At 40.3% G+C, this 72,089-nt stretch overlaps 1 protein-coding gene and 2 pseudogenes across 1 annotated transcript; 2 read left to right on the plus strand and 1 right to left on the minus strand.

Annotated features, from left to right (window-relative positions):
• Positions 1 to 18,541: 18,541 nt before the first annotated feature.
• Positions 18,542 to 20,717, plus strand: LOC110299429 (tumor protein p63-regulated gene 1-like protein; annotated as a pseudogene).
• Positions 20,718 to 20,874: 157 nt separating this feature from the next.
• On the plus strand, positions 20,875 to 22,824 carry LOC110297976 (calcium-independent phospholipase A2-gamma pseudogene; annotated as a pseudogene).
• A 21,345-nt stretch (positions 22,825 to 44,169) lies between these two features.
• LOC110299446 (olfactory receptor 5V1-like) lies at positions 44,170 to 45,126 on the minus strand. Its single transcript, XM_021169135.2, has one exon. The coding sequence runs from the start codon at positions 45,115 to 45,117 to the stop codon at positions 44,170 to 44,172; it is 948 nt and encodes a 315-aa protein (XP_021024794.1). The 5' UTR covers positions 45,118 to 45,126.
• Between the last annotated feature and the right edge of the window lie 26,963 nt (positions 45,127 to 72,089).

A 72,089-nucleotide genomic window follows, 5' to 3' on the forward strand; every position in this document is an offset into this window, starting at 1 on the left:
ATTGATGACTAACTAGGCCATTCTCTTCTACTTAAGCAGCTAGAGCCATGAGTACCACTGTGTGTTTTCTTTGTTTGGTGGTTTAGTCCAAGTAGCTCTGGGAGCACTCCTTAGTTCATATTATTTTTCCTCCTATGGGGATGCAAACCCCTTCACCTCCTTGGATCCTTTTTCTAGCACCTTCATTAGGTACCTTATGCTTCATCCAACAAATGGCTGTGAGTAAGCATTGACTTCTGTATTTGTCAGGCACTGGCAGAGCCTCTCTGGAGACAACTTTATCAGGCTCCTGTCAGCTGGATCTTCGTGGTACCCGCAATAGTGTCTGGTTTGGTGGTTGTTTAATGGGATGGATCTCAAGGTGGGGCAGTCTCTGGATGGTCATTCCTTCAGACTCTCATCAGAACTTTGTCTCTGTAAATCCTTCTATGGATATTTTATTCCCCCTTCTAAGAAGAATTAAAGTATCCACACAATGTTGTTGCTTCTTGAGTGTCATGTGTTTTGCAAATTGTATATTGGATATTCTGAGCTTCTGGACTAATATCCACTTATCTGTGAATGCATATCATTTGTGTTCTTTTGTGAATGGGTTACCTCACTCAAGAAGACGTCCTACAGATCCATCCATTTGTCTATGAATTTCATAAATTCATTGTTTTTAGTAGTTGCATAGTACTCCATTGTGTAACTGTACCACATTTTCTGTAGCCATTCCTCTGATGAGGGACATCTGGGTTGTTTCTACCTTCTGGCTATTATAAATAAGGCTTCTATGAGCTGAGTAGAGCATGTGTCCTTATTGCAAGTTGGAGCATCTTCTAGGTATATGCCCAGGAGGGTTATTGCTGGATCCTCCAGTAGAAATATGTCCAATTTTCTGAGGAACTGCCAAACTGATTTGCAGAATGGTTGGACCAGCTTACCACGAAAGCAATCAAGGAGTGTTCCTCTTTCTCCACATCTACAACAGCATCTGCTGTCACCTGAGTTTTTGATCTTAGCCATTCTGACTGTTGTGAGGTGGAATCTCAGGGTTGTTTTGATCTGCATTTCTTTGATGACTAAGGATGTTGAACATTTCTTTAGGTGCTCTAAAGCATTTGATATTCCTCGGTTTGGAATTCTTTCTTTAGCTCTGTACACCATTTTTAGTAGGATTATTTTGTTTTCTGGAGTCTAACTTCTTGAATTCTTTATATATATTGGATATTAGTGCCGTATCAGATTTAAGATTGGTAAAGATCATGTCCCAATCTGTTGGTTGCCTTTTTGTCTTGTTGCTAGTGTCCAATGTCTTGCAGAAGCTTTGCAATTTTATGAGGATCCATTTATCGATTCTTTTTTTTAAATAGGTATTTATTTCATTTACATTTTCAATGATATCCCAAAAGTCCCCCACATGCTCCCCCACCTACTTCCCCACCCACACACTCCCACTTCTTGGCCCTAGCGTTCCGCTGAAGCAGATAAAGTTTGCACAACCAATGGGCCTCTCTTTCCACCGATGGCTGACTAGGCCATCTTCTGATACATATGCAGCTAGAGACAGGAGCTCTGGGGAGGACTGGGTAGTTCATATTGTTGTTCCACCTATAGGGTTGCAGATCCCTTTAGCTCCTTGGATACTTTCTCTAGCTCCTCCATTGGGAGCACTGTGATCCATACAATAGCTGACTGTGAGGATCCACTTCTATGTTTGCTAGGCCCCGGCATAATCTCACAGGAGACAGCTATAGCTGGGTCCTTTCAGCAAAGTTTTGCTAGTGTATGCAACGGTGTCAGCGTTTGGAAGCTGATTATGGGATGGATCTCCGGATATGTCAGTCTCTAGATAGTCCATCCATTCGTCTCAGCTCCAAACTGTGTCTCTGTAACTCCTTCAAGGGGTGTTTTGTCCCCAATTCGAAGAAGGGGCAAAGTGTCCACAATTTGGTCTTCGTTCTTCTTGAGTTTGATGTGTTTAGCAAATTGTATCTTATATCTTGGATTTTCTAAGTTTCTGGGCTAATATCCACTTATCAGTGAGTACATATTGTATGAGTTCTTTTGTGATTGGGTTACCTCACTCAGGATGATGCCCTTGAGGTCCATCCATTTGCCTAGGAATTTCATAAATTCATTCCTTTTAATAGCTGAGTAGTACTCCATTGTGTAAATGTACCACATTTTCTGTATCCATTCCTCCGTTGAGGGGCATCTGAGTTCTTTCCAGCTTCTGGCTATTATAAGTAAGGCTTCTATGAACATAATGGAGCATGTGTCCTTCTTACTGGTTGGAACATCTTCTGGATATATGCCCAGGAGGTGTATTGTGGGATCTTCCAGTAGTACTATATCCAATTTTCTGGGGAACCACCAGATTGAATTCCAGAGTGGTTGTACAAGCTTACAATCCAACCAACAATGGAGGAGTCTATCTCTTTCTCCACATCCTTGCCAGCATCTGCTGTCACCTGAATTTTTTTATAAACAGTTTTTATTTTATTTTTTAATATTTTTTATTACGGATTTTCCTCAATTACATTTCCAATGCTATCCCAAAAGTCCCCCATATCCTCCCCGACACTTCCCTACCTAACCATTCCCATTTTTTTTTTTTTTTTTTTTTTTTTTGGCCCTGGCGTTCCCCTGTACTGGGGCATATGGCTTCTCAGCCATTAGGTATTCCTCAGGTGAGAATTCTTTGTTTAGTTCTGAGCCCCATTTTTTAATGGGGTTATTTGATTTTCTGGAGTCCACCTTCTTGAGTTCTTTATATATATTGGATATTAGTCCCCTATCTGATTTAGGATAGGTAAAGATCCTTTCCCAATCTGTTGGTGGCCTTTTTGTCTTATTGACGGTGTCTTTTACCTTGGAGAAGCTTTGCAATTTTCTGTGGTCCCATTTGTAGATTCCTGATCTTACAGCACAAGCCATTGCTGTTCTATTCAGGAATTTTTCCCCTGTACCCATATCTTCGAAGCTTTTCCCTACTTTCTCCTCTATAACTTTCAGTGTCTCTGATTTTATATGGAGTTCCTTAATCCACTTAGATTTGACCTTAGTACAAGGAGATAGGAATGGATCAATTCACATTCTTCTACATGATAACAGCCAGTTGTGCCAGCACCATTTGTTGAAAATGCTGTCTTTTCCACTGGACGGTTTTTGCTCCCTTGTCAAAGATCAAATGGCCATAGGTGAGTGGATTCATTTCTGGATCTTCAATTCTGTTCCATTGGTCTACTTATCTGCCGCTATACCAGTACCATGCAATTTTTATCACAATTGCTCTGTAGTACAGCTTTAGGTCAGGCATGGTGATTTCACCAGAAGTTCTTTTATCCTTGAGAAGAGTTTTTGCTATCCTAGGTTTTTTGTTGTTCCAGATGAATTTGCAGAATGCACTTTCTAATTCGTTGAAGAATTGAGTTGTAATTTTGATGGGGATTGCACTGAATCTGTAGGTTGCTTTTGGCAAGATAGCCATTTTTACTATATTGATCCTGCCAATCCATGAGCATGGGAGATCTTTCCATCTTCTGAGATCTTCTTTAATTTCTTTCTTCAGAGACTTGAAGTTCTTATCATACAGATCTTTCACTTCCTTAGTTAAGAGTCACGCCAAGTTATTTTATATAATTTGTGACTATTGAGAAGGGTGTTGTTTCCCTAATTTCTTTCTCAGCCTGTTTATCCTTTGTGTACAGAAATGCCATTGACTTGTTTGAGTTAATTTTATATCCAGCTACTTCACTGAAGCTGTTTATCAGATTTAGGAGTTCTCTGGTGGATATTTTAGGGTCACTTATATATACTATCATATCATCTGCAAAAAGTGATATTTTGACTTCTTCCTTTTCAATTTGTATCCCATTGATCTCCTTTTGTTGTCAAATTACTCTGGCTAGGACTTCAAGTACAATGTTGTATATGTATGAAGCAAGTGGGCAGCCTTTACTAGTCCCTAATTTTAGTGGGATTGCTTCCAGCTTCTCACCATTTACTTTGATGTTGGCTACTATTTTTTTTTTGTAGATTCTTTTTATCATGTTTAGATATGGGCCTTGAGTTCCTGATGTTTGCAAGACTTATCATGAATGTGGGTTGCATTTTGTCAAATATTTTTCTCTGCATCTAAGGAGATGATCATGTGGTCTTTGTTTTTTATTTTGTTTATATAATGGATTATGATGATTGATTTTCATATATTAAACCATCCCTGCATCCCTGGAATGAAACCTACTTGGTCAGGATGAATAATTGTTTTGATGTGTTCTTGGATTCGGTTAGCGAGAATTTAATTGAGCCTTTTTGCATCCATATTCATAAGGGAAATTGGTCTGAAGTTCTATCTTTGTTAGGTCTTTTTGGATTTAGGTATCAAAGTAATTGTGGCTTCATAGACTGAATTGAGTAGAGTGCATTTTGCTTCTATTTTGTGGAATAGTTTGTGAAGAACTGGGATTAGACCTTCTTTGAAGTTCTGATAGAACTCTGCACTAAACCCATCTGGTCATGCGCTTTTTTTTTTTGGTTGGGAGACGATTGTTGAGTGCTTCGATTTCTTTAGGGGATAGGACTTTAGGACTGTTTAGTTCATTAACCTGATCTTGATTTAACTTTGGTACCTGGTATCTGTCTAGAAAATTGTCCATTTCATCCAGGTTCTCCAGTATTGTTGAGTATAGCCTTTTGTAGAAGGATCTGATGGTGTTTTGGATTTCTTCAGGATCTGTTGTTATGTCTCCCTTTTCATTTCTGATTTTGTTAATTAGGATGCTTTCTCTGTGTCCTCTAGTGAGTCTGGGTAAGGGTTTATCTATCTTGTTGATTTTCTCAAAGTACCAGCTCCTCGTTTGGTTGATTCTTTGAATAGTTCTTCTTGTTTCCATTTGGTTGATTTTGCCACTGAGTTTGATTATTTCCTGCCATCTACTCCTCTTGTGTGAATTTGCTTCCTTTTGTTCTAGAGCTTTTAGGTGTGTTGTCAAGCTGCTAGTATGTTCTCTCTCTAATTCCTTTTTTGAGGCACAGAGAGCTATGAGTTTTCCTCTTAGAAATGCTTTCATTGTGTCCCATAAGTTTGGGTATGTTATGGCTTCATTTTCATTAAACTCTAAAAAGTCCTCAATTTCTTTCTTTATTCCTTCCTTGACCAAGGTATCATTGAGAAGAGTGTTGTTCAGTTTCCACCTGAATGTTGGCTTTCTAATATTTATATTGTTATTGAGGATCAGCCTTAGTACATGGTGATCTGATAGAATGCATAGGAAAATTTCAATATTTTTGTATCTGTTGAGGCTTGTTTTGTGACAAATTATGTGGTCAGTTTTGGAAAAGGTACCATGAGGTGGTGAGAAGAAGGTATATCCTTTTGTTTTAGGATAAAATGTTCTGTAGATATCTGTTAGATCCATTTGTTTCATATTTTCTGTTAGTTTCACTGTGTCACTCTAGTTTCTGTTTCCATGATCTGTCCATGGTGAAAATGGTGTGTTGAAGTCTCCCATTATTATTGTGTGAGGTGCAATGTGTGCTTTGAGCTTTACTAAAGTTTCTTTAATGAATGTGGCTGCCCTTGTATTTGGAGCATAGATATTCAGAATTGAGAGTTCCTCTTGGAGGATTTTACCTTTGTTGAGTATGAAGTGCCCCTCCTTGTCTTTTTTGATGACTTTGGGTTGGAAGTCGATTTTTATTAGATATTAGAATGGCTACTCCAGCCTGTTTCTTCAAACTATTTGCTTGAAAAATTGTTTTCCAGCCTTTCATTCTGAGGTAGTGTCTGTCTTTTTCCATGAGATGAGTTTCCTGTAAGCAGCAAAATGTTGGGTCCTGTTTGTGTAGTGAGTCTGTTACTGTATGTCTTTTTATTGGGGAGTTAACTCCATTGATATTAAGAGATATTAAGGAAAAGTAATTGTTGCTTCCTATTATTTTTGTTGTTAAAGTTGGCATTCTGTTCTTGTGGCTGTCTTCTTTTAGGTTAGTTGAAGGATTACTTTCTTGTTTTTTCTAGGACATGGTTTCCGTCCTTGTACTGTTTTTTTTTTTTTTTCTGTTATTATCCTTTGAAGGGCTGGATTCGTGGAAGGATAATGTGTGAATTTGGTTTTGTTGTGGAATACTTTGGTTTCTCCATCTACAGTAATCAAAAGTTTGACTGGGTAAAGTACCCTGGGCTGGCATTTGTGTTCTCTTAGTATCTGTATAACATCTGTACAGGATCTTCTGGCTTTCGTAGTCTCTTGTGAAAAATCTTGTGTAATTCTGATAGGCTTGCCTTTATATGTTACTTCACCTTTTCCCTTACTGCTTTTAATATTCTATCTTTATTTAGTGCATTTGTTGTTTGATTATTATGTGTCCGGAGGAATTTTTATTCTGGTCCAGTCTATTTGGAGTTCTGTAGGCTTCTTGTATGTTCATGGACATCTCTTTCTTTAGGTTTGGAAAGTTTTCTTCTATAATTTTGTTGAAGATATTTGCTGGCCCTTTGAGGTGAAAATCTTCATTCTCATCTACACTTTTTTTTTCTCACTCAAATATTTATTGTTTCCTTGTGTTGATAACATTCAAAGTTCTATCTACTAGCTATTTTAAAGTATACAGTTAATTGCTGTTAGATATAATTGCTCTACTGTGCTGTAGAGCATTAAAAGCTGTTCATTGTTTGTTTGTTTTTTCTTTCTTTCTTTGTTTACTTATTTCTTCTTAATTATTTTTTTAATTAGGTATTTTCCTCATTTACATTTCCAATGCTATCCCATAGTCCCCCATTCCCACCCCCCCACACACCCCTACCCAACCACTCCCCCTTTTTGGCCCTGGCATTCCCCTGTACTGGGGCATATAAAGTTTGCAAGTCCAATGGGCCTCTCTTTCCAGTGATGGCCGACTAGGCCATCTTTTGCTACATATGCAGGTAGAGACAAGAGCTCCAGGGTACTGGTTAGTTCATATTGTTGTTCCACCTATAGGGTTGCAGTTCCCTTTAGCTCCTTGGGTGCTTTCTCTAGCTCCTCCATTGGGGGCCCTGTGATCCATTCAATAGCTGACTGTGAGCATCTACTTCTGTGTTTGCTAGGCCCCGGCATAGTCTCACAAAAGACAGCTATATGTGGGTCCTTTCAGCAAAATCTTGCTAGTGTATGCAATGGTGTCAGCGTTTGGAAGTTGATTATGGGGTGGATCCCTGGATATGGCAATCACTAGATGGTCCATCCTTTCATCACAGCTCCAAATTTTGTCTCTGTAACTACTTCCATGGGTTTTTTGTTCCCAGTTCTAAGAAGGGGCAAAGTGTCCACATTTTGGTCTTCGTTCTTCTTGAGTTTCATGCGTTTAGCAAATTGTATCTTATATCTTGGGTATCCTAAGTTTCTGGGCTAATATCCACTTATCAGTGAGTACATATTGTGTGAGTTCCTTTGTGATTGTGTTACCTCACTCAAGATGATGCCCTCCCGGTCCATCCATTTGCCTAGGAATTTCATAAATTCATTCTTTTTAATAGCTGAGTAGTACTCCATTATGTAAGTGTACCACAATTTCTTTATCCATTCCTCTGTTGAGGGGCATCTGGGTTCTTTCCAGATTCCGGATATTATAAATAATGCTGCTTTGAACATAGTGAAGCATGTGTCCTTCTTACCGGTTGGGACATCTTCTGGATTAGTGCCCAGGAGTGGTGTTGCTGGGCATGATTTCTAGAGTGATTGTACAATCTTGCAATCCCACCAACAATGGAGGAGTGTTCCTCTATCTCCACATCCTCGCCAGCATCTGCTGTCACCTGAATTTTTGATCTTAGCCATTCTGACTGGTTTGAGATGGAATCTCAGGGTTGTTTTGATTTGCATTTCCCTGATGATTAAGGATGTTGAACATTTTTTCAGGTGCTTCTCGTCCATTCAATATTTCTCAAGAGGAATTTCTTTTCTGGTCCAGTCCATTTGGAGTTCTGTAGGCTTCTTGTATGTTCATGGGCATCTCTTTCTTTAGGTTTGAGAAGTTTTCTTCTATAATTTTGTTTAAGATATTTGCCGGTCCTTTGAGTTGAAAATCTTCATTCTCATCTACTCCTATTATCCGTATGTTTAGTCTTCTCATTGTATCCTTCATTTCATGAATGCTTTGAGTTTAGATCTTTTTGCATTTTGTATTTTCTTTGATTGTTGTGCTGATGTTCTCTATGGAATCTTCTGCACCTGATATTCTCTCTTCCATCTCTTGTAATCTGTTGCTGATGCTCGCATCTATGGTTCCAGATTGCTTTTCTAGGTTTTCTTTCTCCAGCATTGCCTCACTTTGGGTTTTTTTTTTTTTTATTGTGTCTACTTCCCTTTTTAGGTCTAGTATGGTTTTGTTCATTTCCATCATCTGTTTGGATGTGTTTTCCTGTTTTTCTTTAAGGACTTCTACCTGTTTGGTTGTGTTTTCCTGTTTTTCTATAAGGACTTGCAACTCCTTAGCACCGTTCTCCTGTATTTCTTTAAGTGAGTTATTAAAGACCTTCTTGATGTCTTCTACCATCATCATGAGATATGCCTTTAAATCTGGGTCTAGGTTTTTGGGTGTGTTGGGGTGCCCTGGACTGGCTGAGGTAGGAGTGCTGTGTTCTGATGATTGTGAGTGGTCTTGTTATGTCTGCCTTTTGCTATCTGGTAAACTCTGGAGTCAGTTGTTATAGTTTGTTAGAGCTTGTTCCTCTCGTGATTTTGTTATTCTCTACCAGCAGACTGGGGAGACTAGTTATCTCCTGAGTTCAGTGGTCAGAGCACTCTCTGCAGGCAGGCTCTCCTCTTTCAGGGAAGGTGCACAGATATCTGGCATTCAGACTTGCCTCCTGGCAGATGATGAAGGCCAGAAACAGGACCTGTCCCAGAAGCTGTTAGCTTCTGTAGTCCACACTCTCACCTGTGCAGACTAGTCTCCACAGGATCCGGGCACCAAGATGGCTCCTGCAGATGCTCAAGCAAAGCCCTCCTGGGCTGGACAGACATCTATCCTCTGTCAGGGAAGCTGCCCAGATGTCTGGAGCCCGAAAAGGGGTCTGCCTCAGAAGCTCTGTGGCTCCCGCCTGTCCCAGAAGCAGTTAGCTTCTCTAGTCCACACTCTCACCTGTGCAGAGTAGTCTCAGTGGAGTCCGGGATCCTAGATGTCTCCAGCAGATGCTCAGGCAAAGCCCTCTTGTCAATTCTTGATCTAATAGCACAAGCCATTGGTATTCTGTTCAGGAATTTTTCCCCTGTGCCCATATCTTAGAGTCTCTTCCCCATTCTCCTCTATAAGGTTCAGTGTCTCTGGTTTTATATGGAGTTACTTGATACTCTTTGACTTGAGCTTTGTACAAAGAGATAAGAATGGATCTGTTTGCTTTCTTCTACATGCTAACCACCAGTTGAGCCAGCACCATTTGTTGAAAATGGTGCATTTTTTCCACTGGATGGTTTTAGATCCTTTGTCAAAAATCAAGAGATGATAGGTGTATGGGTTTATTTCTGTGCCTTCAATTCTATTCTATTGGTATACCTGTCTATAACTGTACCAGTACCATGCAGTTTTTATCACAGTTGCATTGTAGTACAGCTTGAGGTCAGGTATGGTGATCCCACTGGAAGTTCTTTAATTGCTGAGAAGAGTTTCAACTATCCTGGGTTTTTTGTTATTCCAGATTAATTTGCAAATTGCTCTTTCTAACTCTATGAAGAATTGAGTTGAAATTTTGATGGGGGATTGCATTTGGTTCATTACTGCTAATAGTTTCACTGTGTCTCTGTTTAGTTTTTGTTTCCATGATCTTTCCATTGTTGAGAGTGGGGTTTTGATATCTCCCACTATTATTATATGAAGTTAATGTGTGATTTGAGCTTTAGTATGCTTCTTTTCTGAAAGTGTATACCCTTGCTTTTGGTTCATAGATGTTCATAATCGAGACTTCATTTTGGTGGATTTTTCCTTTTTAAGATTATGAAGTGTTTTTACCCATCTCTTTGATAACTTTTTGATAAAAGTCTATTTTATTGAATATTAGAATGGCTACTCTAGTTTGCTTCTTGTAACCATTTGCTTGGAAAACTTCTTTCTAACCATTTACTCAAAGGTAGTGACTGATTTGTCATTTAGGTGTGTTTCCTGTATGCTGCAATATGCTGGATCCTGCTTTCATAACCAGTCTGTTAGCCTATGTCTTTCTATTGGGAAATTGAGTCCACTGATGTTGAGAGATATTAAAGACCAGTTATTGCTACTTTCTATATTTTTGTTGTTGGAGGAGGTAGTGTGTATGTGTGTGTGTGTGTGTGTGTGTGTGTGTGTGTGTGTGTGTGTGTGTGTTTCTCTCCTTTTGTATTTGGGTGTGAGATAATTAATTTTTGTGTTTTATTGGCTGTCATTTTCCTTCTGGGATCCTGTGTAGGGCTGGACTGGTAGAAAGATATTGGTTAAATTTGATTTTGTCATGGAATACCTTGATTAAGAATTTTCCTGGTTATAGTAGCCTGGGATGACATTTGTGTTCTCTTAAGGTCCAAGTGACATTTGTTCAGGATTTTGTGGATTTTAGAGTTTCTCTTGAAAAGTCTGATGTAATACGTCTTGACATTTTTGCCCTGCTTCCTTCAATATCCTTTCTTTGTTCCGTGCATTTAGTTTTTTGATTTTTATGATACTGGAGGATTTTCTTTACTGGTTCAATAATTTGGTATTCTGTAGGCTTCTTGTATCAGGACATTTTTCTTTAAGTTAGGGGAGGTTTCTACTATGATTTTGTTGAAAATGTTTCTGGCATTTTGAGCTGGGAATCTTCATTCTCTTCTATTCTTATTTTTCTTATGTTTGGTCTTTCATTGTGTTCTCAATTCCCTGAATGTTTGGGGTTAGGGGCTTTTATGCTTTGTATCTTCTTTGATCAATGTGTTGGTATCTTCTATGCATGAGATTCTACCTTCTATCTCTAGTACTTGTTGTTGATACTTGCATCTAGAACTCATGATGATCTCTTCTAGCTCTTCCATTTCCAGGGTTGCCTCCATTTGTGCTTTCTTTATCGTTTCTAGTTCCATTTTTAGCTCTTAGGATGCTTTGGTCAAGTCTTTAACCTGTTTGATTATTTTCCTGTATGTGTTTAAGGAATTTATTTGTTTCCTCTTTAAGAGCTTTTGTTTGATTGCCTGTATTTTTCTTTATTTCTTTTAGTGAGTTACTTATACCTTACTTAAAGGTTTCTAATATCTTCATGAGATTGGATTTTAGGACAACATCATCCTTTTCAAGTGTGTTATGATATTCAGGGCTTGCTGTGGTAAGAACGATGGATTCTTATGGTGCCAAAACACATTGACTTCTGTTGCTTATATTCTTGAACTTGTCTCTCTTCATCTGGGTATCTCTTGTGTTAACTGGACTCTCTGTCTCTGTCTGGAGCCTGCCTTCGTAGCGAAAAGTAGTGCTCTGTGAACTGGGTCAGAACAAGCCTTCTGTGAGGCAGGCAATACTGTAGATTGCTGGAGGTGGGGAGGATCTCCAATTCCCTGGTTAGAGGAGGCCTCCTGTGTCTGTTTGGAGAAGTCCTCCTATGTTTCTGGTTATGGCAGGCCCCCTGGGAAACAGGAAGTCTGTGGGATGTGGGGAAGGAATAGTCACACAGATCTGCCCCAGACAGAGGTACAGACTAGAAGGGAAATGTCAGTTGTACAGAGTGGAGGCAAGCCAGGTACACTTGGCTCCATGGGTACAAGTTGGGGGTCATTATTTGGGAACAGTTTGCACCTGTGTGTCTGGTTGTGGTGGATCTTCTGGGAGAGCCACAGGCTGAGGGGTGAGGAGAAGGGCAAACACAGGAAACAGCCCTGGCAAAGTACAAACCAGAAGAGTATCCTGTATTTCTTTAGGGATTTATTCATTTTCTCTTTGAGACTTCTACAATCATGAAGTCACTATTTATCATAGCTGACTAGCATGCCATTGTGTAAATTTACCACATTTTCTGTATCCATTCTTCTGTTGAGGGACATCTGGGTTGTTTCCAGCTTCTGGCTATTATAATGAAGGCTGTTATGAACATAGTGCAGTATGTGTCCTTGTTATATGTTGGAGCATCCTTTGGGTATATACCCAGGTGTGGAATATCTGGGTCTTCAGGTAGTACTATGTCCAACTTCCTTAGAAACTACCAGATTGATTTCCAGACTGATTGTACCAGCTTGCCATCCCACCAGCAATGGAGGATTCTTCCTCTTTCTCCATATTCTCACCAGTATCTAGTGTCAGCTGAATTTTTAATGACACCATTCTAACTGGTGTGAGGTGGAATCTCAGGGTCATTTTGATTTGCATTTCCCTGATCACTAGGTATGTTGAAGATTTCTTTAGGTGCTTCTTGGCCATTCAAGATTCCTCAGTTGAGAAATCTTTGTTTTGCTCTGTATCCCACTGATAATAGGGTTATTTGGGTCTCTGGAGTCTAACTTCTTAAGTTCTTTGTATTTATCGGATATTACTCCTCTATCAGATGTAGAGTTGTAAAGATCTTTTCCCAATCTGTAGGTTGCTGGATGGAACTAGAATATATCATCCTGAGTGAGGTAACCCACTCACAAAAGAACACACAATGTATGTACTCAATGACCAGTGGATATTAGGGGCAAAACTCAAAATACCCAAGATGAAGACCAAAGTGTGAATGTTTCAGTCCTCTTTGAAAGGGGAAACTCATGGGACTGGCTTAGTGGATAAGAACACTGACTGCTCTTCCTAAGGTCCTGAGTTCAAATCCTAGCAACCACATGATGCCCTCTTCTGGAGTGTCTGAAAAAAGAAACAGTGTACATATATAAAATAATAAATAAATCTTTGGGCCACAGCGAGCAGGGACTGAGCCAGCAGAGTTGACTAGACTGAGCTGGGACAAAAAAAAAAAAAAAGATTCCAGTTCCCACAACCACATGAAGCATCTGTATAGCTATATTGTACTCATATACATAGAATAAATAAATGAATCTTTAAAAGCCAAAAAGCCTGTCTCTTTCATACCTTATGAAGACTCCCTGGAAAGGATTTGGCTTAGAACAGCCCTGAGTTTACTGTTCTCAGAGCTGCTGTACTTGGGTATATTCCCAAGAGTGGTACTGCGGGGTCTTCAGGTAGATCTATTTCCAATTTTCTGAGGAACCTTCAGATTGATTTTCAGAGTGGTTGTACCAGTTTGCAATCCCACCAGCAATGGAGGACTCTTTCTCCACATACTTACCTACCTGAGGATTTGATCTTAGCCATTATGATTGGTGTAAGGTAGAAGTTCAGAGTCATTTTGAATTGCATTTCCCTGATCACTAAGGATTTTGAACATTTCTTTAGGTGCTTCTCAGCCATTTAATATTCCTCTGTTGTGAGTTCTCAGTTTAGTTCCATACACCATTTTTTAATTTGGTTGTTTGGTTTTTTGGTGGTTATGTTGGAGTCCTGTGGGCTGCAGTTCTAACTGCGTAACGCATCTCAGGGTAAAGCAAGCATGCCAGTGATCCCTGGTGAGGACCGCTCCATAACCTTAGTTGGGCCCTCTGGGGCTTCTCAGCCAGCAGGCGTTGGCAACCTGCCTTGGTTCTCTTGTCAGAGGAGGCTTGGAGGGGGTCAGGCCAACTTTTCAGCACAGAGGCAGTGGTGAGTGGCAAGTGGAGGTGGTGGTGCACTCTGTCCCCCTAGCCTCATTCTGCTTGCTAGCAGCACAGTCCAGAGGTGCGTGCCAGGGGGATGGGAACGGGGGCGGGGCTGCCCAAGAAAATGGAGGAGCATGGTGCTGCTCTCAGGGACCGCCCCTCATCTACAACTGGTCCCTGCACTAGCAGTGCTCAAAACTGACTGTGCTTAAGCACCTTGGTGTAGGTGGCGTGGCTCCACCTCACTCTGCCCCCATGTGCCACAAAGCCCTGAGAGGAGCACAAGGGGGATGGTACCAGAATTTCTGGCAAGTCCTGGGGGTATGGGGGAAAGAGGGGAAGACCAGGAAGGCCATGTGAGCACCTGGGGTGCCAAAGCCCGGAGACGGGCCAGGCAGGATGCAGGGGAAAGTGAAGCATCATTAGGCAAGTATGAGAAGCAGCCAAGGTGATGAAAGAAGACAGGGTAGGGCTGGGCAGGCAAGAGACAGACACTCCCTCTCCCCATGCCCCCAAAAAAGAGCAATCTGATGAATTCCTGCCTAGTAGAGTCAGTAAGGGTCCAAGTCTCTCATCAGAATGCTGCATTCAGCCCCAGGCACCATAGGACACTCCTGGCCAGCCACACTAACACCAGGACTGCCTGCATCCAGCTCAACAGAGGCTCATAAGGGCCCAGCAACTCCACCAGCACCCGCTGTGCCGCCTCAACCTACCAACCCCGAACCTGGGCCCAGGGCCGCAGCCACCCCTTCTGCCAGGAAGCCTGTGTGGCTGCATGGGCCTAGATGGTGCCCTGGCCCATTGCCAGGCCCCATGAACCCCACATGTTTACTGCCTTGCCCAAGCATGCGCAGTGAAAAAGCATGCGTATTCCTCCTGATCCAACCTGAGCTTGTGCCTGGAGTGTGTGTGATTTCTGATTAGATGAGGTGGGGTGGAGGGAGATGAGGTAAGTGCCATGAGTATAGGAATATAGCCTTTCCTTAAGTAGAAGAGGCTGTTAAAAAAAAAAAAAAGCTGCAAGAAGGAGTAGAAGAAGCTGCTGGGGGAGAGAGCTGTAAAAAAAATTGCCGCAAGTAAAGAAGTTGCTGCGTGAACCCGCCTCCGTGGGCAGCAAGGACAGCGACACCCTTCAGCCTCCTCCATCTCCCCTTCAGCAGCCACAACATCCAGGGCCACGGCCAGATCAGAAGTCACAATAATAAAAGGTGGATAGGTAGGGCAGCGACAGAGGATTCTCAAAACAGTCGTCAGTCCGAACACAAAGAAACACACAAGACACACACAGAAACCATCCTCCAGGCGACCACCACAGAATCACAGTAATACCACAGAAAATGACAAAAACAAACCAATACAGGGCATCCTAGAAGCAATTCCCACAGTAGCATGATACATACCAGGCAGTAGCTCACTCTGAACTACCGCTGGGACCAGGAGGACAGCTTCTGATCCACCGTCCCAGCAGGAATCTGGAGCATCCTCCAATTTCCTGTGGCCTGTTACTCCCCAGTACATCTGCCCATCACAGCGACCACCCAGATGGTGTCTCTTATGAGAACCTCAGAACCTGAGACCTGTCCAAAATCAAACCTGAAACCTGAAACCTGAAACCAGTTGTCCCCTCCCAGGACCTAACAGACAAAGACAGACAAACTGAAAGCAGAATCAGAAGGCAGTCTAGTGGAGGATACACAAGTGAACAAGACAGACAGACAGACAGACACAAACAGACAGACACACTTTACCTTGCTCAAGCAGCTCTCTGATGCACGGTGTCTGGGTCCTCTTGAGGAGGTTCTTCCCTGGCAACGCACGAAATGTTGGAGGCCACCAAAAGACCCACACTCACAAAGACCACAGAGACCAGCATCACTGCAAACCTCAGGAAGTTTATTATTATTATTATTATTATTATTATTATTATTATTATTATTCCAATGCATTGGGGACCATCCTCCCCCCTCAGCACGCAGGCAAGAGGATAGACCCCTACTGAACAAAGAACACACTTTTTATACCCTGTGAGAATTTAGGCAACAGGACTAGCTGGCTTATTCTAATTGGTGTAGCAAGTAACCATTTCAGGCATTGGTTGATTTGTATAGGGTGAGTAAGTAACCCTTTGGCTTAGTCCCTCACTCTGCTTTCCCTTGTGGTTTTGAACGTATGGGTCAGCTATTAAGGTCAGAACTATTAACATCATGACTATTAATGTCAGGGGAACTCTAGCGACAAGGTCAGGGTCATTTGTGGTCTTTAGTGTGAGGCAGGGCAGGAGAATTTTTCTGGGAACTGTTAATATTGTTTTGGCAGCTGCAGGCTTAGTCTGGTCATTATTCAGGATCAATAAACTTAGACATAAGGATGGAATAATAATCTAGGCACTATCTGAACCAAAACACAAAAGTCATGGTCATTCTGACTGCTAAAACTATACAGTTTGGAAATCTCTTCAAAGGGGGAAGGGGCTGGGTGGGTCTTAAGCTATTTTGGATTCTACAGTTAGCTTCTTGAGTTTCTTATATATTTTGGATATTAGCCCTCTATCGAATGTGCAGTGATTTTTTTCCCAATCTGTAGGTTGCCGATTTGTCTTAATGGCTATGTCCTTTACCCGACAGAAGCTTTCCAGTTTCATGAGGTCCCAGTTATCAATTCTTAATCTCAGACCCTGAGCCATTGGAGTTCTGCTTAGGAAATTTCCCCTTGTGCCAATGAGTTCAAGGCTCTTTCTCAATTTCTCTTTTATTAGATGTAGTGTATCTGATTTTATGTTGATGTCCTTGATCCACTTGGACTTGAGCTTTGTGCAAGAGGACAAATATGGGTCTTTTTTAATTTTTCTACATACCAACAGACAGTTAGACTAGTACCATTTACTGAAGATGCTTTCTTTTATCCATTGTATATTTTTGGCTTCTTTGTCAAAGATCAATTGTCTGTAAGCGTGTGGTTCTATTTCTGAGTCTTCAATTCTATTCCATTGATCAGCATGTCTGTCTCTGTACCAATACCATGCAGTTTTTATCACAACTTCTCTGTAGTAAAGCTTGAGGTCATGGATGGTGATTTACCCAGCACTTCTTTTATTGTTAAGAATTGTTTTTGCGGGGCTGGCAAGATGGCTCAGTGGGTAAGAGCACCCGACTGTTCTTCCCAAGGTCCAGAGTTCAAATCCCAGCAACCACATGGTGGCTCACAACCATCCGTAACAAGATCTGGCGCCCTCTTCTGGAGTGTCTGAAGACAGCTACAGTGTACTTACATATAATAAATAAATAAATCTTTTTAAAAAAAAAAAGAATTGTTTTTGCTATTCTGGGCTTTTTGCCTTTCCAGATGAATTTGAGAACTGCTCTTCCCATGTCTTTGAAGAATTGTGTTGGAACTTTAATGGGGGCTGTGTTGAATTTGCAGATTGCCTTTAGAAGGATAGCTATTTTTACTATATTAATTCTGCTGACCCATGAGCATGGGATATCTCTCCACTTTCTGAGATCTTATTTGATTTCTTTCTTGAGAAACTTGAAGTTATTGTCATAAAGGTCTTTAATTTGTTTGGTTAGAGTTACCCCAAGATGAAGCCAAGATTCTGACATTAAGCATGCTAGAGTTCTGTAGTGTCTCATTTACTTTCCTCACTGTCTATCACACCAAAAAAAAAAGTTCATGGTGGCCACAGAAGTATCCTTAATATTGGCCTCCAGTGAAGTGTACTAAAGTCTATATTTTTCTCTAAGTACTATATCATTTTAAGTCAGGAATTCTTTGCCTGAACTCAGAGATAAAACACACACTAGATGAAATAGAGTATATTCATATTAATGTTTTGTGTTTCCTACATATGGAACTACATGGAACAAATGTAGCAAATCTATCACTTTTCAATTTAGATATTACATCTCAATATAGAATTTACTTCAATAAACAAATATAACCTCTGTCTTAGTCAGGGTTACTATTTCTGGACAAAAAATCATGAGCAAAAAGCAAGTTGGGGGAAAACAGGGTTATTCAAATTACACTTTCCACATTGCTGTTCATCAGGAAGCAAGAGCTGATGCAGAGGCCATGGAGGAATGTTACTTACTGGCTTGCTCAGCTTGCTTTCTTATAGAACCCAAGACTACCAGCCCTGAGATGGAACCACCCACAAGGGGCCCTCCTCCCTGAATTACAAATTGAGAAAATGCCTTACAGTTGGATCTCATGGAGGCATTTCCTCAGCCATAGCTCCTTTCTCTGTGATAACTCCAGCTAGTGTCAAGTTGACACAAAATCAGCCAGGTTTTTTAAATTAGCAAATAGCTCCCACAGATTGCTCTTCTAAATTCAAGAGGATTTAGTACATCTTATGACCAGTTGATTTTAGAACTGTGAAGGTCATATGAGATATTTGACAGCTCACAACAGCTTCTAAGTTCCAGGGGATTTGACACCCTCTTCCAGCCTTCATGGGCACCCATATGCACAGGGTTTTCATTCAAGTAAAAAAGTGAAGCACATTCCAGTAAGCACTGATACTCTCCAAGCATGACTTACATATTGGAATTTTGAAACTTAGGACTTCTTCTCCCAAGGTACATATAAAAGTGAGCATTCATATATTATTCATTAAAAGCACTTTTGTTCCTGTTTCAAAATCTATTTTTGGGAGTCAAAATGAAAGTGTTTTGTGATTAGCCAATTTTAGCCAAGTTCTCAAATACCAGATAGGGGCTAGTTAAAGCAAACATAAAGTGTTAAATAAGCCACTGAATCTCTGAAAAACTATAGTGATGAATCCACAGAAAAGAATTCTTTAGAGAACAAAAATGTTGCCTTGCAGATAAAGAAGAACAGACAGGGGACAGGGAGTGGATGGGCTGGAGCCTGCTGGTGGCAGTGCGATGTTGTAGCTGTGGGACAGGGTGGACTCAACGGGCATTAGTCCCATGGTGCTGCTGGCAGCTGGCGAGGATGTAGGTGAGGGCCGGCCACCAGCAGGCATGCAGCTACTTAAGACCCATGTAGCCTCCATGACCCTACACACCAAGCCCCCATCAAGGAGTACTTGGTGTTCTGGCCCTGTACCACCGAGCAGGCAGTGGAGGAGATCCGCACCTTGGTAAGGCCAGTGGAGGGTGAGGAGATCCAGAGGTTGTGGCTGCTGACCAAGGTGAACCACTAGATAATGAAAAGGAGCGGCTGGTGCTGGTCACTGACCAATGGTTGCTCATCTGCAAATATGACTTCATCAACTATTAGTGCCAGCAGGTGGTCAGGGTGGTGCTCAGCTCAGTAGACACCATCTCCTGTGGAGAATTTCAGTTTCCTCCAAAGTCGCTCAACAAATAGGTGCACCCGTTACACATTACACATCAGGGCCCCAGTCAATCCTGTAAGTAATATTGTTCCACTCTCTTGTGAGGTAAAGGTCTCATTTTGAAGGACCAGGGGAAAGGACCTTAAAGGCTTGTGATTTGAGAGTGGGCCAGTACCTCCATGAAAGAGATGCTAGCACAATTGGTCACTCTTCCCTCACTGAAAACTATTCATTTAAATACCGATAAGATTCATGGAAGCAGAGCACACTATCAAAAGCTTTGTAGGGACTCTGGGAATTTTACCTCCAGGAGGAGGGAGACAACAGGGCATGTGCTCAGTAGTACTAAAAATTTGATACATCATAAAAGACTTAACAGTCAGTCTTCAGGGACTTGCTATAAAAGAATTATTTGAATAGAACCTCCAGGAACCTAATGGCTACAGACTTAAGCATCATTCAATAACATTAAGAACAAACAGTCATAATTTGGCCATATTGAACTATGCCTATGTTTCATAGGCTGTAACAAGGCTCAGCATCACCAAAGCATTAACTTCTTACACTTTTAAAGTGTGTGAAGCTGTTAGTGGAACCCATTGTTACAACAAACCACAGCTTCCCCAGCCATCCCTGATACTGAGTACAATGTTGTATTCCTGTGGTAAGCAAAGGCTTTCTCCCCCTCCCCATCAGGAGAGAAAGCTTTGGGGTTTACATTCAGTGGGACAAAACAGAGCTGCCCCTCTTTCATCAACGGATGGAACCCGTGGTCTATAAACATGCCCTATGCCACTTTCATGGAACACCTGATGACTGGCATGGACGAGAAGACAGTATCTCTGGGCCATGTAAGCAAACCAAGGCATGTGGCCCCAGCAGTTACAGCTGTAGGACAGCCACTCTCAAGTGTGAAGCCTGGAAGTGCAGCTCCTGACAGTGAGAAATTAGATGGTGCTGTTTAAGAACAGAGTCCCTATTCCATTGCAGGATGCTCAGTCTGGATTGGGTGAGTGAGTGAACATGGAAAAAGCCCACAGTGCTGGTGGGGCTTGGCAGGTGCTGCTGGTGGCACAGGTACTCTGGAAGTACCAGGGAGAGGTGCTGAGGGAGCACTGAGCACTCTGGGTTGAGAAAGCCCTGTTACTTGGTTACACCATAGTCCTCATAAATTCCTCCACCTGTGATGCTACCTGTCAGTCAACACACCAGTGCAGGCAGTGTGTGCTGTTAGAACATTACATGCTTAGTGAGGTTCCATTTCAGAGCATGTGTGTCTGTAAAAAAATTTAATGCCTGTTGCACTGGCAGCACCTTGTCTCAGGCTGCCAAGTTCCTTGTTTGCATCTTTAGAGATAGAATGGTACTCTCTAGATTGGGCTTAAAGCATGTCCCATCATGATGTTTGTGCAGGATGAACCACCTGATGACACAGCTTGTAGGACCCATCCTGTCATCAGTGATGTCATCAGTATGTGGTGTTTGGAAGGATTTGATATAAGAATCTTCATTTCCCCATGGAGTATTATTGTCTTAGCTTGAGATTAAGGTTCCATGTTTATTCTCTCATTAAAACTGGAAAGCTTCAAGACTCTCCAAATCCAAGCTGCCAAGAAAGCCCAGAAGGAAAGCCCACTGCCAGGGCAGTGCTGGTGCTACAGAGCCTCTTCCTCATCAAGACCCCCTTGGGGTTGATGTCCTTCATTAACAAGGAAGCCAACCTGGGCAACTACATGACCAGGGACAAGATAGCTTTCTAGACAACTGTGTCCCAGGAAACCAAGGTGATGGGGATTCCATGTGCCACCACATGACACCCACTGGCTGGAGGAACAAGGGCATTGTCCCATTATGTGTTTGGTTAGAATAGTCAAGTGTATTATGTATATCTAGTTGGATATTGGACACCTTAGCAACATGATCTTACAAATGCAGATTCAGGTGCTCCCATACCACTGTATTCCTTCTGTAACTCATGTTCTCCCTCCAGCATGCTGATCACAATGTACCCACCCACTTGTGCTGTGTAGACTGTTGAATACATCTGAGTGCAGTGAGTGTCTTCTGCACATGCACATATATTAACTCTCCCCATCAAGTGCTCTATTTTATAATTCAGCCCATTTTTTAAAGCTGAATACAATAGCAGCCAGCAGACAGTCACTGAGAAAGACAGTCTTCCTGGCAGCTCCTAGTGAAGTTACATATCTATGAATATGTTTTACTGAGAATCACACTTTATAAATTAATCCAGGTTGTGTTGATACAGCAATTTTCCTAGGCCCAAAAGTTTACTCTCATAACATAAGCTAGCCCCTTCCAGAAGTCATGGTGTTGGGTTTCTATCATCCTGTCTCTGTTTAAAAGAGACTAAATAGTTGTGTTTTAAAAGTGCATGCCTATAAACAGATGAGCATCCTGAAGCTCACTGAGTACTGCCGGGCTTCATCATGCCAGCCACATGCAGTTTGCCACTGTAGCTTTAGCCTTGAAAGTGCACTACAGATGCTGGCCTGTCACTTTATACCTCTAGCTTTAGTTAACTGGCATGGATGTGACCAGAATGCCATGTCATGGACAATCCAAGAGGAAAGGTGACCTCAGATGGACCTGTCTTCAGCCTGTGCTTTTGTTCCAATAAAGATATTTAAAACCAAAAAAAAAAAAAAAAAAGAGCAGACAGGTGAATCAAAGCCTTTCCCATTACACATACAGTGTGATCACAAGATTTGGAGAGTCATTATACATTTTAGTGACATTTTACATTTCAATTCATACTTCAAGTGTAAGGAGAAAACAGTGTCTCAAATAAAGGAAGATAAACATTCTCAGGAGAAATTAGACCTTGAAGAAGGTATGGTGGTTTGAATATGCTTGGCCCATAGAAAGTGGCACTATTAGGAGGCATGGCCTTGTTAGAAGGAGCATATCACTGTGAAGGTGGTGCTTTGAGGTCTCCTAGTACTTAGTCTCTGCCTAGCGGGGAAGAACGTCTCCTTGTAGCTGCCTTTGGTTCAAGATGTAGAACTCTTGGCTCCTCCAGCACCAAGTCTGCCTGCAGGATGCCCATGCATCCCACCATTATGATAATGGACTGAAATTGTAAGCCAGCCCCAGTTAAATGTTTGCTTACATAAGCATTTTGGCCATGGAGTCTCTTCAAAGTAATAAAACCCTAACTAAGATGGAAGGAAAATCCAGTTCTCCTGGCCCCGACACCCTGACAGACAGGCCAAACTCAGGATCTCCTCTAGATGTTGGGACAAACCTTTCAGCCTTACCTGTATGCTTGCAAAATATAGTACTGCTAACTTTCTTCATTGTCCCACACAAGGTGTACAAGCCTTAGTTAGTGGTTACACTGGTGGATTTGCTAAAACTAAACAAGCTGTGAGTAATGACAAGAAGACAGAGGAGAGAAAGCATGTGTCTATTCATCAGTAAAGATTATTGCAAGAGACAATATTGGTAACAGAACTAGAGTCCTAGTTCAGGCCTTAACAACAACAGACACAAATCTCTGTATTACTAGGGTTGAAGAACTGACTTTTCATCTTCTAGAATTTCCTGAACCACACACACAAGATTGGCTTTTATGGAAAAAATTATTGCATATTCATCATGAAGTTAGGATGAGACAAATTAAGAATGAAAATCTTCAGGCTGCATTTTAGGGAAATTTTTACCTTAATTTGTTATATAGTTCCAGTGAAAGGAAGAGGAATTCAGATTCTCATGATTGATGGTGGAGAAACAAGGGCTATGGTTGTTCTTCAGACTCTGAAAAACTTTCAACAAATTCAGAAGCCAATTCATCAGCTTTTTTATTACATCTGAGGTGTAAGCACAGGTTGGATTTCTTGCTGACTTCTCCTAAGCCAACATTCCTTTTCACTCTTTTGATTGGAGTTGGGTAAAGTAAAGCCACTAGGTGGCAGTCTGTCCCACCTATTACAACAGATAAATGAAATTATCTATTTAAAAGGCTATCCTGAATATCCAGAATACAACTCACAGACTATATGAAACCAGGAAGAAAGACGATCACACCAAAATGTGGATGCACCAGTCCTACTCAGTAGTGAGAAGAGAATAATCTCTGGGAAGTAGAGGGAGTGAGGGATCTGGGAGAGAGTGAGGAAGGGGAGGAAAAAAGAGGGAACCATTTTAGATATGGAAGGAGATAGGGGAGAAGTACAGAGGGTCAGGAATTTGAAAGTAGGTATGTAGCAGTAGGGGAGGGGGGACTGGGGTAGCCACTAGAAAGTCCCAAATACCAGGGACCCAAGAGGTTGCCAGGACACAGCAGGGAGGACCTAAGCCAAAATACCCAACAAAGGGTAGATAGAACTTGTAGAGACCATATCCAGTAGATAGGCTTGCCTCCCACTTGAAAGATGGGGCCACACACCCACCTCAAAAATATTAATCCAGAATTCCTCCTGTCAAAAGGAAATGCAGGGACAAAGAGTGGAGCAGTAACTGAAGGAAAGACCACCCAGAGACTGACCCACTGCTCCCCCACTCACACTCATCTGCAGACTTGGAACTCAGTCGGGACTCCAGGGCTGTGAGAGCTGTCTCAGTCTCCTTCAAGATCAAGTAGGTATCCTGAGTGTGGAAGTCCAGAAGTGAGGCACAGACTGTAGCAAAGTCTTGTATGAGCAAGTGGCTAGAAATGGGGGGGGGGGATTGCCTGGTGCTGGGGAAGAGGGGACACTGGTTGGCTCCTTAGTGAAACTCTCTTGCTAGGTAAAGGTCAGAGTCTCCAGACACCGAAGCAGTCTTGGCCAAGGGGTCCTCTGAGTCACTCTGTGTGCCATCTTCATGCTTGTGGTCCTTCCAAGTTCCAGTTTGGACAGGAAGGTAGCTTTTGGTACTGCGGTGGTCATCGCCTGGGCCATCCTGGTGCAGCAGGCTTGGGTCATTCTGCACCAGCCAGTCTTCCACCTTGGTTTCTGCTGAGACTATCTCCACAGATGTGGTCTTCTTGCAGGTGGGCCTCTGCTGGGGCAGGGAGAACTTAGTGATACGGTCTTTGATCTTCACTTTGCCTGGGCTACAGTCATCAAACTCAATGGTGAAGGAGGCATGGCTCTGCACCACAGGGGCCATCCCACCAATACCAGCCTCCTGCTCTTTTGTAGACCCTACCTTGTCCTGGGCTATTGTTCCCGCCCGCAGGAACACACAGGACACAAGATCCTTCCGTAGCTAATCTTTATTACATCTTGATGAGAAAGATCAACAAGGCTCAGAAACGTGTTGCTTAAATACCCCCTGGTGTGACGTGTCTATACCCAGCTGGTAGCTTCACCCACGATCCCCTATGCCCCGGGGATGGGCTAGTGACTTTGGCGGGCTTTTGCTCCTTGCACATGTGCACATAGCTTGTTCTTTGTTTAGTGGCATAAGGCACTGTGGAGCCAGCGCCATCTTATGATGGTAAATGTTATTGCGGCTCTCTACACTTCCTGGGTTAGCACCTCAGAGATCCTTGGTGGCTGCTGGGGCTTCTTTCGTGGGGATCTCAAAGTAGCTAGGCTCACGTCTGAACAAGTAGTCTGGTGGCTCGGCAGAAGCATGGCAGCTGTCTAGACCACCATTTTGCTGTGCCAGGTCCTTGGGACACTCTGGATAGGACTCCTCCTGGTGCTGATCTTCAGATGGTGTCCTACTGTAATCCTCACCCCACCAAGAGAGTTGCCCATACAGGGATGTGTGGTAAGCTACCGCCTCTGCTTCATGTCTTCAGTCCCCTCTCTCTGGCATGGACTGTGAGGAATCGCAGTAGGGTGTGTGATCTGGCATTGTATCACCCCTCTTGGGTGCAGAGACCTTGACACTAATCTGCAGCTGACTGGTGTTACTTCTCGTGCTTGAACGCCTCCTCAGAAACATGGTGCTGCACACGCTCTAGCTCGTACATGTTGGAATCATAGCCAAAGCAGATGACATCTTGAGCTTCAGTGTGATGTACTTCTGGTCTGGGGTGCACACATCATTCACAAATGTCCCATTAAGACTGGCCAGGTCCTTCACCCAGTGCTCGTCGTGGTTCTGGTCATAGTTTATGATGGCATGCTGCTTATCCACACTACTGGACTGCAACATGAACTCACATTCATCACACCTAACGAAGATGAGTTCTCCAGGGAGCCAGTGGCAGGTACCACTGCTGCTCACCAGAAACCAAGACATTCATCTTGGCACTGAGGAGGCCTGTCCATCAGGACGCTGCCCGACCCAGCCCAGCCCTCCACAGGCCCAGCAGAACACTTGGCAGGGCTGCTGCCTAGGACATGCCAGCATGTCCACAGGCTGGCAGCAGCCCTAGCCTAGCAGAGGACCGGGGCCTCGTGCAGTGGGTACCCTGATGTCTGCCAACTATACACTTTCCTGTATTTTGCACATATTTACACTTTCCTGTATTATGTATTTATCCACCGCTGAAATCAAAAAACCCTTAACAGAATTAGAACTAGAACAACAATTAGTTTTATATCTTTTTATATTATATTTTAATTAGCTTGCAGTTCAATTCTAGTCTATAAGTTACATATAAAATATATATTAAAACATAAATATACAATATAAAATAATTTAAAAATATAATTAGATATTTAAATTATTTTAAAATACTAGTCGATTTCTATCAGCCTCCTTGGTACATTCCTTTAGTTAACCCACAACCTACACCTTCTCTTTCCCCCTTTTCCCATCCCCATTTATAACTCTAACTCAGAGAATCCGCCCCCAACTCTGGTTCTTCCACATAACTTAGCTCTACTGTTCCCTCTAGTTATACTTTTTTGTATTTCTATTCCAAGATTTTAAGTTTCCATGTATCTTTCTCATAATTCTTCATTTTGGTTGAAGCATCCCCCTCTCCCTCATTTGCCATCCTTGCCCCTCCATGCCTGAACATTCCCACCCCTAATTATCCCCCTTTCTTCTTTCATTTCCCTATGTTTCACTACATCCCCTCTATTAATAGGTCCATGCTCAATGTCTTGTTTCTAGTTTCCTGGCTTCCTCATCTGTGCCAAGTTGAACATAACAAAAGACTCAAAGCTAATATACAGACATGAGAAAGAGAAGATGAATCATTTGTCTTTCCAAACCTAGGTTCCTCTCTTAGTATAATTCTTGCAGTTCTGTCCATTTACTCGAAGTTTCATGATTACATTTTTTTCAGCTGAGTAATAGTCCCTTGTGTGTACACAATTCCATTTTCCTTAAGAGTTCCACAGTTGATGAACATCTAATTTAATTTCATTTTCAATCTGTTGTAAATAAAGCACCAGTGAATACAGATGTGCAAATACCTCTGTGATAGGAAATACGGTCTTTTCAATATAATCCTAAGGAGCACTAAAACTGGGTTATACAGTAGGACTATTTAGAGTTGGGTTTTGTTGTTGCTTGTTTATTTGTTTGGGGGAGGAATTTTTTTGCTTTGTTTTTGAGACTCTCTATAGTGATTTCTGAGGTACCTGCAATAGTTTACACCACTAACAGTGTATAAGAGTAAATCAAATTCAAGAAAACATTAAGATTACAAGCCATGAAAATCAGTGTTTTTCCAAAGGATCTAAAGTTATATCAACATCTGCAAATCAGCATGTGTAATTCATTACATAAAAACAGAAGCCATATGTGAAAAGAACTTCAGTAAACTTCAGTATCCCTTCATAATAAAATAGCCTGAAGGAATTATGAACAGGGGAAATAGTTGTGTGGAATATAATACAACCTACATGTGAGACACTAATAGAAAACAGTATTATAAGTGGGGGAAAACTTCATGCATTTTCTCAAATTCTGGAATGAAAAAAAATAAACTCTCTCTGCTTTGTTTTATTTAATTTTTTTAATTTTTGAGACTTTCATACATGAATGCTATATTTCCACCATCTGCAACCCTCTCTCCTTGCAGCTCCTCCCATGAAAACACACGCGCGCGCACACACACACACACACACACACCTCTCTCTCTCTCTCTCTCTCTCTCTCTCTCTCTCTCTCTCTCTCTCTCTCTCTCTCTCTTCATGACCTCGTCCTTTATTTCATATATATATTATACTCCAGCTGTTGTCCCCCTTCCCGGTCCCTCTCCCGCAGCTCTTCATCCAATTCCTCTTACCCCCTGTCTCCAAGAGGGTGTTGTTCCCACCAGGCCTCTCCACTCCCTGGGGCATCAAGTCTTCTCCCATTGAGGACAGACCAGACAGTCATCTGCTATATAAGTGTTCAGGAACTTGGACCAGCTCCTGTATTCTGTCTTGTTAGTGGCTCAGTGTCTGAGAGGTCTCAGGGTTAGTTGAGGGTGCAGGTTAGTTGACACTGCTGGTCTTCCTATGGGGTTGCCCTCCTCCTCAGCTTCTTTCAGCTTTTCCCTAGTTCAACCACAGTCTATTAGTTGAGTGTAAATATCTGCATCTATCTCAGTCAGCTATTTGTTGGGCCTCTCAGAATACAGCCTGACTACGCTCCTGTCTGTAAGCATATGCCTATCTTGGGGCCTCCCAGAGTATTCACAGAACCTAGGGTCTCCCTTTCCTTTGATGCAAGATAAAGCAATCCTCTGCGACATAAGCAGCTAGAGCCATGGGTGCCTCCATGTATACTCTTTGGTTGGCGGTTTAGTCCCTGGGAGCTCTGGGGCATCTAGTTGGTTGTTATTGTTCTTCCTGTGGGATTGCAAACCCCTTCAGCTCCTTCATTCCTCCCTCTAACTCCTCCATTGGAGTCCCCTTGCTCAGTCTAATGGTTAGCTGCAAGCATCCAAATCTGTATTGGTAAGGCTCTGGCAGAGCCTCTCAGGGGACAGCCATACCAGGCTCCTATCAGCCAAAAGCAATCTACAGATTCAGTACAATTCCCATCAAAAAGTGAATTCAATTCTTCACAGAGATAGAAAGAACAATCCTCCAATTCATCTGTAATAACAAAAAACAACAACAAAACAAAACAAAGTTCTCAACAATAAGATAACTTAGGGGTGAATCACTATCCCTGACCTCAAGTTGTACTACAGAGCAATACTGATAAAAAACAAAGACAAACAAACAAAAACAGCATATTATTGGCACAGAGACAGCCAGGTAGATCAGTGGCATAGAATTGAAGACACAGATTTAAACCCAAACACCTACGGTCACCTGAACTTTAACAAAGAAACCAAAGCCATCCAGTGGGGAAAAAGACAGCATTTTCAACAAATGTTCCTGGTTTAACTGGTGGTCAGCATGTAGAAGAATGCAAATTGATCCACTCTTATTTCCTTGTACAAAGCTCAAATGCATGTGGATCAAGGATCTCTGCATAAAACCAGATACACTGAATCTAATAGAAGAGAAAGTGGGAAGGAGCCTCGAACACATCAGAACAGGGGAAATTTCCTCAACAGAACTCTACATACCGACTGCCAGTTAGAACAGCATCATTTATTAAAAATGCTTTCTTTATTCCACTGTCTGGTTTTGGATTCTTTGTCAAAGATCAAGTATCCATATGTATGTGGGTTTTATTTCTGTGTATTATTCTATTCCATTCATCAACCTGATCACATGATCATCTCATCACATGATGAAAAAGCATTTGCAAAATACAACACCCTTCATGTTAAAAGTATTGGAGATGGAAACATAGATACGAGCATCAGCAACAGAATACAAGAGATGTAAGAGAGAATCTCAGGTGCAGAAGATTCGATAGAGAACATCGGCACAACAATCAAGGAAAATGGAAAATGCAAAAAGATCCTAATTCAAAACATCCAGGAAATCCAGGACACAATGAGAAGACCAAACCTACGGATAATAGGAGTGGATGGGAATGAAGATTTTCAACTCAAAGGACCAGCAAACACCTTCAACAAAATTATAGAAGAAAACTTCCCAAATCTAAAGAAAGAGATGCCCATGAACATACAAGAAGCCTACAGAACTCCAAATAGACTGGACCAGAAAAGAAATACCTCCCGACACATAATAATCAGAATAACAAATGCACTAAATAAAGATAGAATACTAAAAGCAGTAAGAGAAAATGGCCAAGTAACATATAAATGCAGCCTATCAGAATTACACCAGATTTTTCACCAGAGACTATGAAAGCCAGAAGATCCTGGACAGATGTTATACAGACACTAAAAGAACACAAATTCCAGCCCAGGCTACTATACCCAGCCAAACTCTCAATTACCATAGATGTAGAAACCAAAGTATTCCACGACAAAACCAAATTCACCCATTATCTCTCCACAAATCCAGCCCTTCAAAGGATAATAACAGAAAAAAACCAATACAAGGACGGGAACCAAGCCCTAGAAAAAACAAGAAGGTAATCCCTCAACAAACCTAAAAGAAGACAGCCACAAGAACAGAATGCCAACTTCAACAACAAAAATAACAGGAAGCAATAATTACTTTTCCTTAATATCTCTTAATATCAATGCACTCAACTCCCCAATAAAAAGACATAGACTAACAAACTGGCTACACAAACAAGACCCAACATTTTGCTGCTTACAGGAAACTCATCTCAGAGAAAAAGATAGACACTACCTCAGAATGAAAGGCTGGAAAACAATTTTCCAAGCAAATGGTATGAAGAAACAAGCTGGAGGAGCCATTCTAATATCTGATAAGATTGACTTCCAACGGGCTGGTGAGATGGCTCAGTGGGTAAGAGCACCCGACTGCTCTTCCAAAGGTCCGAGGTTCAAATCCCAGCAACCACATGGTGGCTCACAACCATCCGTAACGAGATCTGGCGCCCTCTTCTGGAGTGTCTGAAGACAGCTGCAGTGTACTTACATATAATAAAAATAAATAAACCTTAAAAAAAAAAAAAAAAGATTGACTTCCAACCCAAAGTCATCAAAAAAGACAGGGAGGGGCACATAATACCCATCAAAGGTAAAATCCTCCAAGAGGAACTATCAATTCTGAATATCTATGCTCCAAATACAAGGGCAGCCACATTCATTAAAGAAACTTTAGTAAATCTCAAAGCACACATTGCACCTCATACAATAATAGTGGGAGACGTAAACACACCACTTTCACCAATGGACAGATCATAGAAACAGAAACTAAACAGGGACACAGTGAAACTAACAGAAGTTATGAATCAAATGGATATGGCAGATATCTACAGAACATTTTATCCTAAAACAAAAGGATAAACCTTCTTCTCAGCACCTCATGGTACCTTCTCCAAAACTGACCACATAATTGGTCACAAAACAGGCCTCAACAGATACAAAAATATTGAAATTGTCGCATGCATCCTATCAGATCACCATGGACTAAGGCTGATCTTCAATAACAAAATAAATAATAGGAAGCCAACATTCACGTGGAAACTGAACAACACACTTCTCAATGATACCTTGGTCAAGGAAGGAATAAAGAAAGAAATTAAGGACTTTTTAGAGTTCAATGAAAATGAAGCCACAACATACCCAAACTTATGGGACGCAATGAAAGCATTTCTAAGAGGAAAACTCATAGCTCTGAGTGCCTCCAAAAAGAAACTAGAGAGAGCACACATTAGCAGCTTGACAACACACCTAAAAGCACTAGAACAAAAGGAAGCAAATTCACCCAAGAGGAGAAGACGGCAGGAAATAATCAAACTCAGGGGCGAAATCAACCAAGTGGAAACAAGAACTATTCAAAGAATCAACCAATCAAGGAGCTGGTTCTTTGAGAAAATCAACAAGATAGATAAACACTTAGCCAGACTCACTAGAGGGCACAGGGAAAGCATTCTAATTAACAAAATCAGAAATGAAAAAGGAGACATAACAACAGATCCTGAAGAAATCCAAAACATCATCAGATCCTTCTACAAAAGGCTATACTCAACAAAACTGGAGAACCTGGATGAAATGGAGAAGTTCCTAGACACATACCAGGTACCAAAGTTGAATCAAGATCAGGTTAATGATCTAAACAGCCCTATATCCCCCAAAGAAATAGAAGCAGTCATTAATAGTTTCCCAACCAGAACAAGCCCAGGACCAGATGGGTTTAGTGCAGAGTTCTATCAGACCTTCAAAGAAGATCTAATCCCAGTTCTTCACAAACTATTCCACAAAATAGAAACAGAAGGTACTCTACCAAACTCATTCTATGAAGCCACAATTACTCTGATACCTAAATCACAAAAAGACCCAACAAAGATAGAAAACTTCAGACCAATATCCCTTATGAATATTGATGCAAAAATCCTCAATAAAGTTCTTGCTAACTGAATCCAAGAACACATCAAAACAATCATCCATCCTGACCAAGTAGGTTTCATCCCAGGGATGCAGGGATGGTTCAATATACGGAAATCCATCAACGTAATCCAGTATATAAACAAACTCAAAGACAAAAAACACATGATCATCTCGTTAGATGCAGAAAAAGCATTTGACAAGATCCAACACCCATTCATGATAAAAGTCTTGGAAAGATCAGGAATTCAAGGCCCATACCTAAACATGATAAAAACAATCTACAGCAAACCAGTAGCCAACATCAAAGTAAATGGTGAGAAGCTTGAAGCAATTCCCCTAAAATCAGGGACTAGACAAGGCTGTCCACTTTCTCCATACCTATTCAACATTGTACATGAAGTCCTAGCCAGAGCAATTCGACAACAAAAGGAGATCAAAGGGATACAAATTGGAAAAGATGAAGTCAAATTATCACTTTTTGCAGATGATATGATAGTATATATAAGTGACCCTAAAAATTCCACCAGAGAACTCCTAAACCTGATAAACAGCTTCGGTGAAGTAGCTGGATATAAAATTAACTCAAACAAATCAATGGCCTTTCTCTACACAAAGAATAAACAGGCTGAGAAAGAAATTAGGGAAACAACACCCTTCTCAAAAGTCACAAATAATATAAAATATCTTGGCGTGACTCTAACTAAGGAAGTGAAAAATCTGTATAACAAAAACTTCAAGTCTCTGAAGAAAGAAATTACAGAAGATCTCAGAAGATGGAAAGATCTTCCATGCTTATGGATTGGCAGGATCAACATTGTAAAAATGGCTATCTTGCCAAAAGCAATCTACAGATTCAATGCAATCCCCATCAAAATTCCAAATCAATTCTTCAACGAATTAGAAAGTGCAATCTGCAAATTCATCTGGAATAACAAAAAACCTAGGATATCAAAAACTCTTCTCAAGGATAAAAGAATCTCTGGTGGAATCACCATGCCGGACCTAAAGCTTTACTACAGAGCACTTGTGATAAAAACTGCGTGGTCCTGGTATAGTAACAGACAAGTAGACCAATGGAATAGAATTGAAGACCCAGAAATGAACCCACACACCTATGGTCACTTGATATTCGACAAGAGAGATAAAACCATCCAGTGGAAGAAAGACAGCATTTTCAACAAATGGTGCTGGCACAACTGGTTGTTAACATGTAGAAGAATGTGAATCGATCCATTCCTATCTAAGACTATTATACTAAGGTCAAGTCTAAGTGGATCAAGGAACTTCACATAAAACCAGAGACACTGAAACTTATAGAGGAGAAAGTGGGGAAAAGACTAGAAGATATGGGAACAGGGGAAAAATTCTTGAATAGAACAGCAATGGCTTGTGCTGTAAGATCGAGAATTGATAAGTGGGATCTCATGAAACTGCAAAGCTTCTGCAAGGCAAAAGACACCATCAATAAGACAAAAAAACCACCAACAGATTGGGAAAGGATCTTTACCTATCCTAAATCAGATAAGGGACTAATATCCAATATATATAAAGAACTCAAGAAGGTGGACTCCATAAAATCAAATAACCCCATGAAAAAATGGGGCTCATAACTGAACAAAGAATTCTCACCTGAGGAATACCGAATGGCAGAGAAGCACCTGAAAAAATGTTCAACATCCTTAATCATCAGGGAAATGCAACTCAAAACAACCCTGAGATTCCACCTCACACCAGTCAGAATGGCTAAGATCAAAAATTCAGGTGAGAGCAGATGCTGGCGAGGATGTGGAGAAAGAGGAACACTCCTCCATTGTTGGTGGGATTGCAAGCTTGTACAACCACTCTGGAAATCAGTCTGGCGGTTCCTCAGAAAATTGGACATAGTACTACCAGAGGATCCAGCAATACCTCTCCTGGACATATATCCAGAAGATGTCCCAACCGGTAAGAAGGACACATGCTCCACTATGTTCATAGCAGCCTTATTTATAATAGCCAGAAGCTGGAAAGAACCCAGATGCCCCTCAACAGAGGAATGGATACAGAAATTATGGTACATTTACACAATGGAGTACTACTCAGCTATTAAAAAGAATGAATTTATGAAATTCCTAGCCAAATGGATGGACCTGGAGGGCATCATCTTGAGTGAGGTAACACAATCACAAAGGAACTCACACAATATGTATTCACTGATAAGTGGATATTAGCCCAAAACTTAGGATACCCAAGATATAAGATACAATTTGCTAAATGCATGAAACTCAAGAAGAATGAAGACCAAAGTGTGGACAATATGCCCCTTCTTAGAATTGGGAACAAAACACCCATGGAAGGAGTTACAGAGACCAAGTTTGGAGCTGTGATGAAAGGATGGACCATCTAGAGACTGCCATATCCAGTGATCCATCCCATAATCAGCTTCCAAATGCTGACACCATTGCATACACTAGCAAGATTTTGCTGAAAGGACCCAAATATAGCTGTCTCTTGTGAGACTATGCCGGGGCCTAGCAAACACAGAAGTGGATGCTCACAGTCATCTATTGTATGTATCACAGGGCTCCCAATGGAGAAGCTAGAGAAAGTACCCAAGGAACTAAAGGGATCTGCAACCCTATAGTTGGAACAACATGATGAACTAACCAGTACCCCGGAGCTCTTTTCTCTAGCTGCATATGTATTGAAAGATGGCCTAGTCGGCCATCACTGGAAAGAGAGGCCCATTGGACTTGCAAACTTTATATGCCCCAATATAGGGTAATGCCAGGCCCAAAAGAATGGGAATGGGTGGGTAGGGAAGTGGGGGGAGGGTATGGGGGACTTTTGGGATAGCATTGGAAATGTAATTAAGGAAAATATGTAATAAAAAATCTTAAAAATTAAAAAAAAGTATTGGAGAGATCAGGAATTCAAGCCTATACCTAAACATAATAAAAGCAATATACAGCAAACCAGTATCAAATTAAATGGAGAGATATTTGAAGCAATCACAGACAAGAAAAGGCTTCCCATTCTCCCTGAATCTATTTAATATAGTACTTGAAGTTCTAGTTAGAGCAATCAAACAACAAAGGGAGATCAAGGGGAAACAAATTGGAAACAAAAGAAGTCAAGGTATCACTTTTTGCAAATTATATGATATACATAAGCGACCCAAAGAAAATGTATCAGAAAAGTTCTACAACTGATAAACAACTTCAGCAAAGGGGATGAATATAAAATTAACTCAAACAAATCAGTAGTCTTCATTTATACAAATGATAATGGGCTGAGAAAGAAAATATAGAAACAACACCCTTCACAATAGTCTCAAATAATAGAAAATATCTTGGTGTAACTCTTATCAAACAAGTGAAACTTCTGTATGACAAGAACTTCAAGCCTTTCAAGAAAGAAGTTGAAGAAGACCTCAGAAAATGGAACTATCTCCCACACTCATGTATTGGTAAGATTAACCAATAGCCACAGTAAAAGTGCCCATACTACCAAAAGCAATCTACAGATTCAATGCAATCTCCATCAAGATTCCAACACAACTCTTCACAGATGAAGAAAGAGCAATTCTCAATTTCATATGAAAAAACAAAAAAACTCAGGATAGTAAAAATAATTCTTTTTTTTTAACTGATAATAAATCCCAAAGAACTTTAGTGCAGAACAATTATTTGAGATATATACACCTTTACAATAAACTAAAACAAAAACAAATTTAATAAGATAAATAAGATAATGTGCTTACTTATTTTTTAGACAACAAATATTTATTGGTTTACATTACTCAGTTTTTTATTTTATTTATTGTTTTCTTTTTATTAGATATTTTATTCATTTACATTTCAAATGCTAACCCCAATGACATGCACTCACTGATAAGCAGATATTAGCCCAGAAACTTAGAATATCTAAGATACAATTTATAAAACACATGAAATTCAAGAAGAAGGAAGACCCCCCCAATGGAGAAGCTAGAGAAAGTACCCAAGGAGCTAAAGGGATCTGCAACCCTATAGGTGGAACAACATTATGAACTAACCAGTACCCAGGAGCTCTTGACTCTAGCTGCATATGTATCAAAAGATGGCCTAGTCGGCCATCACTGGAAAGAGAGGCCCATTGGATACACAAACTTTATATGCCCCAGTACAGGGGAACGCCAGGGCCAAAAAGTGGGAATGGGTGGGTAGGGGAGTGGGGGGGAGGGTATGAGGGACTTTTGGGATAGCATTGGAAATGTAAATGAGGAAAATACCTAATTAAAAAAATGAAGAAGGAAGACCAAAGTGTGGATACTTTGTTCCTTCTTCGAGTGGGGAACAAAATACCCATGGAAGGAGTTACAGAGACAAAGTTTGGAGCTGAGACAGAAGGAAGGACTGCCTCGCCCAGGGATCCATCACATATACAACCACCAAACCCAGACATTATTGCATATGCCAGAAAGATTTTGCTGACAGGGCCCTGACATAGCTATCTCTTGAGAGGCTATGCCAGTGCCTGACAAATACAGAAGTGGATGCTCAAAGTCATTTGTTGGATGGAACACAGGGCCTAATGAAGGAGCTAGAGAAAGTACCCAAGGAGCTAAATGGGTCTGCAACCCATTTAGGAGGAACAACAATATGGACTAACCAGTAACCCCCACCCCCCACCATCCACCCCCCCGAGCTGTATCTCTTCTTGCATATGTAGCAGAGGATGGCCTAGTTTGCCATCAATGAGAGGAAAGGCCCTTGGTCTTTTGAAGATCATATGCCCTGAGTATAGGGGAATGCCAGGGCCAGGAAGTGGGTGTGGACGGGTTGGGGAGCAGGGCAGGAGGAGGGTATAAGGGGCTTTGAGGAAAAGTTCTTAACATTAAAGAACTTCTGGGGGATTTACCATCCCTGACCTCAAGCTGTACTACAGTCCAATAGTGATAAAAACTTCATAGTATTGGAACAGAGACTTCTTTAACACCCCCACCAACACCTACCAGCTCAACATCTTAGCTGAAGTTTAGAACCAAAATACTAAACGAGCTAGACACTAGGTGGAGCCCTAGAATTTTCCTTTTTTTTTTTCAATTTTTTATTAGATATTTTCTTCATTTACATTTCAAATGCTATCCAGAGAGTCCCCTACACCCTCCCCCTGCCCTGCTCCCCTACCCACCCACTCCTACTTCTTGGCCCTGGCATTCCCCTGTACTAGGACATATGATCTTTGCAAGACCAAGGGCCTCTCCTCCCATTAATGGCTGACTAGGCCATCCTCTGCTACATATGCAACTAAAGACACAGTTACGGGGGTGGGGGTGGAGGTACTGGTTAGTTCTTATTATTGTTCCTCCTATAGGGTTACAGACCCCTTCAGCCCCTTGGGTACTTTCTCTAGCTCCTCCATTGGGAGCCCTGTGTTCCATTCAATAGATGACTATGAGCATCCACTTCTGTATTTGCCAGGCACTGGCATAGCCTCACAGGAGACAGCTATATCAGGGTCCTTTCAGCAAAATCTTGCTGGCACATGCAATAGTGTCTGCATTTGGTGGCTGATTATGGGATGGATCCCCAGATAGGGCGATCTCTGGATGGTCCATCCTTTCATCTTAGCTCTAACGTTGTTTCTGTAACTCCTTCCATGGGTATTTTGTTCCCTATTCTAAGGAGGAATGAAGTATCCTTGAGTTGATCTTCCTTCTTCTTGATTTTCTTGTGTTTTGCAAATTGAATCTTGGTTATTCTAAGTTTCTGGGCTAATCTCCACTTATCAGTGAGTGCATATTAAGTGAGTTCTTTTGTGATTGGGTTACCTCACTAAGGATGATATCCTCCAGATACATCCATTTGCCTAAGAATTTCATGAATCCATTGTTTTTAATAGCCGAGTAGTACTGCATTGTGTAAATGTACCACATTTTCTGTATCCATGCCTCTGTTGAGGAACATCTGGATTCTTTTCAGCTTCTAGCTATTATAAATAATGCTGCTATGAACATAGTGAAGGGAAGCATGTGTCCTTATTACCAGTTGGAGAATCTTCTCGATATACGCCCAGGAGAGGTATTGCTGGATCTTCCAGTAGTACTATGTCCAATTTTCTGAAGAACCGCCAAACTGATTTCCAGAGTGGTTGTACAAGCTTGCAATCCCAGCAGCAATGAAGGAGTGTTCCTCTTTCTCCACATCCTTGCCAGCATCTGCTGTCACCTGAATTTTTCATCTTAGCCATTCTGACTGGTGTGAAGTGGAATCTCAACGTTGTTTTGATTTGCATTTCCCTGACTATTAAGGATGCTGAACATTTTTTCAGGTGCTTCTCTGCCATTCGGTATTCCTCAGGTAAGAATTCTTTGTTTAGCTCTGTACCCCATTTTTAATGGGGTTATTTGAATTTCTGGAATCCAGCTTCCTGAGCTCTTTGTATATATTGGATATTAGTCTCCTATCATATTTAGGATTGGTAAAAATCCTTTTCCAATCTGTTGATGGCCTTTTTAATCTTATTGACAGTATCTTTTGCCTTACAGAAGCTTTGCAAATCTATGAGGTCCCATTTGTCGATTCTTGATGTTATAGCACAAGCCATTGCTGTTCTGAAATCACCATGCCTGACCTCAAGCTGTACTACCGAGCAATTGTGATAATTTTTTTTTAAAAAAACCTGCATGGTACTGGTACACCGACAGACAAGTAGATCAATGGAATAGAATTTAGACCCAGAAATGAACCCACACACCTATGGTCACTTGATCTTTGACAAGGGAGCTAAAACCATCCAGTGGAAAAAAATACAGCATTTTCAACAAATGGTGCTGGCACAACTGGCGGTTATCATGTAGAAGAATGTGAACTGATCGATTCTTATCTCCTTGCACAAAGCTCAAGTCTAGGTGGATCAAAGAACTCCACATAAAACCAGAGACACTGAAATTAATAGAGGACAAAGTGGGGAAAAGCCTCCAAAATATGGGCACAGGGGAAAAATTCCTAAACACAACAGCAATGGCTTGTGCTGTAGGATATTCTAAGACAGACAAGACTAGACTGTTGTTCTGAACTTGCTGTTTTTCTATTAACTCTCCAGCTTGGTCTTTCTGGCTTTTCAGGGAAGGAGGGAGGATCCTCCTGGTTTTAAAATGCCTTGAAATGTGTGCCTAATAAAGTAGAAAAAGAAGTCTCGGGTTCCTGATATAATTTTTCTGATATCTATACATATTATTTGGCTTGTAAAACATGCACCCAAGATGGCCTGACCTTCTTAACTCTCAAGGTCTAACTCAGCATAATTGCAAACGGATCCACTATTCTGGACCAAAAGAGAGGAGGTTTTCAGAAGCTCCCTGTGTTATCTTCCATGCTCATCATAATTAACACACGAATAATAGACTTTTTATGTCCTCTAATAGACCAGTTACTGTATAGTCTCATTATCTTCTTCCCACTGTAATTTTCTATGTGAGGGGCCTGGTAGGAACATCAGAGTTCCATCCAATCAAGTCCAAAGGAATCTCCACTTCCCCAAACTCTAAAAGGCAGAAGGAACAAATGGTGATCTATGGTACCTAGTAGCACACCAAAGCTTCTGCTGGTCTCTAGGATCATTCAGTGTAACAGGCACCTGTTACATATTTCAAAGCCCATGCTTCTTCTCACTGCTCCAAAACTCCCTCTAGTTTACAGGCTTCCCTACTCATTCTCCTTATAACCCTGATATTTTAGCTATGGTTCTATCTGTCTGTCTGTCTGTCTGTCTGTCTGTCCGTCTATATATCATATGTACAATAAAAACCTTCCCTTTATCAATACCACGAAGTGTTCATAACATCAATCTATACATATCTAAGACACTTGGATCCTGGGCAAGTTGTAGTGGGTTACAGACTTGTGTTAGCAGTTATGACCACAATGATATGGATGCCTGGTCATTTAGGGTCAAAGGTCCCAGTAAGCCTTTTGAATTCTTTAAAGTATGTGGAATACCCAGAGACCAGGTTTATATTGTATTTGGAACAGATCAGATATGAAGAAAAGTGTTTTTGTTGTTTGAATTAGAAATGACCTCCATAGGCACACATATTTGAGCACTTAGTCTCTGGTTGTTTGTAACTGCAAAGGAATGGAAATTACTAGTACCACAAATAGAGTAGAGATAACTGCTATGGAGGAGAAATAATGAATGACCAGCTTGGGGGTGAACTGTTTTCCTCCTAAGAACAATCCCTGAATTTAACATTTGTTGGCCTTTTGTGTAACACTTATATTTGGCATATACTTAAACATTTAACACAATTCTGCCTTCCCAGATACATTAGCAAATCCTTGAGGACCAGAACCTTACCTCTGCAGGCCTAAAGTAGTGTCTAAAGTGAAATAGTAGCTCAGAAAATGTCTGAGACAGAGGCATGAGAACTAAGAATCTGAGGAAAGCCTGAGATACAAATACATCAGATCTTATTTTTAAAAGAAATGAGAGAGGGGAGGAGAGAAAGAAAGAAAGAAAGAAAGAAAGAAAGAAAGAAAGAAAGAAAGAAAGAAAGAAGGGAGGGAGGGAGGGAGGGAGGGAGGGAGGGAGGGAGGGAGGGAGGGAGGGAGGGAGGGAGGGAGGGAGGAAAGGAAGGAAGGAAGGAAGGAAGGAAGGAAGGAAGGAAGGAAGGAAGGAAGGAAGGAAGGAAGGAAGGAAGGAAGAGAGAGAGAGAGAGAGAAAGAAAGAGCAAATATTTATCAACCCATAGGAAGAACAACATCAACCAACCAGACATTCCATAGCTACCAGGAACTAAACCACCAACCAAAAAGTACACATAGAGAGTCCCATGGCTCCGGCCACATATGTAGCAGAGGATGGCCTTGTCAGACATCAATGGGAGAAGAGGCCCTTGATCCTAGGAAGTCTCCATGCCCCAGTGTAGGGGAATGCCAGGGATAGTAGCCAAGAGTTGGTGGGTGAGCACCCTCATAGAAGCAGGGGGAGGGAGGATAATATATGGGGTTTGTGAAGGGGAAATCAGGAAAGGGGATAAAATTTGAAATGTAAATAAATAAAATATTCAATAAAAATATAAAATATTCAATGAACAAGGAGCATATCTCAAAATAAATTTGCCTTCCTTGCTTAAACACATTAGTTACTTTCCTACTAACCATCTCCTGTGTGGCAATGATGTCCTTAAAGCCCACACATAGATGATTTTTCTAATTGACTTGGACTGGATTTATATCAACTGGAAGCCCCATTGAGAGAAAAGTTTGAATTCACTCTTGACCCTGATGAGCTGGGAGCTAAGCAGATGCAAAAATGATAGAAAGGATCGTGTTTTAACACAACTCAGGAGGATCTTTACAGAGGTAGGAATATTCTGAAAGGAGTAGGTTCCCTCTCAAATAAGTGCTTTCAGAGAAAACAAGGATTCCCTGGGAATCTCTGGCTGGTGGTGCACTGAGATGGACACTTGGTATTAAAAGACGAATGACATCATGATTCAATATCAAATGTGGTGCCCGCTTAGTGTGGTTTGGTGTGGTGTGTGTGTGTGTGTGTGTGTGTGTGTGTGTGTGTGTGTGTCCATGTAACAGCTAAGTAGAAACAATTGGAATTTCAACTAACACATATTATAGAATTATGTAAGTATGAATTCAATAATAATTGGAATAATAATATAGGCTTTGCTCCCAAGCCAGAGAATCTAAAAGAAGTGCATTAAATTTAAGCAATGCTACAGCCTATAGCTTCCTCTGTTCCTCATTCCTAAATCTCAGCTGTCCCTACTTTTTAAGACAAGCCACTTTTCTCATTGTTGCACTAAACTGAAATGCTTGAATATACAAAAATCTCATAATGCTGGCATGTCTTTTGTCTGCTGATTAAGGCTTGAAAGGATTATATCTGTGTGTACTTATGGTTCCTAGACATCCAAAAAATTCCATTTTAGAAAAAAATGAAAAATTAAAGCAGCAAAATAGATAATAAGTTAAGTCTGTTCCTCTCACTCCATCTACTGATTTTCTAGGTTATAGCATTATATTGGAAGAGACAGAAGTGGGGCTAAGACTGCAGATTGTTGTGTTGGGAGTTCAATTTTAATTAATATCATCCATTTTGAATATGAAATGAATCAGTAACATATAAATATTGAAGGGTCCTCAGAGTTGGCACAAAACACACTAAGATTCCAACTTCTCAGATAAGTGAGCAGCCTCTGGATCCCACAAAGACAGCAGCAGGAGGCTCTGCAATTGTGGCTTTTAAGGAGACACTAGAATGAGTTGGTTAATTCTGATTGGTCATGTTGGTCATTATAGCCAAATATGTATTTTGATAACTGGACTATGATGGTCAGACTCAGGAATAAATAAGTGGCCAAATAAGGGAGTCTAGTGGTTTAACAAAGGGAGAGGGGTGGGTAGGACCTGTAAGCACCATGTTTTGCCCTGTTAGAGCCCTTTATTCCCTCCCTTTTGTTTTATTTTTGGGTCACTGTGTATTATTCTTCTGGCTACTTCCTGTTGTTCAGGGGCAAAGATCAAGGACAGGGATTATTAGTCTAAAGGTATTGAAGGTGGGTCTAGGAAGGAAGGAGGAGGTAGGAAGAGTAAATGGCTCAAGAGGAAAGAATAAAATTCAATGAGCTCTGGGTTGAAGAGCTTGAAGGACTCACGGATCAGTAATTGCCTCATAAAATCAGTAAAAGCCCATAGCTGTGATAAAAATACTTACTACAACAAATTTGGGATGGAATGGCATTTATTTCATTTTACAGTTAACAGTTCATAATCAAGAAAACCCAGAACAGGAACTCAAGTCAGGAACCCAGAGTTAGGAAATGAAGCAGAAATTGTAGACAAATGCTACCTATTTGTTCCTCATGGCTTTCTTATCTTAATTCCTTTTATAACCCAGGATGACCAGCTCAGTAGTGGCACTTCTCATTGAGAGTTACAAATAGCTACATCAAACATTCATCAATAAAACATCTGGTGAGTCTTCCTGAAATTCTAGCCAAGGCATCTCTCCAACCTATGCGATCTCACCTGGGTCCAACATCTAGTTCCTCAATCAAATCTGGCATCCACTGCCTGTGCCACAAATAATCTCTAGGCTTCTAGTAATGTATGTTTTACCTTTTCCCAACAAAAAGTCCATTTAACACAACATTAAACCTATCCACATAGGTATATATACCTACACAGTGTGGGAAATGCATCCAGTTCAGAGGTCAAGTATAATATGCCCACCTGACTTCATTACCCCAAGTTTTTTTCAACATATAGGCCTTGCTTGCCCATGAATCTGCTCTTCTAACCCAATCTGATCTGTCTATATAAGACTCAAAACTAATAAAAGAAGTTTATATACCCCAATTTCATCACAAAATACCGACAATATGTCAAATTAGGCCACTATCTTCTCTCCAAAATGGACCAGTACTATAGAAATGTTTGCCAAAGAAGATTATTTAGATAGGCACCAAAAGACAGAATTTAAAAGAGCAATCATGAATGTGATCAAAGATTAAAAGTAATTTAAAGAAGACACAAAGAAATAGAAAAATGATTCTTAGAAAGAGAACAAAATACTCACAGGAGCAAATATAGAGATAAAGTGTTGAGCAGAGACTGAAGGAAAGGCCACCCAGAAACTGTCCTACCTGGGGATTCATCCCATATACAGTTACCAAACTCAGACACTATTGTGGATGCCAACGAGTGCATGCTGAAAGGAGTCTGATTTGGCTGTCTCCTGAGAGACCCTGCCAAAGCCTTACAAATACAGAGACAGATGTTGGCAGCCAACCATTGGACTGAGAGTGGGGTCCCAAAGAGGAGTTAGAGAAAGAACTGAAGGAGTTGAAGAGATTTGAAATCCCACAAGAAGAACAACAATAGTAACCAACCAGACCTCCCAGAACTCCCAGGGACTAAACCATCAACCACAGAGTACACATGACTCCAGTGCAGAGGATGACCTTGTCATGCATCAATGAAAGGAGAGGTCCTTGGTCCAATGAAGGCTCGATAGATGCCCCAGTGTACGGGAATCAAAGGTCCAGGTGGGAGTGGGTAGGTGGGTGGGTGGAGTAACATCCTCATAGAAGCAGGGGCAGGGAGGATGTGATAGGGTGTTTCTGGGAGGGAGGGAAAATGGGAAAAGTGATAATATTTGAAATGTAAATAAAGAAGATATCCAATTTAAAGAAAAAGAAAAAGAAGAAATAGAACAATGAGATTAAAGAGAATGACCTTGCTGGACATAAATGAAAAGAGAGAAGGCTAGATGCCTCAGTGAAGGGGAATCAAGGGTGGGGAGGAAAGAATAGGTGTGGGAGCAACACTCATAGAAGCAGAGGGAGGGAGGATGGGATAGCTGGTTTCTGGAGGGGAAACCTCCAGAAGAAAGGAGATAACATTTGGAATATAAATAAATAAAATATTCAATAAAAATAGTTTTTAAAAAAGGAATTAAAGAGAAATAATTTGTACAGAACAAATGTGTAAATGATACCCAAGAAAAACACAACAATAATACTGATAGAAATGACAAAAACAATATAGAACTTAAGAGCAAAATTCCATGAGAATAACGAAATAACAACAATTAAGTTGATATAAAAATTAAATTGGAAAACTCAATTAAGAACACTCAAAGAAACCCGTTCAAGTAGAATGAATCAAGCAAAAGATAATTATCAGGATTTGATAATAATGTACAGGATCTAGATAAAATTAGTATGTAATGTGGAAATTGTTTTTAAAATAAAACAAATCAAATTAGAAGAGCACACAAAAAATGTGGATACACAGATGATAACACAAACAACAACCAAAAATCAACAACAGAATGATTACAGTCAACACACACATTTCAATAATAACTTTAAACACAAATGACCTCAATTTACTAATCAAAAGACAAAGATCAATTGCATGAATCAAGAAACAAATCCATCTGTCTTGGATCAACAAGAAATATATCTTAACTTGAGAAGTCTTACATCATACTGTCTGTGAACATATCCGAAAATGTAAAACTTTTCTGAGTGCTCCTTTGACTTCTGTGTTTCTCAGGCTGTAGATAATGGGGTTTAACATGGGAGTAATGACCCCATACAACATTGAGATGAGTCTGTCTCTTCCAGGAGAGTATTGAGTGGAGGTTGGGCGCATATAGGTAAATATAGTTGTACCATAGAACAAGAAGACTACAAGAAGATGGGAAGCACATGTGGAGAAAGCTTTGCGCTTTCCTTCTGTTGACTGGATCTTTAGGATGGTTGAGACAATGTATATGTAGGAGATCAAAGTGATCAGAAAAGCACCAACCCCAAAGATACTTGCTATCACTAAAAGAAGCATTTCTGCCATATAGGTAGATGAGCATGACAGGGCCACCACAGGTGGAATATCACAATAGTACTGGTTAACTCTATTAGAATTGCAGAAAGACAGGCTAAAGGTGGACATTGTGTGGACAAATGAGTTCAGAAATCCAGCTGCCCAAGTCCCAAACAACAGCTGCACACAGCGAACCTTGGTCATGATGAGGGAGTAACGTAGAGGAAAGCATATGGCCACATAGCGGTCATAAGCCATCACAGCCAGCAAGAAGACTTCAGTCCCAGCTAGGGCCACCAGGAAATAGAGCTGTAAAGCACACCCAACAAAGGAAATGCTGTGATCCTCAGTCAAGAGATTCTTAAGCATCTTGGGGACAGTCGCTGATGGGCAGAATATGTCCAGTAAGGACAGATTTGCCAACAGGTAATACATGGGAGTTTGAAGCTTTTTCTCAGTCACAATGGCCAAGAGAATGAGCCCATTTCCCAGTAAAGTGATCTGATAGATGATGATGAAGGCCGCAAAGAGTGGATAGCGCACTTCAGGGAGATCAGAGAGCCCTATGAGGATGAACTGAGTCACTGTGGTAAGATTGTAGATGTCCATCTCCTTTATCCACAGGATGTTTCTAATGGAAATGAGAGCACAGAATACAGATTAGAATGATAAAGCAGGGATCCTGCTTGTGAGAAACTGGGAATATATCAGAACATGGTTGAAGGTGGTATGTGTTACCTCTATCTTAATTATTATTATTATTGCATCAGAGTGGATCATGATCTTTTTTATGTTTTCGATTCTATTTGCATGTATATCATTGAGTATTTTTGTGCCTATACTTTTAAGAGATATTGGTCTGTAATTCTCTTTGTTGAATCCTCAAGTGGTTTAAGGGGCCTCATAGCATGAATTGGGCAATGTTACTCCTGTTTCTATTTTGTAGAATAATTTCAGAGGTATTGGCATTAAATCTTCTCTAAATGTCTGGGAGAATTCTTTACTAAAATCTTCTGGCCCAAGGCATTTTCATTGTTGTTGTTTATTGTTAGGGAAAATTTAATGATTGCTTTTAATTTACTAGGAGTTATAAGTCTATTTTAAATTGTATACCTGATCTTGCTTAAACTTTTAGTAGGTGGTGCCTATCAAGAAAATTATTCTTTTCTTTTAGATTTTCCAGTTTGATAGATTGCAGGTTTGTAAAGTACATACTCAAAATTTTTTAAATTACCTTGGTGTCCATTATGTGGATTTACCTTTTAGACATTCTAAAACTTCTGTGTATTTATACTATTACTGAATATACAAAATCCCCATTCCATCTCTGGAGGTAATTCACTGAGTAACGAAACAGATCTTGAAAATTCATGACTTTATTCATCATATAGAATCCTTGATTTTTAACTTCATAATTCATTAAAAACTGATGTAATTTTCACGTTATCTTAAACATTTGTTTTACCCATTTATGCCTTATTTTAATGTGTATGACACTAGACACTTCAGTCTAAATTAAGGTAGAATTACTGTATTACACAATTGCTTACTTCACATATTCTACTATATAATCATATTATATATACAAGTATATTCAATAGTAGATAAGACTTTAATACTAAAAATTATCAAAATTATACGAAATCATTTCACCAATGAAATCATGAGTGTATGAATGACCTATGACTTCTTCAACATATATTTTACTTGGAAGAACTAAGTGCAGAAACTGTCCTATTACTTTGATACCATAACTTTAAGATATAAACAATAGCATTTTCATTAATGTATGTATAATAATTATGTTAACTAAATTGTTCAGAAGAAGTTAATCAAAGTTGTAAAACTTAATATTGTGTTTGGTGGTTTTGAAAACAAATTTTTATAGTACCACATATTAGACAATTGGTAGTACAAGCTTATTAGAAAATAAATGAAAATTAACATTCTAATGTATACTTTCTTCAGTAAGTTAAAATCCACAGAAATATAGTATGAATTATGTATAATGGTTTTGTCCCCAAAATGTAAAATTTTTTTATCTTTTCCCCCATATAGTAAATATCTACATTTAGGAGGCTAAGACCATGGAATTGTAAATTTGAGGCCAACCTGAACTACAAAGCAAAACCCTGTTTCAAAATAAAAGAAAAAGAGAAAGCACTGCAATGTGGTCCTCTTCATTCCTCAAGCAACAACAGATTTGTAACTTCAGAATAAATAAACTTCTATTGCTAGTCTTTTCATATCTAAAAATATGAAAATTATTACAATCACCACAAACATATGTATGTCATTATAAAGTTAATGAAGGATTCTCTTGGATGAATAACAATGAAACAAAAATTAAATCGTATCAATTATTAGTGTCTCTAATTTTCACAACCCTATGGAGCTCTTAAATTTTACCCTATGTATTAATCTTTATAAATAAAAATGTGCAAATAAAATATGGCACTTTTATTGCAATAGCAATATCTTCAAGCAACAAATGTTTACTTGTACAATAACTCACTCTTTCCTCACACAAATTTGGCTCTTTCAAACAAGAATTAAAAGAAATATATTTTAGAATATTCTGATTAAATAAACCTATCCTAATCTTCAGATTATATAATCAATATATACACAACAAGACTTAATTACACATTTTTCTTAATTTTATACATTAATTGTTTGAGTTATTCCATGAAACTAGTGATCCTTGATACACAGAACATTATCATTTGCTCACATGTAAAGATTTCATATATTTATCAACCTTTACATTCTAGTATTAACAAAACTTATTAACAATTTGTGATGCAATTAAAAGAGAATATTTTTATCAATTACTTACTTCTCAGAAACAAGTTCAGAATCTTATGGAAGGATCAAGTTTCCTAACTAGAGATTTAGGGAAGCTTTATTACATTCAATCTCTCCAAGTGTATTGAATGATTAGTTAATGTACCTAAAAAATATAAATATAGATGGAAATTAATTACAATATATGGAAAGCATATTATATTAATTACATTTCAAACATATATTATATTAATTACATTTCTATTTAAAATGCCTACAATCCAGACTTCCTTACCATTTCTAATGTAAACTGTGCATATGACAAATTCTAAAAATACTATACAGGAAAATATTCTCTCTTTGGAATATTCAAGTTTCTGTCACATAGGAAAATATAACAGATACAATTTAGAATATATAGACCCTATATATAGCTTAAATTATAGCACTTAATGAACTGTAATTTGTTAGCATATTTATCAATAGCAATAAAATATTGCATTTAAATTATACTTAAAATAGATTATGTTACCAATAAATAGTTGAGAAAGATAAAGTAGATGATCCAACAACAAATTACATCAGTAGGTAAAAACTATATTAACACATGTTCTTAGGACTCACACCAGGGGTTAGTCCATAACTTATATATTCCCATTCTATCCTTAGGGAAGCAGGATAATAAGAACTCTGGAGAGAATAACTACATTACTATCAAGTTAGGAATAGGGACACAAAACAAAATAATTTGATATAGGTTTTAATATAATTCTATGTTATATGAGTGTCATTTTCATTCCTTGTAATAGCCCATGGACATGGCCCGCCTGGAATAAACTTGGCCAATAGTAATTATGTAATAAGATATTTATTTTGTGATTTTCAAGAGTGTCTTCTGTAAATAACAATGACTTTCCCTGATGTAGAAGTTTGAACTTGACTATGGTAAAAAAGACAGTTTTATAATAATCATATTGCTAAAGTAAGGAATACATTGGTGATAGGAAACTACAATTTGTGATTACAAAAAATCCTTCATTGAACACATCACATGTTCTGAAATTAATCTCTTTTCATTATACAGCAAAATGTCACTATACTTATTCATTAGCACACAAGATATCTTATGAAAACTATGTGCCATCAACATGAGAGAACTGCTGTGAACATAGACACAAACTCATTTGAATATGAAACTTTTTAACTGTATTCATTTTATGATTTTTTTTTTGCTTGTTCACATTACATCCAGATTACTGCACCACTTCCTGTCACCCCCTTCCACAATCCTTCCTGAATTCCCCTTCCCTTCTCCTCCAAGCAAGAGGAGGTATCCCTGGGTATTCCCCCCACCCTATCACTTCAAGTCTTTGCAATCCTAGGTGCTTACTCTCCCACTGACATCAAACAAGAAAGTTTGACTAGTAGAACATATTCAAAGTACAGAAAACAACTTTGGGGATAACCCATGTTCTAGTTGTTCAGGACCCACATAAAGGTCAAGTTGCCCATCTGCTACATACAAGCAGGGAGGCCTAGGTCCAGCACTTGTATGTTCTTTGGTTGCTGGTTCATACTCCGTGATCTCCAAGTGTCCAAGCTGACTCTGTTGGTCTTCCTGTAAAGTCCCTATCCCCTTCAAGACCTGAAATCCTTCCTCCTATTTTTCCATAAGAGTCTACAAGTACATCCACTATCTGGATGTGGGTGTCTGTAACTGTCTGAATCAGATGCTGTGTGGAGCCCCTCATAGAGCAACATACTCATGTTTGAAAGCATAAGAGAGTATATCATTAGTAATGTTAGGGATTGGTATTTGCCCATAGAATGGATATCAATTTGAGTCGGTTAATGGATGGCCATTTCCTCAGGCTCTGCTCTCTTCTGCATACCTGCATTACTTGTAGACAGAATGAAATATGAGTTGAAAGTTTTGTGAGGGGGTTATGGTCTCTATCCCTTCACTTGGTTTCCTGTCTGGATATGGAGGGTGGCCTCATCAGGTTACATATCACCAGTGTAGTGAGTTACAGTTCAGGTCACCTCCATTGATTCTTGAGCACCTCTCTTATGCCAGGTCTCTGTCTCATTCTGGAGATGGCCCCTACATCTTCACCCTTGTCAACTGCAGATTTTCATTCATTTTCATGGTCATCTAGCAATCTATCCTGTCCTGCTCAACACCAGATCCTGAATACCCCATTGCCCTCCCCAACCCAATTCCCTCCCAATCACCTCACACTACTTGCCTCTAATGACTATTTATTTCCCCCTCATAAGTGATATTTAAGCTTCCTGACTTGGTAATTCCTTCTGGTTTAGCTTCTCTGGATCTGTGAATACCATGTAACCTGGTATGTGTATTTTACGGCTATTATCCACTTATAAGTTAGTACATACCATAGATGTCCTTTTGGGACTCGGTTACCTCACTCAGGGTGATAGTCTCAAGTTCGATCTATTTGCCTGCAAAATTCATGATGGCCTTATTTTTAATTGCTGAACCATTTCATGGTTCAGAATACTGTTTTTTTTTTTTTTTTACATTCATTCTTCAATTGAGTAACATCTAGGTTGCTTTGACTTTCTGGCTATTATGTATAAAGCTGCTATGAACACAGTTGAGCAAATGTCTATGTGAGATGTTGGAGTATCTGCTAGGCATATTCCCAGGAGTGGTGAGCTCGGTCTTGAGGTAAAACTATTCCCAGTTTTCTGAGAAAATGCCAAATTGATTCCCAAATTGGTTGCAGAAGTTTTCAGTCCTACAAGCAATGGAGGATTGTTCCCCTTGTTCCACATCCTTACCAACATGTGTTATCTCTTTGAGTGTTTTATCTTAGCCATTCTGATAGGTGTAAGATTGAACCTCAGAGTTGTTTTGACTTGCGTTTCCCTGATGAGTAAGGATCTTGAACATTTCTTTAAGTACTTCTCAGCCATTTGAGAATCCTCTCTTGAGAATTCTCTGTTAATTTCTGTACTGTTTATAATTGAGTTATTTGGGTTGTCTGTGTCGAATTTCTTGAGTTGTTTGTAAATTTTTGTTGTTCGCGCTCTGTCAGATGTAGAGTTGGTGAAGATCCTTTTCCAATCTGTGGGCTGCCTTTTTTTCTATTGACAGTATCATTTTCCTTTAAAAGCAAAAACAAAAACAAAAAAAAACAAAACAAAAAAATTTGCAGTTCCATGAAGTTCCATTCATCAACTGTTAATCTTAAAGCCTGAGTCATTGGTGTTAAGTTCAGGAACTTGTTCCCTGTACAGATGCATTCTATTCTGTGATATTTAGTGTATCTAGCTTTATGTTGAGGTTCTTGATCCACTTGGACTTGAGTTTTGTGCAGAGTGATAGGTATGGATCTATTTTCATTCTTCTACATGTAGATATCCAGTTAGTCCAGCACCATTTGTTGAATATTTTATTTTTCTTTTATGTGGTTTTGGCTTCTTTATCAAAAATCAATTCTCCATATATGCGTGGGTTTAGTTCTAGGTCTTAATTCAATTCCATCCATCAGCATGTCTGTTTCTATACCAATAACATTCAGTATTTGTCACTGTTCCTCTACAGTATAGCTTTAGGTGAGGGATGGAGATTCCTCTCATAGTTTTTTTAAATTTTTAATATTTTTTATTATATATTTTCCTCAATTACATTTCCAATGCTATCCCAAAAGTCCCCCATAGCGCCCCCCACTTCCCTACCCACCCATTCCCATTCTTTTGGCCCTGGCATTCCCCTATTTTGGGGCATATAAAGTTTGCAAGTCCAATGGGCCTCTCTTTCCAGTGATGGCTGACTAGGCCATCTTTCGATACATATGCAGCTAGAGACAAGAGCTCCGGGGTACTGGTTAGTTCATCATGTTGTTCCAACTATAGGGTTGCAGATCCCTTTAGCTCCTTGGGTACTTTCTCTAGCTTCTCCATTGGGAACACAATCACAAAGGAACTCACACAATATGTATTCACTGATAAGTGGATATTAGCCCAAAACTTAGGATACCCAAGATATAAGATACAATTTGCTAAATGTATGAAACTCAAGAAGAATGAAGACCAAAATGTGGACACTGTGCCCCTTCTTAGAATTGGGAACAAAACACCCATGGAAGGAGTTACAGAGACAAAGTTTGGAGCTGTGATGAAAGGATGGACCATCTAGAGACTGCCGTATCCAGGGATCAATCCCATAATCAGCTTCTAAACACGGACACCATTGCATACACTAGCAAGATTTTGCTGAAAGAACCCAAAGATAGCTGTCTCTTGTGAGACTATGCAGGGGCCTAGCAAACACAGGAGTGGATGCTCATAGTTTTGTTTTGTTCAGGATTACTTCAGCTATCCTGGGTTTTTTTTTTGTTTTTGTTTGTTTGTTTGTTTGTTTGTTGTCTTTGCATATGAAAATGAGAATTTCTTTTTCACCATTTATAAAGAATTGTGTTGGAACTTTGGTGAGGTTTGCATTAATCTGTAGATCTCTTTTTGTAGGATGGCCATTTTTACTATGGTAATCCTACCAATACATAAGTGTGAGAGATATTTACATCTGAAGTCTTCTTTAATTTTTTTTCTTCATAAACTTGAAGTTCTTGTCACATTGACCATTCACTTGTTTGGTTGAAGTTATACTAATACATTTGACATTACTCATGACTATTGTGAAGAGAGTTGTTTCCCTATTTTCTTTCTCAGCCCATTTACCATTTATATAAAGGAAGGCAACTGGTTAGTTTGAGTTATATTTTATGCAACCACTTTACTGAAATTGTTTATCAGCTGTAGGAGTTCTCTGGTAGAATTTTGGGGTTTATGTATACTATCATATCATCCTAAAATAGTGATACCTAGACTTCTTTTTTTCCAATTGGTATCCTCTTGGTCTCCTTTTGTTTTCTTATTGTACTAGCTAGAAGTTAGAGTGCTATAATGAATAGATAAGAAAAGAGTGAGCAGGCAGTCTGACTTTAATAGAATTGATCCATGTTTCTTTCCATGTAATTTGACATTGGCTGCTGTTTTTGCTGTTGTTTTGTTTTCTTTTCTTTTCTTTTTGTATATTCTTTTTATTACGTTTAGATATGGACCTTGAATTCCGTATCACTCCAAGACTTTCAACCTAAAGAGGTGTTGGGTTTTGTCAAAGGTTTTTCAGCACCTAATGTGATGATCATGTGATTTTTAAGATTGCTTATAGAGTGGATTATGTTGATAAATTTTCATTTGTTGAATGAATGCTGCATCCAAGGAGTGAAACTTACTTGATCTTGGTGAATGATGGTTTTGATGTGGTCTTGGATTCAATTTATGAGAATTTTATTGAGTATTTTTTTCATCAATATTTGTAAGTTGATTAGTTTGATATTCTCTTTCCTTGTTGAGTCTTTGTGTGGTTTTGATATCAGAGTATCTGTGGCTTCAGAAAATGAATTTTGTTGTGTTCTATCTGTTTCTATTTTGCAGAATTGTTTCCAGAGTATTGGTATTAACTTTTCATTGAAGGTCTGATAGAAACCTGCACTAACATCTGGCCCTGCGCTTTTGCAGGGAGGGATTTTTAATGACTGCTTCTGTTTCATTAGGTGTTATGGGACTATTAAAAGAGTTCACTTTCTCTTGATGTAACCTTAGTTTGGGGTATCTGTCTAGAAATTCATGCATTTTATGGAGATTTTCCAGTTTTGTTGAATATAGGATTTTGTGATAAGATCTAAATATTTTTTTTTTTTTGCATTTCCTAAGTTTCTGTTGTTATGTCTCCCTTTTCATGTCTGGTTTTGTTAACTTGGAATCCATATCTTTAGACATCTGGGCACCTTCCCTGCCAGAGGAGAGGTGTCCGCCCTGCCCAGGAGGGCTTTGCCTCAGCACCTTGGGGACCCATCTTGGTGCCCAGATCCCGCCGAAACAAGTCTGTGCAGGTGAGAGTATGGACTACAGAAGCTAACAGATTCTGGGACAGGCAGAAGCCACAGAGTGTCTGAGGCAGACCCCATTTTGGACTCCAGATATCCGGGCACCTTCCCTGCCAAAGGAGAGGTGGCTGCCATGCCCAGGAGGGGTTTGGCAGAGCAACTGGAGTAATCATCTTCGTTCTCAGATCCCGCTGAGACTAGTCAGAACAGGTGACAGTGTGGACTAGAGAAGTTACAAAGATTCTGAGACAAGCCCTGTTTCAAGCCTTCGTCTTCTGCCAGGAGGCAGTTCCGAACACCAGATATCTGTCCACGTTCCCTGCAAGAGGAGAGCTTGCCTGCAGAGAGTGCTCTGGCCAATAAAACTGAGGAGAGAGCTAGTCTCCCAGGTCTTCTGATAGAGGCTAACAGAATCACAAGAGGAACAAGTTCTAACCAGAGACAACTATAAAAACTAACTCCAGAGATTACCAGATGGTAAAAGGCAAAAGTAAGAATCTTACTAACAGAAACCAAGACCACTCACCATCATCAGAACCCAGCACTCCCACCTCACCCAGTCTTGGGCACCCCAGCACACCCGAAAAGCTAGACCCGGATTTAAAAGCATATCTCATGATGATGGTAGAGGACAACAAGCAGGATTTTAATAACTCACTTTAAAAAATAAAGGAGAACACTGCTAAAGAGTAACAAGTCCTTAAAGAAAAACAGGAAAACACAACAAACAGGTAGAAGTCCTTAAAGAAAAACAAGAAAACACATCCAAACAGGTGATAGAAATGAACAAAACCAAACTAGACCTAAAAAGGGAAGTAGACACAATAAAGAAAACCCAAAGTGAGGCAACACTGAAGATAGAAACCCTAGAAAAGAAATCTGGAACCATAGATGTGAGCATCAGCAACAGAATACAAGACATGGAAGAGAGAATCTCAGGTGCAGAAGATTCCATAGAGAACATCAGAACAACAATCAAAAAAATGTAAAATGCAAAAAGATCCTAACTCAAAACATCCAGGAAATCCAGGACACAATGAGAAGACCAAACCTATGGATAATAGGAGTAGATGAGAATGAAGATTTTCAAATTAAAAAGGCCAGCAAATAGATACAACAAATATATAGAAGAAAACTTCCCAAACCTAAAAAAAAAAAAAAGAGAGAGAGAGAGAGAGAAATGCCCATGAACATACAAGAAGCCTACAGAACTCCAAATAGACTGGACCAGAAAAGAAATTCCTCCTGAGACATAATAATCAGAACAACAAATGCACTAAATAAAGATAGAATAATAAAAGCAGTAATGGAAAAATGTCATGTAACATATAAAGGCAAGCCTATCAGAATTACACTAGATTTTTCACCAGAGACTATGAAAGCCAAAAGATCCTGGACACATGTTATACAGACACTAAGAGAACACAAATGCCAGTCCAGGCTACTATACCCAGCCAAACTTTCAATTACCATAGATGGAGAAACCTAAGTATTCCACGACAAAACCAAATTCAAACATTATCTTTCCACGAACCCAGCCCTTCAAAGGATAATAACAGAAAAAAAAAAAAAAACAATACAAGGACAGAAACTAGAATGCCTACTCTAACAACAAAAATAATAGAAAGCAACAGTTACTTTTCCTTGATATCTCTTAATATCAATAGACTCAATTCGTCAATAATAAGACATAGACTAATAGATTGGCTGCACAAACAGGACCCAACATTTTGCTGCTTTCATGAAAGCCATCTCAGGGAAAAAGACAAACACTACCTCAGAGTGAAAGGGTGGAAAACAAATTTCCAAGCAAATAGTCTGAAGAAACAAGCTGGAGTAGCCATTCTGATATCTAATAAAATCAAATTCCAACCCAAAGTTATGAAAAAAGACAAGGAGGGACACTTCATACTCATTAAAGGTAAAATCTTCCAAGAGGAACTTGTAATTCTGAATATTTATGCTCCAAATTCAAGGGCAGCCACATTCATTAAAGGGACTTTAGTAAAGCTCAAAGCACACATTGCAACTCACACAATAATAGTGGGAGAACTCAACACACCACTTTCATCAATGGACAGGTCGTGGAAAGAGAAACTAAACATGGACACAGTGAAACTAACAGAAATTATGAAACAAATGGATTTAATAGATATCTACAAAACATTTTTTCCTAAAACAAAAGGTTGTACCTTCTTCTCAGCACCTCATGGTACCTTCTCCAAAATTGATCATATACTTGGTGACAAAAAAGGCCTCAGCAGGTACAAAACTATTGAAATTGTCCCATGCATCTTATCAGACCACCATGGACTAAGGCTGATCTTCAATAAAAACATAAATAATAGAAAGCCAACATTCACGTGGAAACTGAAAAACACCCTTCTCAATGATTCCTTGGTCAAGCAAGGAATAAAGAAAGAAATTAGAGACTTTTTAGAGCTTAATGAAAATGAAGCCACAAAATATGCAAACTTATGGGACACAATGAAAGCATTTCTAAGAGGAAAACTCTTGTTTTTCATTTCTTTTTTATTTTAATTTTTTATTACATATTTTCCTCAATTACATTTCCAATGCTATCCCAAAACTTCCCCATAGCTCTGAGTGCCTCCAAAAAGAAACTAGAGAGAGCACACACTAGCAGCATGACAACACACCTAAAAGCTCTAGAACAAAAGGAAGCAAATTAACCCAAGAGGAGTAGGCAGCAGGAAATACTCAAACTCAGGGGCAAAATCAACCAAGTGGATACAAGAACTATTCAAAGAATCAACCAAACGAAGAGTTGGTTCTTTGAGAAAATCAACAAATAGATAAACCCTTAGCCAGGCTCACTAGAGGGCACAGGAACAGAATCCTAATTTAAAAAATCAGAAATGAAAAGGGAGACATAACAACAGATCCTGAGGAAATCCAAAACACCATAAGAGCCTTCTATAAAAGGCTATACTCAACAAAACTGGAAAACCTGGATGAAATGGAAAATTTTCTAGACACATACCAGGTAATAAAGTTAAATCAGGATCAGGTTAATGATCTAAACAGTCCTATATCCCCTAAAGAAATAGAAGCAGTCATTAATAGTCTCCAACCCCCCCCAAAAAAAGAGCCCAAGACCAGATGGGTTTAGTGCAGTTTTATCAGACCTTCAAAGAATATCTAATTCCAGTTCTTCACAAACTATTTCACAAAATAGAAGCAGAAGGTACTCTAGACAATTCATTCTATGAAGCCACAATTTCTCTGATACTTAATCCACAGAAAAACCCAACAAAGATAGAGAACCCCAGACCAATTTCCCTTATGAATATCGATGCAAAATTCCTCAATAAAGTTCTCCCTAACCGAATCCAAGAACACATCAAAACAATCATCCAACCTGAACAAGTAGGTTTCATTCCAGGGATGCAGGGATGGTTTAATATACAAAAATCCATCATCATAATCCATTATATAAACAAACTTAAAGACAAAAAACACATGATCGCCTAGATATATGTGGAGAAAGCATTTGACAAAATCCAACACCCATTCATGATAAAAGTCTTGGAAAGATCAGGAATTCAAGGCCCATACGTAAACATGATAAAAGCAATCTACAAAAAAACTGTAGCCAACATCTAAGTAAATGATGAGAAGTGGGAAGCAATCCCACTAAAATCAGGGACTAGACAAGGCTGCCCACTTTCTCCATTCCTATCCAACATTGTACTTGAAGTCCTAGCCAGAGCAATTCATAACAAAAGGAGATCAAGGGGATACAAATTGGAAAGGAAGAAGTCAAAGTATCACTTTTTGCAGATGATATGATAGTATATATAAGTGACCCTAAAAATTCCACCAGAGAACTCCTAAACCTGATAAACAGCTTCAGTGAAATAGCTGGATATAAAATTGACTCAAACAAGTCAATGGCCTTTCACTACACAAAGAATAAACAGGCTGAAAAAGAAATTAGAGGGAAAAACCCTTCACAATAGTCACAAATAATATAAAATACCTTGGCGTGACTCTAACTAATGAAGTGAAAGATTGGATGATAAGAACCTCAAGTCTCTAAAGAAAGAAATTAAAGAAGATCTCAGAAGATGGAAAGATCTCCCATGCTCATGGATTGGCAGGATCAATATAGTTAAAATGGCTATCTTGCCAAAAGCAATCTACAGATCAATGCAATCCCCATCAAATTTCCAACTTAATTCTTCACCAAATTGGAAAGGGCAATTTGCAAATTCATCTGGAATAACAAAAAACCTAGGATAGCAAAAACTCTTCTCAAGGATAAAAGAACCTCTGGTGGAATCACCATGCCTGACCTAAAGCTGTACAACAAGCAATTGTGATAAAAATTATCCACCTAGCCCAGTCTGCGTTAACCCCCTTTCTTGTTTATTCTTTCAAATGATTCATTTGAAGTCTGTTCCAATGATTCTTATTGGATTTTTCAATGTTGGGATGTAATAAAGGACACCCGTGCCATGGTGGCCTGGATCCCACGTTGGATCCCTGTTCCAGTGGAAACACCCTCCACCTTATCCCTGTTTCGACAAAAAAAGAGATTTTGGCATTACTGCTGCCATAATCATAGCAAATTCAGCCAGTGCAGCTGCTGCTACAGCTGCAGGGTACGCTATGGCTAGTAAGGTTCAATCAGGCAAAAAATTAAATCAGCTTTCAGCAGATCTGACAGATGCCATCACTGTCCTAACTTCTGCTAGTACCAAGTTAAAGGGAGGGCTGATAATTTTGAATTACCACCTTGACCTGGCAGAGGAACAGATAGGCATTCTATACCAGATGGCCCAGTTGGGTTGTGAAAGAAAATTGGGCACTCTGTGTATTACCAGTGTACAATATGAAAATTTTACTCGTGCAGCTAATCTGTCTAGACAGCTTTCCTTGTGTCTTACAGGAAATTGGTCCGAGGGATTCGATGAGACTCTTGAGGCCCTGAGGGTGGCAGTTTTAAAGATCAACTCAATGCGAGTGGACCTGTCATTGACAGAGGGCCTCTCCTCCTGGATATCATCTGCATTTTCTTATTTTAAGGAATGGGTGGGGTAGGTTTATTTTGTGTTGCCACCTGCTGTGGACTTGTGTTCATGCTCTGGTTGGTTTGCAAGCTCAGAACCCAACAAACAAATGACAAGGTTGTGATAGCTCAAGCACTTGCTGCCATTGAGCAAGGGGTCTCCCTCGAAATCTGGCTATCTATGCTCAAGGATTAGTTGACATTGGTGGCTGGCCTCTTTTGTAGAGTTTGCCCTAGGTCATTTAGTAGTTACTGTCACATAGCACTGCAGTATCCAGGGACGGGCAACTTTCCTCATGCACAGATCAACCTAAGTCACAGGGCCGGTGGCAATAGGATTACCCTATGACGGGAAAGGCTGTGACATTAGAGGAACGACCAAAGACAGGAGCCACAGCGGATGGGCATAATTACACAAACCTAGTCCAGCATCATTTTAATAAAATAAAAAGGGGGAGATGTGGAAAGCCGTGCCACAAGCAATCGCGTGCCGCAAGCAATCGCCATTATAAGATGGTGCTGGCCTCCACTGTTCCTAACTAGTAAACAAGCCTTGTACGCAGGTGCGAGAGTGAACTCACGCCTAGTCACTGCCCATCTCAGAGCTTAGTAATGGGGTGATGGGCGAGCAATGAATCAGGAGCTGACACGCCACATCAGGTGCTGAAACGCCATGGATGAGGGCTATATAAGCAATGACATTTTCTGGGGTTGGGGTCTTCCCTCCTGAAGAAGCAATAAAGCTTTTGCTACAGAAGATTCTGGTTGTCCGAGTGTGTTCTTGCAGGCGAGAATGATAGCTCAGGACAAAAACTGATTGGTACTAGTATAGCAACAGACAAGTGGACCAATGGAATAGAATTGAAGACCCAGAAATAAACCCACACACCTATGGTCACTTCATCTTTGATAGGGGAGCTAAAAACATCCAGTGGAAAAAAGACAGCATTTTCAACAAATGGTGCTAGCACAACTGGAGGTTATTATGGAGAAGAATAGGAATTGATCCATTCCTATCTCCCTGTACTAAGGTCAAATCTATGTGGATCAAGGAACTCCACATAAAGCCAGAGACAATGAAACTTATAGAGGAGAAAGGGAGGGGAAAACCTCGAAGATATGGGCACAGTGGGAAAATTCCTGAACAGCAATGGCTTGTGCTGTAAGATCAAGAATCAATAAATGGGACCTCATAAAATTGCAAAGTTTCTGTAAGGCAAAAGACACCTTCAATAAGAAAAAAGCCCACCAACAGATTGGGTAAGGACCTTTACCTACCCTAAATTAGATAGGGGACTAATATCCAATATATATATAGAATTCAAGAAGGTGGACTCCAGAAAATCAAATAACCCCATTAAAAAATGGGGCTCAGAGCTAAACAGAGAATTCTCACCTGAGGAATATGGAATGGCTGAGAAGCACCAGAAAAAAATGTTTTGCATCCTTAATCATGAGGGAAATGCAAATCAAAGGAACCTTGAGATTCTACCTCAAACCAGTCAGAATGCCTAAGATGAAAAATTCAGGTGACAGCAGATACTGGCAAGGATGTGGAGAAAGAAGAACACTCCTCCATTGTTGGTGGGATTGCACGTTCGAAATCAATGTGGCAGTTCCTCAGAAAAGTGGACATAGTACTATTGGAGGATCCTGCAATACCTCTCCTGGGCATACATCCAGATGTTCCAACAGGTAAGAAGGACAAATGCTCCACTATGTTCATAGCAGCCTTGTTTATAATAGCCAGAAGCTGGAAAGAACCCAGATATCCCTCAACAGAGGAATGGATACAATGTGGTACATTTACACAATGGAGTACTACTCAGCTATTAAAAACAGTGAATTTATGAAATTCCTAGGCAAATGGATGGGCCTGTAGGGCACCATCCTGAGTGAGGTAACCCAATCACAAAAGAACTCACATGATATGTACTCACTGATATGTGGATATTAGCTCAGAAACTTAGAATACCGAATATATAAGATACATTTGGCAAAACACATGAAACTCAAGAAGAATGAAGACCAAAGTGTGGACACTTTGCCCCTTCTTAGAATTGGGAACAAAACACCCATGGAACGAGTTACATAGACAAAGTCTGGAGCTGAGATGAAAGGATGGACTATCTAGAGACTGCCATACGCGGGCATCCATCCCATAATCACCCTCGAAACGCTGCACCATTGCACACACTAGCAAGATTTTGCTGAAAGGACCCGGATATAGCTGTCTCTTATGAGGCTATGCTGGGGCCTAGCAAACACAGAAGTGGATGCTCACAGTCAGCTATTAGATGGATCATTGGGCCCCCAATGGAGGAGCTAGGCAAAGTACCCAAGGAGCTAAAGGGATCTGCAACCCTATGGGTGGAACAACAATATGAACTAACCAGTACCCCCAGGAGCTCGTGTCTCTAGCTGCATATGTATCAGAAGATGGCCTAGTCGGCCATCATTGGTAAGAGAGGCTCCTTGGTCTTGCAAACATTATATGCCTCAGTACAGGTGAATCCCAGGGCCAAGAAGTGGGAGTTTATGGATAGAGGGGGAGGGTCTGGGGGAACTTTTGGGATAGCATTGGAAATGCAAATGAAGAAAATACCTAAATAAAATTTTAAAAAAGGAATCTGTCTCTTTATCCTTTAGTTAGTTTGGCTAAGGGTTTATCATCTATATTGTTGATTTTCTCAAAGAACCAGCTCTTAGTTTGTTGGTGTTTTGTATCACTCTTGTTGTTTCTAATTGGTTGATTACTGCCCTGAGTTTGATTATTTACTTCTTTCTACTCCTCTTGGGTATAGTTGAATCATTTTGTTCTAGAGCTTTAGGTTGTAATATTATGTTACTACTGTAGTATCTCTCCAGTTTCTTTTTTCTTTTTTCTTATTTTTTAATTAAGTATTTTCCTCATTTACATAAACAATGCTATCCTAAAAGTCCCCCATACCCACCCGAACCCACTCCCCTACCCACCCACTCCCCCTTTTTGGCCCTGGCATACCCCTGTACTGGGGCATATAAAGTTTGCAAGTACAATGGGCCTCTCTTTCCAGTGATGGCCAACTAGGCCATCTTTTGATACATATGCAGCTAAAGACAAGAGCTCCTGGGTACTGGTTAGTTCATATTGTTGTTCCACCTATAGGGTTGCACTTCCCTTTAGTTCCTTGGGTGCATTCTCTAGCTCTTCCATTGGGGGTCCTATAATGCATTCAATAGCTGACTGTGAGCATCCACTTCTGTGTTTGCTAGGCCCCGGCATAGTCTCACAAGAGACAGTTATATCTGGTTCCTTTCAGCAAAATCTTGCTAGTGTATGCAATGGTGTCAGCGTTTGGAAGCTGATCATGGGATGGATCCCTGGATATGGCAATCACTAGATGGTCCATCCTTTCGTCACAGCTCCAAATTTTGTCTCTGTAACTCCTTCCAAGGGTGTTTTGTTCCCAATTCTAAGAAGGGGCAAAGTGTCCACACTTTGGTCTTCATTCTTCTTGAGTTTCATGCGTTTAGCAAATTGTATCTTATATCTTGGGTATCCTAAGTTTTGGGCTAATATCCACTTATCATTGAGTGCATATTGTGTGAGATCCTTTGTGATTGGGTTACCTCACTCAAGATGATGCCCTCCAGGACCATCCATTTGCCTAGGAATTTCATAATTTCATTTTTTTAATAGCTAAGTAGTACTCCATTGTGTAAATGTGCCACATTTTCTGTATCCATTCTTCTGTTGAGGGGCATCTGGGTTCTTTCCAGCTTCTGGCTATTATAAATAGGGCTGCTATGAACATAGTGGAGCATGAGTCCTTCTTACCGGTTGGGACATCTTCTGGATATATGCCCAGGAGAGGTATTGCTGGATCCTCCGGTAGTACTATGTCCAATTTTCTGAGGAACCGCCAGACTGATTTCCAGAGTGGTTGTACAAGCTTGCAATCCCACCAACAATGGAGGAGTGTTCCTCTTTCTCCACATCCTCGCCAGCATCTGCTCTCACCTGAATTTTTGATCTTAGCCATTCTGACTGGTGTGAGGTGGAATCTCAGGGTTGTTTTGAGTTGCATTTCCCTGATGATTAAGGATGTTGAACATTTTTTCAGGTGCTTCTCTGCCATTCGGTATTCCTCAGGTGAGAATTCTTTGTTCAGTTCTGAGCCCCATTTTTTCATGGGGTTATTTGATTTTATGGAGTCCACCTTCTTGAGTTCTTTATATATATTGGATATTAGTCCCCTATCCGATTTGGGATAGGTAAAGATCCTTTCTCAATCTGTTGGTGGTCTTTTTGACTTACTGACGATGTCTTTTGCCTTGCAGAAGCTTTGCAATTTTATGAGGTCCCATTTATCGATTCTCGATCTTACAGCCCAAGCCATTGCTGTTCTATTCAGGAATTTTTCCCCTGTACCCATTTCTTCAAGGCTTTTCCTCTATAAGTTTCAATGTTTCTGATTTTATATGGAGTTCCTTGATCCACTTAGATTTGACCTTAGTACAAGGAGATAGAAATGGATCAATTCACATTCTTCTACATGATAACAGCCAGTTGTGCCAGCACCATTTGTTGAAAATGCTGTCTTTTTTTTCAATGGATGGTTTTAGCTCTCTTGTCAAAGATCAAGTGACCATAGGTGTGTGAGTTCATCTCTGGGTCTTCAATTCTGTTCCATTGGTCTACTTGTCTGTCACTATACCAGTACCATGGAGTTTTTATCACAATTTCTCTCTCTCTGTAGTACAGCTTTAGATCGGGCATGGTGATTCCACCAGAGGTTCTTTTATCCTTGAGAAGAGTTTTTGCTATCCTAGGTTTTTTGTTGTTCCAGATGAATCTGCTGATTGCCCTTTCTAATTCGTTGAAGGATTGAGTTGGAATTTTGATGTGGATTGCATTGAATCTATAGATTGCTTTTGGCAAGATAGACATTTTTACTATATTGATCCTGCCAATCCATGTGCATGGGCGATCTTTCCATCTTCTGAGATCTTCTTTAAATTTTTTCTTCAGAGACATGAAGTTATTATCATACAGATCTTTCACTTTCTTAGTTGAGTCATGCCAAGGTATTTTATATTATTTGTGACTATTGAGAAGGGTGTTGTTTCCCTAATTTCTTTCTCAGCCTGTTTATCCTTTGTGTACAGAAATGCCATTGACTTGTTTGAGTTAATTTTATATCCAGCTACTTCATTGAAGCTGTTTATCAGGCATAGGAGTTCTCTGGTTGAATTTTTAGGGTCACTTATATATACTATATTATCATCTGCAAAAAGTGATATTTTGACTTCTCCTTACCAATTTGCTTCCCCTTGATCTCCTTTTGTTGTGGAATTGCTCTGGCTAGGACTTCAAGTACATTATTGAATACGTAGGGAGAGAGTGGACAGCCTTGTCTAGTCCCTGATTTTAGTGGAATTGCTTCCAGCTTCTCACCATTTACTTTGATGCTGGCTACTGGTTTGCTGTAGATTGCTTTTATCATGTTTAGGTATGGGCCTAGAACTCCTGATCTTTCCAAGACTTTTATCATGAATGGGTGTTGGATCTTGTCAAATGCTTTCTCAGCATCTAGCGTGATGATCATGTGGTTTTTGTCTTTAAGTTTGTTTATATACTGGATGACATTGATGGATTTCCATATATTGAACAATCCCTGCATCCCTGGGATGAAACCTACTTGATCAGGTTGGATGATTGTTTTGATGTGTTCTTGGATTCGGTTAGAAAGAACTTTATTGAGGATTTTTGCATCAATATTCATAAGGGAAATTGGTCTGAAGTACTCTATCTTTGTTGGGTCTTTTTGTGGTTAAGGTATCAGAGTAATTGTGGCTTCATAGAATGAGTTGGGTAGAGTACCTTCTGTTTCTATTATGTGGAATAGTTTGTGAAGAACTGGGATTAGATCTTCTTTGAAGGTCTGATAGAACTCTGCACTAAACCCATCTGGTCCTCGGCTTTTTTTTTTGGGGGGGGGGGTTGGGAGACTATTAATGACTGCTTCTATTTCTTTGGGGGATATAGAGCTGTTTAGATCATTAACCTGATCTTGATTCAACTTTGGTACCTGGTATCTGTCTAGAAACTTCTCCATTTCATCCAGGTTCTCCAGTTTTGTTGAGTGTAGCCTTTTGTAGAAGGATCTGATGATGTTTTGGATTTCTTCAGGATCTGTTGTTATGTCTCCCTTTTCATTTCTGATTTTGTTAATTAGAAAGCTTTCCCTGTGCCCTCTAGTGAGTCTGGCTAAGGGTTTGTCTATCTTATTGATTTTCTCAAAGAACCAGCTCCTTGTTTGGTTGATTCTTTGAAGAGTATTTCTTGTTTCCAGTTGGTTGATTTTGCCCCTGAGTTTGATTATTTCCTGCCGTCTACTCCCCTTGGGTAGGAATTTGCTTCCTTTTGTTCTAGAGCTTTTAGGTTTGTTTTCAAGCTGCTAATGTGTGCTCTCTCTAGTTTCTTTTTGGAGGCATTCAGAGCTATGAGTTTTCCTCTTAGAAATGCTTTCATTGTGTCCCATAAATTTGGGTATGTTGTGGCTTCATTTTCATTGAACTCTAAAAAGTCCTTAATTTATTTCTTTATTCCTTCCTTGACCAAGGTATCGAGAAGAGTGTTGTTCAGTTTCCACGTGAATGTTGGCTTTCCATTATTTATGTTGTTATTGAAGATCAGCCTTAGTCCATGGTGGTCTGATAGGATGCATGGGAAAATTTCAATACTTTTGTATCTATTGAGGCCTGTTTTGTGACCAATTATATGGTCAATTTTGGAGAAGGTCCCGTAAGGTGCTGAGAAGAAGGTATATCCTTTTGTTTTAGGATAAAATGTTCTGTAGATATCTGTTAAGCCCATTTGTTTCATAACTTCTGTTAGTTTCACTGTGTCCCTGTTTAGTTTCTGTGTCCACAATCTGTCCATTGATGAAAGTGGTGTGTTGAAGTCTCCCACTATTATTGTGTGAGGTTCAATGTGTGCTTTGAGCTTTACTAAAGTGTCTTTAATGAATGTGGCTGCCCTTACATTTGGAGCATAGATATTCAGAATTGAGAGTTCCTCTTGGAGGATTTTACCTTTGATGAGTATGAAGTGTCCCTCCTTGTCTTTTTTGATAACTTTGAGTTGGAAGTCGATTTTATTCGATATTAGAATGGCTACTCCAGCTTGTTTCTTCAGACCATTTGCTTGGAAAATTGTTTTCCAGCCTTTCACTCTGAGATAGTGTCTGTCTTTTTCCCTGAGATGTGTTTCCTGTAAGCAGCAGAATGTTGGGTCCTATTTGTCTAGCCAGTCTGTTAGTCTATGTCTTTTTATTGGGGAATTGAGTCCATTGATATTAAGAGATATTAAGGAAAAGTAATTGTTGCTTCCTTTTATTTTTGTTGTTAGAGTTGGCATTCTGTTCTTGTGGCTGTCTTCTTTTTGGTTTGTTGAGGGATAACTTTCTTGCTTTTTCTACGGCTTGATTTCTGTCCTTATATTGGTTTTTTTCTGTTCTTATCCTTTAAAGGGCTGGATTCATGGAAAGATAATGTGTGAATTTGATTTTGTCGTGGAATACTTTGGTTTCTCCATCTACGGTATTTGAGAGTTTGGCTGGGTATAGTATCCTGGGCTGGCCTTTGTGTTCTCTTAGTGTCTGTATAACATCTGTCCAGGCTCTTCTGGCTTGAAGTGAAAAGTCTGGTGTAATTCTGATAGGCCTGCCTTTATATGTTACTTGACCTTTCTCCCTTACTGCTTTTAATATTCTCTCTTTATTTAGTGCTTTTGTTGTTCTGATTATTATGTGTCGGGAAGAATTTCTTTTCTGGTCCAGTCTATTTGGAGTTCTGTAGGCTTCTTGTATGATCATGGGCATGTCATTCTTTAGGTTTGGGAAGTTTTCTTCTATAATTTTGTTAAAGATATTTACTGGCCCTTTAAGTTGAAAATCTTCATTCTCATCAACTCCTATTATCTGTAGGTTTGGTCTTCTCATTGTGTCCTGTATTTCCTGGATGTTTTGAGTTAGGATCCTTTTGCGTTTTGTATTTTCTTTGATTGTTTTGCCAATGTTCTCTATGGAATATTCTGCACCTAAGATTCTCTCTTCCATCTCTTGTATTCTGTTGCTGATGCTCGAATCTATGGTTCCAGATTTCTTTCCTAGGGTTTCTATGTCCCACAATGAGGCCGGGACAACTGGGGACCATCAAGCTGAGGACAGTGACTAGCCTAAAGCTGGGAGAAATGGAAACTCTTGCTTAGCTCATTGGTGATCGTCCTTAGCTTGGTGATGGTTGTCTACAAGTACAGAGAGGCCTTCTATATGAGAGTTAGGCTGTGGATTTGTAGACAAAGGCCTTCTCTATGCTCATCATGGTGGTTCATGATGAAAGAAACAGTCCATCTTTATCCATACCATTTATTGACTGTTTATCATGGAAAATGGATGCATATCAACTTCTCGGAGTGCACCAGAGATTAAATACTTTTTGCAGGAAGAAACATCTGGGAAGGAAAGCTTATTGACTAAACCCTCAAGGCCTCTAAGTATTTCGTTAGTGTGGAAAACTCTTGTTTTGAGCTACATGACCTGCTGCGGACCAGCCTCAGTCAGCCTCCCTCAATCCGCCAGAGAAATCTGGGTTCAGGTTACAGGTGAGCAAGGAGTTGTTGATGAATAACAAACAGACAGGGATACAAATGGAGTGTGTATCTGAATGTATTTTTTCCAAGAAAACACCAGGCTTTTAATACAGAAGAAAAACAAGAAAGCTAGGCGAATACATCCTCCAAGGTACATCGACACAAAACAAAGGAAATGCATACATAAAAGTCTAGGGGGAACCAGGCCATGTTTACAACTGAGAATAGGAACAACCCTTAATTAAGATCAGCTAAACACAGGAGCCAGGTGAATGCTCTGATGCAATGCTAGTCTATTGTTAAACCCACCACCAGGGGTCCTTTAGTAAATACCTGATTATGCTATTTCTCTGGGCCTAGTGAAAAGCATGCACCAGGGGAATTCGTTCTACTAACCCTTTCATGAATAATACTACAGTTCCTCCTAAAACCACAACCCACCTATTTCCTAGGCCATGGTAAATTCTTGCATATGGGAATGCCAAGGTTTCAGGACGCTAAGTTTTTGTGAAACTCTTTGCCTTGGGACTGCTTCCAAGCTTTCTAGGCCTGTCACTCAAGTCACTACTGGAGTAGTTGTAGCAATGACCGAAGTGGGGAGTGTGGACACGTGTTCCAGTCTAGGAATCTGGCAAGGAGCAGGGAGGCACCTACCATCTCACATGTGTAGCCGAATGCCAGGGTCTCAGACCTGCTCTATCTCATCAGGTTTCCCGGCCTTGGTCATTGTCCCACAGGAGGGCACTTTGCTTCAACTACTTCAGTGGACTTCTATTAGTGAAGAACTGAATTAGACTGAAATACTGAATGTGTCTGATGATCATGTACATTTCTGACTAGATATGCATCAGTGTGTAAAGTGCCCAGATCATCAGTATGGCAATAACCAGCTTTTTATAAATCTCCACAAAAAAAAAAAATAACTGATTAAAGATGTCTATCATGGGGCTGGCAAGATGGCTTAGAGGGTCAGAGCACAGACTGCACTTCCTAAGGTCCTGAGTTCAAATCCCAGCAACCACGTGGTGGCGCACAGCCACCTAAAATGAGATCTGACACCCTCTTCTCATGTGTCTGAAGAGAGGGACAGTGTACTTATTTATAATAATAAATAAATCTTTGGGACAGAGAGAGCAGGGCCTGAGAATGCCGAGTTGACTGGAGAGAGCAGGGATCCTAAAAAAAGAAAATTCATTTCCAGCAACCACATGAAGGCTCACAACCATCTGTACAGCTACAGTGTACTCATATACATAAAATAAATAAATAAATCTTTTTTAAAAAAAAAAGTCTGTCACTTCTGTCACTTTCATAGCTTATGAAGACTCCCTGGAAAGGCTTTGGCTGGCAGAACCCTGAGTTTACTGTTCTCACAGCTGCTGTACTTGGTCTCTTTATGAAGCACCAAGACATTCTAATAGCCAAGGCCAATAAGCTGGATCTCAGTTATGTCCTGCTCATCTCCTTCATCATCTCTTTCATCTGTTCCTTTCTTTTCATTAGCCATTCCAACATGTTAATCTGCATCCTACAGAAGACCACATTGCAGCGATGTTAACTATACTGTCCAAAACCATAACTGTGATTCTTGCCTTTTAGGTCACTGTTCTGGGAAGAAGAATGAGACAATTGTTGGTCTCAGGAACACTTAAGTGCACAATCCCTATATGCTCCCTTGTCTATCTCACCTTATATGAAGTCTAGATGAGAACTTCTTCTACCTTTATTCACATAGATGCACACTCTGAGCATGACCACACATGGTATTGTATGACAAAGATTCTATCACAGACTTCTACTGTATCCTGGAATACCTGGTCTCCCTTACCCTTGAGAGCTTCTCTGTGGCTTTCCTGGTCAGAACCCTGCCTGAAACTTTCTCTTTTTTAATATTTATTTATTTATTTATTTATTTATTTATTTATTTATTTTACATTCCAGACCCCATCCTCCTCACAGTCTACCCTCTGACAGTTCCATATCCCATACCTACTCCCTGGTCCCTGTCCCCACGAGGATGTCCTCACCCCCTACCCCATCTGACCTCTAAACTCCCTGGGGCCTCCAGTCTCTTGAAGGTTAAGTGCATCATTTCTGATTGAACATAGTCCCAGCAGTCCTCTGCTGTATATGTGTTGGGGGCCTCATATCAACTGGCACATGCTGCCCAATTGGTAGTCCAGTGTTTAAGAGATCTTGAAGGTCCAGGTTAATTGAGACTGCTGGTCCTCCTACAGGGTTGCACTCATCCTCAGACTCCTCCAGCCTTTCCCCAAATCAACCACAAAGGTCAGCAGCTTCTGTCCATTGGTTTGGGTGCAAATATCAGTAATGATTCTTTCAGCTGATTGTTGGGTCTTTCACAGGGCAGTCATGATAGGTCCCTTTTTGTGAGTGCTCCATAGCCTCAGTAATAGTTTCTGGCCTTGGGACCTCCCCTTAAGCTGGATCCCACTTTGGGCTGGTCACTGAACTTTCTTTTCCTCAGGCTCCTCCCCATTTCCATCCCTGCAGTTCTTTCCAACAGGAACAATTCTGGGTCAGAATTTTGACTGTGGGATGGCAACCCCTCCCTCACTTGATGCCCTGTCTTTCTGATGGAGGTGGGCTCTATAAGTTCTCCCTCCCCATGGTTGGGCATTTCATTCAAGGTCCCTCCCTTTGAGTCCTAAGAGTCTCTCAACCCCAGGTATCTGATGAATTCTGGAGGGTCCCTTAACCTCCCAACTCCTGAGATGTCCTATTTCCATTCTTTATGCAGGACCTTAGGACTTCAGTCCTTTTCCCTCACCCAATACCAGATCAAATTCCCCTCTCCCCACCCTGCCCCTCTGCTTTCCCTTCCCCATTGTGTTTGCTTTCTTCTCCTTCCCAAGTGGACTAAGGCATCCTCATTTGGGCCCTTTAGCTTGTTGACGTTTTTGAGTTCTGTGGACAGTATCTTGGGCATTCTGTATTTTGGGGTTTTTGGGTTTGGGGGAGTGGGTTGGCTAATATCCACTTATTAATGAGTAAATGCCATGCATATCTTTTTGGGTCTGAGTTACCTCACTATTCTCTAGTTCCACCCATTTGCCTGCAAAACTCAGGATTCCTCATTCTTAATAGCTGAGTAGTATTCCATTGTGTAAATGAACCACATTTTCTGTATCCATTCTTCTGTCATGGGACATCTAGGTTGTTCCAACTTCTGGCTATCACAAACAAGACCTCTATGAACTTAGTGGAACACATGCCCCTTTGGCATGGTGTGGCATCTTTTGGGTATATTCCCAAGATTTGTAATGTTGAGTCTTCAGGTAGATCTATTTCCAATTTCCTGAAGAACCTCCAGATTGATTTCCAGAGTGGCTGTACCAGTTTGCAATCCCACCAGCAATGGTGGAGTGTTCCTCTTTCTACACATCCTTGCCAGCATCTGCTGTCACCTGAGTTTTGATCTTAGCCATTCTGACTGGTGTGAGGTGGAATCTCAGGGTTGTTTTTATTTGCATTTCTCTGATCACTAAGGACTTTGCACATTTCTTTAGGCACTTCTCAGCCACTTGGTATTCCTCAGTTGAGAATTCTTTGTTTACCCCTGTACCACATTTTTTAATAGGGTTGTTTGTTTCTCTAGAGTCTAACCACTTGAGTTCTTAATATATTTTGGATATTAACCCTCTATCAGATGTGGGGTGAGTAGAGTTTTTCCTAATGTGTAGATTGCGGATTTGTCTTATTGACTATGTCCTTTGCCCAACAGAAGCTTTCCAGTTTCATCATGTCCTATTTATCAATTCTTAATCTTAGACCCTGAACCATTGGAGTTCTGTTTAAGAAATTTCCTCCTGTGCCAGTGAGTTCAAGTCTCTTTCCCACTTTCTCTTCTATTAGATTCAATGTATCTGGTTTTATGTTGAGGTCCTTGATTCACTTGGACTTGAGCTTTGTATAAGGTGACAAATATCTATTTTAATTTTTCTACATACCAACCACTATCATTGCATAGCAGGCATGACCCTCAGTAGTAGCAGGGGTTGGTACTTCACCATGTCCTCAGGTGGTGGGCTTGGCTACTCATAACAGGCTATTACTCTACACCCTTGGTCTCCAGTTCCATCTCTCTGCTTTATGCTCAAATTGTTCCACTTCTCTTTCTCTCCCATATGGTCACTACAAACTTGCACATTGTAGTGGACCCCTACTGCTGGTCAGCCACTCAGCTGTCTGTGGTGTGTGTGTGTGTGTGTGTGTGTGTGTGTGTGTGTGTGTGTGTGACTGGCAGGGCCTGTAGGTGTTTACAGCCTGCCCATGTGGCATGGAGGCAGGTCTGTGGGAATCACACAAACAAACACATACACACCATCCTGTGGCATATAGCATGACAATATGCAGGCCTGTGGCTGACTTCAGGATAGCCTTTTTATTGGTTATTTTATTTATTTACATTTCAAATGTTATCTCCCTTCCCAGTTTCCCCTCCATAAGCCCCCATCTCCTCCTCCCTCCCTTGCCTCTATGAGGGTACTCCACCACCCACCCATCTGTGGGGGCCATGACAGGCAGCCTCTTTTGGTTGAATGGGGCTTTCTTCAGTGACCCAGTAGAAAACTCTACGAGGGACGAAAAAGCAAGCCACGTTCCCAAAGTCGGGTGCCTGACACCACAGAGCCCCCAACTCCATAATTCTGTGACTCTAAGTCACACAGACAATGTCCCAAGCCTCTGTCATTCTGGCTAGACTCCACCCCCACAGTTACCTGACTGTAGCCAGGTATGCTCCTCATTACAGTTACCTAATAGCCCAGCCCACTATAAGTGGAGCTGCTTGGCCTCTCCTCGCTCTCTTTAAGCTTTCACCATTCTTACTCTCATCTCTAGCCCTCCTCTCTCTCTCTCTCTCTCTCTCTCTCTCTCTCTCTCTCTCTCTCTCTCTCTCTCTCTCTCTCTCTCTCTCTCCCTTCCCTCCTCTCTCCACGGGGCCATGGCTGGCCTCTCTCCTTCTTTCTACCTTCTCTCTTCATCCCTGCCTTTCTACAATAAAGCTCTAAACTCATAGACTGTCTCTGCTCATCAAGGCCAGCCATGCTTGAACGATGGGATAGGCTTTCTCCTAGTGAGCTGTGTCTAACCTCCTGCCAGAAGGCCTTCCTGCACTCCATCCAAGGACTCTCCCCTTCATGGGAACCACAAAGTGCCCTCTCCCCACTGCCCTCTT

This window comes from Mus caroli, unplaced genomic scaffold (assembly GCF_978045245.1).
Source record: "Mus caroli unplaced genomic scaffold, Mus_caroli_1 scaffold_8, whole genome shotgun sequence".
Lineage (NCBI taxonomy): Eukaryota > Metazoa > Chordata > Mammalia > Rodentia > Muridae > Mus > Mus caroli.

Bases quoted from the DNA above. Each gene is read 5' to 3' on its own strand.
- LOC110299446 (XM_021169135.2), bottom strand. From the start codon at position 45,117: ATGGACATCTACAATCTTACCACAGTGACTCAGTTCATCCTCATAGGG.